Source organism: Bos javanicus, chromosome 16 (assembly GCF_032452875.1).
Source record: "Bos javanicus breed banteng chromosome 16, ARS-OSU_banteng_1.0, whole genome shotgun sequence".
NCBI lineage: Eukaryota > Metazoa > Chordata > Mammalia > Artiodactyla > Bovidae > Bos > Bos javanicus.
The window spans coordinates 79,092,172-79,164,260 of NC_083883.1; the positions used below are offsets into that span (position 1 = coordinate 79,092,172).

Consider the following 72,089-nt stretch of genomic DNA (forward strand, 5'->3'; position numbering starts at 1 on the left):
GGCACCAAAATGACAAGCACCACACCCTGCCAGGCCTTGACGTTAGAGGTGAGGGACAGTGCACTCAGTCTCACGAGGCGGATGGAGGACCAGAGGAATTAGGATCTGACCGTGGATATTCTTAAACAAGAGAGACCAAATGAGACCTCTCCCTCAACCTCTGCGTGTGTACTAAGTTGCTTCACTCATGTCCGACTCTTTGTGACCCTATGGCTGTAGCCCACCAGGCTCCTCTGTCCATGGGATTCTCCAGGCAAGAATACTGGAGTGGGTTGCCGTGCTCTCCTCTAGGGGATCTTCCTGAACCAGGGATCAAGCACACACCTTATATGTCTCCTGCCTTGGCAGGTGGGCTCTTTACCACTAGCGCCACCTGAGGTCCAACAGAGGGCAACTGAAGTTAAAAACAGAATTCAGTGACAGAGAGGCAAAGAAAGTTCTTACACCTTTGAGTCATAGGCTAAGAATTCGACTTGCTACATTTGTTATCACCCAAACAGCCTTAAGCAAATGTCTAAACCCTTATATGCGCCTATTTGTTACAAATCTAAAGGTACAATCCTCTTTCACTTTGTGGGACTGAAAACAAAGGATAGTATCGAGTTCTTCAACTGGGCTCATTCTATATCTTTTTTAATATCCATTGTTCTTAGAGGTATTTGAGAGATAGTATTTCTGACAGAGAAACACACAAGACAATACAGGTCGGCAAAGGGCCTCCACCTGATACATTTTCCTCTTAAATGAGTCATGTCCAGCTCTTTGCGACCCCATGGACTACAGCTCACCAAGTTCCTCTGTCCATAGAATTTTCCAGGCAAGCATACTGGATTGGGTAGCAATCTCCTACTCCAATGGATCTTCCCAACCCAGGGATCGAACCCAGGAAGTTTTAGGCATTTAATTTACATAAAAATGGCATGAGACCTACTGAGAAGACAGGTTTAGCTTGCCATCATGAAAAAAAATTTTTAACTTAGCAGAGCTTAGATCCTACTTAAAATACAGACCAGGGAAGATTGAAAGCTTTTGTCAGGCTTTAGGGGGTAAATATCTGAGTGTTTGAGGAGCTTTAGCATATTATTTGGAGAAGGCAATGGCAACCCACTCTGGTACTCTTGCCTGGAAATTCCCATGGATGGAGGAGCCTGGTAGGCTGCAGTCCACGGGGTCTCGAAGAGTCGGACACGACTGGGTGACTTCACTTTCATTTTCATACATTGGAGAAGGAAATGGCAACCCAGTCCGGTGTTCTTGCCTGGAGAATCCCAGGGACGGTGGAGCCTGGTGGGCTGCTGTCGGGGTCGCACAGGGTCGGGCACAACTGAAGTGACTTAGCAGCAGCAGCAGGAGCAGATTATTATTACTGATAATGTGGCATCTGAATGCTGATCTCAGAGAAGCCATCCACTTGGCAAACATGTCAGGGCCTCCCACTCCCAGAGCAGCTTGGATCAATGTCAGGCCCTGACACGGGAGATTCATTTCCCGAGAACACGTTGTTAAAGCATCTCTGAGTCCAAGAGTCTGTTACTACGTCTGCATCCCCTTTGCTGCCCTGCATGTGGGGCTGTCAGTGGGTGACCTGAGAGAGTAGCACGGAAGCACATACATGGCCATACGTGAACTAGCTGACTGGTGCAAGTCCTGTGCATGGAGCAGGGCACCCAAAGCCGGTGCTCTGGGACAACCCAGAGGGACAGGCTGAGGAGGGGGTTTCAGGGTGAGGGGACACATGTAACCTGAGGCCAGTTCAGGTTGATGTATGTATGGCAGAGACATCACAATATTGTAAAGTAATTATCCTCCAATTAAAATAAATTAATTTTAAAAAGGGAAATAAAAAGTAAAGCCAGATCTAGAAAACTTTAAAAAAAGGAAAAAAAAAAGCTCGCTCTGCATGCTACATACCACGTCTTGGGAATCCAAGGTCTGTGGCATCCCAAATATGCAAGAGCGGCATCAGAGACCCAGGTTACCTCCCGCGGAGGAAGAGTGATCACCCAGGCCCAAAATCCTTGCGGAAGAAGAGAGGCAGGGTGGGGCCACCTGAGGTTTTGAGTCACTTGCTTTTCTCGTATTTCCCAGGACTCAGCTGCTGTGACCTGTATTTCCCTGGAGTTTAGCTGTGACAGACCACTGGCGAGATTTAGAAGGTGTCCTCTGAGTATTTATGCAGAAAAGTATGGAAATGTCAAAAAAAAAAAAGTCAAATGGCTTTTTTTACGCTTCTTGCATGTGCTCATACAGTGTCTTAATTTAAAATAGCATCTACCGCACAGTATGCAACGTATTAACCAGCTGGAATCTCTGGGCCTTGAGATTGAGAGGAGAAAGGCAGCCACGTGAAAACGGAGAAGAATAGAAGCCTCGCGTGTTGCCTGTCTGATGAGAGCTGCCTGGGGACACTTGATCAGAGGATCCACAGAGCTCTGCGACCTCAGATGAAGTCCCTCAGGGAAAAGCACGCTGTGCCTTCTGCTGCACTTTGTATTCTTCATGCAGAGGATCAAATCTGTTGCTTTGATTCAGTGCACCCATCGCGCTTTCATTAGAAAAAGGATTTCAGAGTGAATCTTATACTTGAACTCTTTAATTCACTATCAGGCGATTACCTGTAAAAAAAAAAAAAAAAAAGTTATGACTTCATGGACTGTAGCCCACCAGGCTCCCCTGTCCATGGGATTCTCCAGGCAAGAACACTGGAGTGGGTTGCGATTCCCTTCTCCAGGGCATCTTTCCAACCCAGGGATCAAACTCAGGTCTCCTGCATTGCAGGCGGATTCTTTGCTAGCTGAGCCACCAGGGAAGCCCCATTTGGAAAATTAAGGGGCTTGAATTTACTGAATACTGAGTACTGGTCTGATCACTTGCTAAATATTTGCATGTGTTGATTCTTTAAGCATCTGAAGTAGGTATTACCTCCTGCTTACAGATAAGGAGGGGCCCCCCAGGTGGTGCTAGTGGTAAAGAACCCGCCTGCCAATGCACTAGACATAAGAGACTCAGGTTCAACCCCCCTGCAGGAGGGCACAGCAACCCACTCCAGTATTCTTGCCTGGAGAATCCCACGGAGAAAGGAGCCTGACGGGCTACAGTCCATGGGGTCACAGAGAGTTGGACATGACTGAAGTGACTTAGCACGCCTTTACAGATAAGGAAGATGGAGTTAAGAATGCTCCTAGTCACAGAACTAAAAAGAATAACAATGCCAAGTCTCAAAGGCAAGTCTCTCGGACTCCAAAGTCCTTGCTCGTGCTCCTACTCTGTTCCCCCTTTTCCTAAAGACAGAGCAGCAGTAAATACCGTGCTGGCTCTCTCAGTGGGGTCTCTGAGGTCCAGTGGAAATGCACACCTTGGTGTGCAATCAGATGAGCTCCGTGGGAAACCAGACAGATGCTCATCTCCCAGGAGCCACGCTGCCAGCATCCCCTTCCTGGTGGGCTGACATCATTGTCCAGATTGTTCAGAGAAGATAATATTATCCCTTGAGGGGGTCTCACAAGTTACTGGCTGAAAAAGGAACAGAAAACAAATCCATTGAACGTTTAAACACAAAACTAACAGAAAAACAGGCACCGGGGCTGTCGGTTGAAGGAAATTACACTGAACCAACCTCTGTCAGTTCTTAAAGTAGGTAAGTAAAATGCAGATGAGGGAGAACAAGGTGCTGTAATAGGAAATGAATCCATTCAAATATCTGTCCCCAGTGAAGACTCTTGGGCAACAGAATGACGGTAAGTCTGTGGCCTCTTTCCATGCCTGCAGAGGCACAGCAAAGATGGAAGCCAGTGGAGGAAAGAAAGACACACTTTACATCATGCAGAAATGTGAGTGGTCTGGCACCCCAAGGGTTAATGCTTGGTAAAAGTTTATCTTTAAAATTGTATATACACAATCTTAAAGAATAAAGGCAAAAGGAGAAGGGGGCAACAAAGGATGAGATGGTTAGCCAGCATCATTGACTCAATGGACACGAATTTGAGCAGACTCCAGGAGATAGTAGAGGACAGAGGAGCCTGGCAGGCTGCAGTCCATGGGGTCGCAGAGAGTTGGACACGACTTAATGACTGAACAACAACAACAAAAAGAATAAAACTCCACATCATACACAGCAACAGAGTCTAACTGGAAATACTGAGATAACAAAGACGCTGGCAGATTCGCCAAGATCACGTGAATGGGCCAGGAGTCGAGAGATGAGTCTGCAGCAGGCAAGAAGAAGGTAACGTGTACTCACTCATTCTTGTTCGGGGTTTGAGACCAGACACTAGAAATGAAAGGCTCCAGCAACAAATTAATTCATGGCCCTTGTCTGTAAGTGCAACACCGTGGCCTGTGATGCCATATAATTTGAATAAAGCAGATAAAAGTTTCTGTCTGTAAAGGGTATAAAGTGTAGATAAAAAGAACTACCACCCAGCATGATAGATGCACGGGAGATACACAGGAAGGCTTTCGCACAGGGCTTCTCTAAGTTTCACGGGCACTTAAGGCGGGTGATTTTGAGATGCGGGGAGCTGTCCTGTGTGTTTGAGGATGTTTGGCACCATCCTTGGCTTCTGCTCAGTAGATGCCAATGCACCATCTCGTCACCAAAAATGTCTCCAGATATGGTCAAATGTCAGAAAGGAGGGGTGTGACACTGCCCTTCCTTGAGAAGCCCCACTCCTTAGCAGCTAGTACAAGGGGCCTCTAACTCAGCCCTGAGATGATGGAGGGGAGAGGCAATCCAGGGGTGAGAGGGGCCGGGAGGCTGCAGGAAGGCTGGTGGAGGTGACATCTAGGCAGAGGTTTTGAGGATGAGTAGGTGGCAGCCAGCCAGAGGCAAGAGTTGGTGGATCAGAAGCATTCCGGAAGGTAGAAGCTAAAGAAAATCCCGGTTCCCAGTTTGGAAATTCCGTTTGCTCTACTTCATCAGACATCCTATGGAGTGCCTACCATATGCACAGGCTCAGAAGACAAAAGTTCAAAGGAGCTCCCAGTCAAGAACCCTCAGTCTCAACACCTCCCCATGCTTGCATATGTGTTGTGATTGTTCGTGGGGGCTGTCTTACACAATTTGTTACCAATACTTCATCCTTAAAAATGTTTGTTAGTGGTTTTGCTGCTATAGTCAGTTATTCCCAGCTTTCTGATGTTTGCTTTGAGAGGCAGGTAAAGGGGTGATGTTCAAGGAAGGCTGTCTTACTGAGTGAAACGTCGTTTGTCCCGAATTCGCCTTGTTTAGGATGCAGCTCAGAGATGGTTGCCCACGTGGCTATTATTAGCTTTGGTGGACAGAAGCCTGAAATCTATTTAAATCAGAGGAAAGAAACAATAAAAATAGTGTGATAAACCTGAAACAGACTCACAGACATAGAAACGAAGCTTATGGTTACCAAAGGCGGTGGAGAAGGGGAGAGAAAAATCAGGCATTTGCAGTTAACAGATATAAACTACTACATGCAAAAGAGATAAACAGGATGGACTACTATACAGCACAGGAAACAACACCCAATATCCTGTAAAAAACCTGAAAAAGAATATACATAACTGAATCGCTTTGCTATACATCCGAAACTAACGCAACACTGGAAATCAACTGTACATCCATGAAAACTTAATTAAAATGCAGCGTGGACAGAAGATCTAAGCAGACATTTCTCCAGAGATGACAGACAGCCCACAGGCACATGAGAAAATGCTCAACGTTGCTAATTATTAGAGAGATGCGAGTTAAAACTACATTGAGGTATCACTTCACACCCATCAGAATAGCCACCATAAAGTCTACAAACAATAAATGCTGGAGAGGGTGTGAAGCAAAAGGAGCCTTCCTGCACTGCTGGTGGGGATGTCGACTGGCGCAGCCACTGTGGAGAACAGTACAGAGGTACCTTGAAAAGCAAATAACAGAGTTACCACATGATCCAGCAGTCCCACTCCCGGAGAGAGAGAGAGATGTGTATGTATCTCCAAAGAAAACCAGAATTCCAAAAGATACATGCACCCCAGGCTTCGTAACAGCACTGTTTCCAACAGCCAAGACATGGAAGCAACCTAAATGTCCACTGATGGACAGAGGAACAGATGAAGACGTGGTGCATGTATAAAATGGAGTACTGCTCGGCCGCAGGGAAGAATGAGGCAACACCACTTGCAGCGACACGGATGGACCTGGGTCATCATACGGAGTGAAGGGAGCCAGAAGAGACTCACTTTATCATCCGCCACTCGTCCGTGAAACCTAAAACGACACAGATGAAGTGATTTACAAAAGAGAAGCAGACTCACAGACAGAGTAAACTTACGGTTACTAGAGAGGAAAGGGTGGGAGAAGGACAAGCTGGGAGTCTGAGATGAGTGTGGGCTGTGCATGCTCAGCGGCTCAGTCGTGGCCGACGCTTTGAGGCCCCATGGGCTGTAGCCCACCAGGCTCCTCTTCCATGGAATTTTCCAGGCAGGAATACTGGAGTGAGTGGCCATTCCCTACTCCAGGGATCTTCCTAACCCAGGGGTCAAACCTGGGTCTCTTGGGTCTCCTGCACTGCCAGGTGGTTCTTCCTCACTAGTGTCACCGGGGAAGCCCCGAACACACACACTATTATTAATATACATATATATATATATATATATATATATAAAGTGTCTGTGTGTGTATATATATAGTGTGTGTGTGTATATATATATATAAAATGTGTGTGTGTGTGTGTGTGTATATATATATAATAGGTAAACAACAGGATCTATGGTATAGCACAGGGAACCATACTCAATATTTTCCAAGAACTCCTAAGGGAAAAGAATGTGAAAAAGAATATTTATTACACACACACACACATATAACTGAATTTCTTTGCTGTACACCTGAAATTAACACAACACTGTAAATCAGATATACTTCAGGATTTAAAAAAACTTGAAATCCCCTAAAAATAGAGTGTGATAAACCCACCCACGTACTTTTGACAGTTTTTATCTGGGTTTTATCAGTTCTTTGGCACCATCTTTCCTAGTTTTCCTTTGTCCTCTTCAACTGCTTTCTGCTTTCGTCTTGCTCAGTGTTCTCTCGCTGTGGCCAACATTCAGCGTGTGTTTTGAGAGCCCACTGTGTGAGGCCCACTATTTCAGGCACTTCTGCTGCTCCTCAGCGACGCCTGTGCTGATGAGTCTGTATCAGTGGCTTTCAGCCACTTAGACGTGACACGGAAACTCTGAAAATGGGTCTGTTTTGTTTTGGTGGTGGTTGTGGCCCTCTCACCTTGGGGTGAACTTGCGGCCGTGCTCAAAACCTCTGCATGAGGAAAGGGCTGGGTGTGAGGGGCATGTGCCTTAAGCATCCAGTCGCTGGGTAAAACAGCAACGAGAGGTTTAGCATCCTAATTGTCTCAAATATCCTTCTAGAACAATCATGCGAAGTTGTGCCTTCAAACGTCACCTCTGCCTTGATGACTGATTCTCTCTGATGCGTCCAGGCCTTCCTCCCAAGCCTCTTACCTGTTCCTACACACTCTCAAAGTGGAAAGTTACTGTGTTAGTTGCTCAGTCACGTCAGACTCCTTTGCAACCCCATGGACTGCAGCTCTCCAGGCTCCTCTGTCCATGGGATGCTCCAGGCAGGAATACTGGAGTGGGTTGCCATGCCCTTCTACCAGGGGTCTTCCCGATCCAGGGAAGACACACTCTGAGATGTCCCACAAGCTGAGCACATCCAATGTCAATGTATTATTTACTCCCCAAATCTCCTGTCTCCTACAGTTTTCCCCTCAGTCACAGCCCTGCACTTGGTACCTCCACCAGAGATCCGCTCATCTGATGTTCCATCCTCCATCATTCCTTCTCGTCACTCATCAGGAGCTGGGTACTGTCTTCTTAATGTGTTTTCTGTCACTATGTCCCCTTTTTCTCTTTCTCGCTGACTTGTTCAGAAAACCCAGGTTGCCTTTGCTCTTTTGATCCATCATACAACGGTCAGGTCAGGTCACATCCCAACTTACAAATCTGAAAATTCCACATGTCCCCACAGCTGTAAAATAAATGGACCCTTGCCACCCAAATTCTCTTAGGTTTTGTCATTCCTATTCGTTGACCTGTCTTTCTTCAACCCTAGGACCACAAGCCGGGCCCACACCTCTGTCGTATCTTGCCTGGCTAAGTACAGCCTTGCTTTGCTTTCCCTGTGCTTACACTTGCCTCCTCCTAATCCGTCCTCCGCAGGGTGTCCATCCCTCTGTAAAGCCCTTAATAGCTTCTCTGTGAGCTAAGGACAAAATACCACCTTTAACTTGCCTGCCAGTCACCAATGGAGGCGGCCCCGCCCAGCCTCCCACCCCCAGACCCCCCCGGGGGCCCTCCACAATGCTCCCCTTCAGCTCTGCAGAGGCGCCTGCCCCTCTCCCCAGGGTCTTCCCACACAGTTTTCTCTGCCGAAAATATCCGTCCCTTCACATCTTCCCCAGCTAAGTCTTACTCATCCTGTGGGTATCGTGAGTCCAAATAACTTGTGGTTTTGCAAAAATGCTGGGTTATTTATGCAACCATTCCTTGCTATTTTTTATCTTTTTTTATTTGAAATAGTTTCTCCTCCCCGCCCCACCCGCCACCCAATATTGTGTTACTCTGTCTTAAAGAACTCGGTTCATCAGTGTTCTCATTCTGAACACTTTCTGAAAGTCTTAAGCTGACGTGGAAAGCCTCCTCTATGTTCCCATGGATTTTCATCTTCTCTGCCTACTTCGTGCCAATGAAAGACCCCAAGGAGCCTTTTCCGTGCTGAATTTCTCCGTACTCGTGAAAGTATTAGCCAGCCACATTCATTCAGTAAACAGTCCAGTAGGAATGCAGCGCTGCCTTCCCTGGGAATTTAGTTTTAAAAGTCAGAACTTGGCTTTTATTGCTCACAATTAATTATTTTCTCCAGTGACCCACAGGACAGAAATCGTAAGGACCACTTGCTTAAATGAACTTACATTTACATCTCCTCAGAGTAAAAGTATTTTGGATGAATCTGAGTTTTGCTAGATTTTATTTTTTGAGATTGGAAGACGGATCTAGAAGGGGAGAAATGAACTGTTTTGTTTTGCTTATTATTGTTTTTGCTTCAATAACGTCCTACTTCTACGGCTCTTAAGCAAAACTCTCTGCTTGTCCGTGTTATTCTTCACTGCCTCTGAGCCTACCCGGAGCCCTGCTGAGCAGTCTTCACGGGGTCACAAGGCCGGTGTCTCTTTCTGCCCATGACAGAGGCCCTGGAGCTTCCTGCAGGAAGAGTTCCTGGGGACAGCATTTCTCCCAGGGGTGGTGGGAGCGAGCGGTTTTCATCAGGCAGCCCCACCATGTGGCTGGCGTTTGCAAAATGCTCCACCGTAACTGCTTCAGTGACCCCCTTCACTGTCTCCACTATTGAGGAACAATTAGAACGGACACAAACAAGAATCAGACGGTAAAGAATATTCCAATTTATCCTTAGTCATTACAGTAATTGGCTCTCTCACCCCTTCTCTGTTTTCCCTCCTATGTCTTTGGCATCTAATCAATGTATTAGACATCTATCTGTGTCCATAATTCAATATTTGATTTTAGTTTTGTTTTCTGTCTCAGTACTTTTCTTTCTTAGGAATATCAATTTTACATACATTGAATCACTTCTATATATTTTTCACCTTATTTTCTCCATTCCTTTTAAATTTCTTGTTCATTTCCTCTTCTTTTTAAAATCTCTCACGTCTCCCTGGCTTGGGGCAGTATCTCTTCTTTTCTCCTTTGTGCTAACATTGACGTGGCCTTCACGTGTCTGATCCCCGTTTTTCTCCTGGTTTCCGATGGCTCATCTCCAAAGACGTTTCTCCACTCAGCCTTTCTGACTCACTGGTTCAGGCAAGTATGACCTCTTTCTCATGACACATCTATTCATCATATGAAACACCCTTTCATCAAAAATTAAGTTCCTGCTGTCAATTACCAGTTTGAATCAGTCGAATGACGTGTTTTGAATGCATCTCTGTCATATGATGTTTATGCCATATCGCTAGTGCTGGCTTATATTTTCATTCTTGCCGGATTGTTTATAAATTCTCCGAGAGCGGCCGCCATCACTTTTTCCCTAAATCTCTACTGTGGAGCACAGGGCCTCAAACACTGTGGGTGGGTGCCCAATACACCAGAATAAATTAGGGTGGCAGGTACGGAAATTAAGCAAAAGGTATTGATCACACAGTGAGAAAGCAGCAGAGAAGGTTTTACAGACAATGGAACACTTAAATTTGATTTTGAAAACTTAGGAGTTTTCCAGGACACTAAAACCACACAGGGGATCACTAAGCCAGGAGAACGTTACAGCAACCTCGGCGCTCAGGCGCATCAGACTGCAGTGGTTCCCCGAGTCTCAGGCCATCTTTGAATGGTCACAGTGTTCTCCAGGCCTGAGTCAGACTTATGTGCTGATGGTTGTTCGGTCCCTCTGATGAGGCTAAGTCGCTTCAGTCGTGTCCGACTCTGTGTGACCCCATAGACGGTGGCCCACCAGGCTCCCCGGTCCCTGGGATTCTCCAGGCAAGAACACTGGAGTGGATTGCCATTTCCTTCTCCATCTGATGAGGCAGGTCCCACTTAAATGAGAGGGACTATAAATGGGAGAGAAATAACTTTATAACAAATAATGAACTAGAAAAGTGGGCTCAGAAGAGGTCTTCTGACACTTCCTAGGCACATCATTTCTCTATGGCAGTTGTAACAAATTATCAGAAGCTGAATGGCTTTAAGCAAGAGAACTTTTTTCCCATAGCTTAGGAGGCTAGAAGTCCAAGGTCAAGGTGTTGGCAGGGCCAGGCCCCCCCTGCAGGGTGCAGGAATGACCCCCCCTGGCCTCTGCTGGCTGCTGGTGACCCCTGCTGTTCTGCTCACGGCAGCACGCCTGGCACCTCTGCCTCTCGTGTGGGATAGCCTTCTTTCCTGTGTCTGTGTCCAGGGCCCTCTCCCCTTACAAGGACACTAGTCTTTGGATGAGGGCCTCAGGCCAGGATGACCTCATTCTAACATGATAATATCTGTAGAGACCCACATCAGGTCACATACTGAGGTGTCTGGGCAGGTGTGGATTTTGGTGGGGACATCGTCAACCCAGGACAGGTGTCACCAAGCTCTTCCTCTGCTGGAGCCTTTGCTCCTGCAAATAACAAAATTCTCTGTCAGTGCCTATTAAATGTCACCTCCTTCAGGAGGAGTATAATCTAAGGTAACGTCTTCTCATTGTTCTCTAGGGTGTATCTGTTCAGCTTCTTTCTTCTCATTTATCAGAACATGTAACTGTTGGTTTACATTCTCCCTCAGAAAAGCACAATCTCCCTGAAACTGCAGAGCCCACTGCTGTTAACTGTTTAGTTGCATCCACTCTTTGCGACCCCGTGGACTGTAGCCGCCAGGCTCCTCTGTCCCTGGGATTCTCCAGGCAACAAAACTGGAGTGGGTTGCCATTTCCTTCTTAGGGGATCTTCCCAACCCAGGGGTCAAACCTGTGTCTCTTGCATCTACTGCACTGACAGGCAGATTCTTTACCACTGTGCCACCTGGGAAGCCCAATGTCTGACATATTTACCTTTTTATCCTTATCGTCTGCATTATTCTTGACAAATGATAGGGTATCAACAAAAACATGATGAATAAATAAATCAATGGGTGAATGAATGGAGGGGTGGACAGAGGATGGATGGATGGATGGATGGAAGGTGTGCATATTCCGTCCTTCAGTCATGTCCGACTCTTTGCAACCCTTTCGACTGTAGCACACCAGGCTCCTCTGTCCACGGAATTTTCCAGGCAAGAATACTGGGATGGGTTGCCGTTTCCTCCCGCAGGGGATCTTCCTGATCCAGGGACTGAACGCTCATCTCCTGCCTCTCAGGTGGATTCTTTACCACTGAGCCATCAGGGAAGCCTGGATGTATGGAATAACTGATTATAAACAATAGGAATTTTCTGCTTAATTACACTTGTTCAATCAACATTTTGCCTTCCATGCTAATAAATGACTATTATATTTGTACACTTACATATTTGTATCTCAGTTAGTATCTGCAGAAAATATTGAGGGCCTTCGACAGTGTCTATGAGGAAAAATGAAAACAGCCTGGATTCAGTCCTTGCTCCCAGAGGCTTATAATTTAAAACAGAAGAAACACATTTTAAAAAAGAAAACAATAATCACCTTAGGAGTTTTATCTTGATGGTGGTATCAAATTCAACATATTCAAAAAACTGCAAAAGCTTAGGTTCACATGTAGTGCACATTCTTCCGAAACTGCTACCACGTAGTAAGAGTTAGCTCTCTTCGAGGCTCTGGAACATAATAAACACTCAGTAACTATTAGTTGGATAAATTAATGATTGAACAGTTTTGTCAACAAGCAGAGGAATCCAACCCTTATCGCTAAGGAACAGGCACCGGTTTTGCAGAGCTTACGTGGACAGGAGCCACTCATATCTGCGGTGTTCCTGACAGTCTTTCTCACCAGAACTCCTGGCTAGACTGCCTCGTGTGTGGCAAAGTTGGTCTTGCTGTCTGAAAATTTGTGGGAAACGATCCACAAGTGACCACCGGCTTAGCTGGAGTCCTCTCTCTTGAATTTGGGAACATTCTGTGATCCCTGTCAAAGAAGGACTGATTAGCAGATTTTTTTTTCTTAGTGAAATCCTCCGTCTTGATAAGCAAAGAAAAGCTTAGTAGTAAACTGAATTGTAATGGGACATTTTATTTTTAATTGGAGAGTAATTGCTTTATAATTACATAAATTGTAATCCTAAAGGAAATCAGTCCTGAATATTCATGGGAAGGACTTATGCTGAAGCTCCAATACTTAGGCCACCTGATGCAAAGAACTGACTCTTTGGAAAAGACCCTGATGCTGGGGAAGATTGAAGGCGGGAGAAGGGGATGACAGAATGAGATGATTGGATGGCATCACCGACTCAATGGACATGAATTTAACCATGCTCCAACCACAGTGGAGGACAGAGACACCTGGCGTGCTGCATGCAGTCCAGGGGGTTGCAAAGAGTTGGACATGACCTAGCAACGGAACAACCATTTCTTTACAATGCCGTACGACAATGTGAATCAGCTATATGTACATCCCCTCCCTCCTGAGCCTCCTGGGCCCTTTAAATATATATATTTCTTGCTCTCCACTAGATAAGGAGAGTGAAATTTGACTTTTCTTGACTTAGCACTAAACATGTCTCATGACAGTTTGAGCCATGGTGTTGGCAGCTTCCTTGGCCAAAAGCCTGAGGCTGTATTACTAATTTATCAGTGTCACCAGGCACATCTGAGCTGCCTTCTGTAATTTTCTTGCTCTCCTCGTCTTGGACCCTTCCAAGTATTCTCCACGTTAGGAGTTAAGAGCGTTCCTCCTTTCTACTGCACCTGCCTTTAGATGAGTAATTTTATTCATCCCTGTCCAGGAACCCTTTGAAACTCCCTTTGTTGATCAGTCACACAGCTGTATCCTGGTCCAGGGGCCACGTCGGAGGCCCTAGGACTCCTGCTCTCACAATTCTTATTGTCCGTCTCGGGAAGTGCCTCTCCTTGCATGTATGTTTCTTGCAAATAATGTCGTCCTGAGTTTCTGACTTGATCCCAAACAGTCAAGCTGGCGCTTTATTCTCCTGGAGATGAAGGAGCAGGAGTGACTGGTTTCTTCCCCCCACCCCTCCCAATTTGCTCAAATCTGCGAGCCGCTCAGAGAGGAGGCATGGCTACACGTGTCAAGGGCGCTGTCAATTAGGGTAACAGGCAGGGGGCCCCGGTGTTGAGCTGTGTCACAGGCGATGCTGGTTTACTCAGAACAAAAGCAAGAGGGTCAGGAGCTCTCTGACTCACGGCGTGCTCTTTTTGAAGAGTGCATTGTGATTTCTGACAGAGGAAGGAAGGAATTCGGACAAAACAAGGGAAGGAAGAATTTGTTTATTTCTTTCCAACAGCCAAGTCTCTGGTTCCTGTTGCCAAGAACATAACTTTAATTTACGAGACAAATACAAACCTAACTATATACCATTTAAAATTTAATTCCGAGTAACACCATCTCTTGGGATTCAAGTTCTCTATTTTGAGGTTAAAAAAAATGAGAAAGATAAGAATCCTGGCAGATCCCTTCATGCAAATTCTGTCACCTGTATGCGTGGTTAACAAAAAATATGGGTGTTGAATACAATTTAATGAATTATATCTATTTTCAAATTAAGTCTGAATATATTTGCCACACTACAATCAGGAGTGCATTCTGGTTTTCAGCAAACTGGATACTAAGTAGAGAAATGACATTCACACAGAGGCCTCAACGGACATTCACACAGAGGCGGCCACTTGAAGTCTAATCACCTCTGAGAAGGAGCCTTGGGGCTAATGGTCTAGTGATCCCCGTTGTTAGTGCACCTACCTGAGTGGTGGCTTTTCATCTTTCCATACACGTGTGAATAAAATCATGGAAAATATGGGCAGAAATGTTTTAAACAAAGTACAGATTGTACGTTCAAATACCATATTCAGGAGATATCAATGTTAAGGTGGTTCTTAGTGACGTTAAACTGAGAATGCTGCTCACTGCCTTTTCACAGAATTGTTTAATAGTATAAAAATTATGATAGCACACTGTGTAAGTGGGGTGTGATAAAAATTAACACTCCACTAACAAGAAAAGAAAACCCAGTAGAGAAAGAACAGCCATAAGGGATCCATTATTTACTTTATCCTTACAGAGAAAAGTGAGCAAAAATTGTACCTGTTTTGCATTTTAATAGTAATGTTCAGAGTTCATGTTTCCCCATAGATCTAAAAATACCTAGGAATTTTTTAAAGTTAATAAATCTATGATGCTAAATTTTGGATTATAAAAACATTATAAACAGTTACATTTATTTATTCTGCATAAAACAAGAGAGAAAACTCACTGCATTTTCCTATGAGAAATTTCCATTTCCAAAGGAACGATGTATTTTCCCACTTGGTAATTCAACAAGTTTCCAGGCTCCCTGGGATCCGTGAGAGGGCACTCCTGCGCCTCCATCCTTCATGGAGCAGACGCAGTGCTCGCCACTCCTGCTTGTAAGACAGGCGTGCACCTTCTAAAAGATGGAGGGCAAGAGGACAGGGGCGATAGAGGAGGAGATGGCTGGATGGCATCCCCGACTCCACGGACATGAGTTGAGTAAACTCCGGGAGTTGGTGGTGGACAGGGAGGCCTGGCGTGCTGCAGTCCATGGGGTCGCAAACAGTCGGACAAGACTTACGTGTCAAACAACAACGTGAACCTTTGGACCAATGCTTGCAAAAGCCCAGCAGCTAACACACCGCTTAGAAAGCTAAGAAACACAAACCAAGACACAGAATCGGTGTGACGGACATTTCTACACCACGTCACTGCAACAGGAATCATATGTATTTCTAACCGTAACCAAGTTTCACCGGGGACTTTGCACGCGACCGTGCCCCCATCCCCCACCTGCATGGACCTTTAAATTTCCATTTTAGCTGAATCAGCATATAACCTTACAATACTTTCAAATCATGAGAAAGGCCCTTGACCTGCCATCCCCCATCCAACTTCTGCCCAATTTCTCTGCCCCCCTTTATGAAACTCATAGCAAATACTGGCCCTGTTCCCCCAGTCCAGCTCTCTTCATGCACAGCCTCTTTAACCCACCAGTCACAGCAGCACTAAAACCGTTCTGTGGAGCGCAAGGTCACCAACAATATCCATGTCCTCCAACTGAATGTCTAACTCTCTGCTGCCATCATTATATGCCCTAAGCAGCATCTGCTGGAGTGGATCACTCCTTTATGACAAGCCTGCCAGCACGCGTCCTGCATAAGCAAGTTCTCTGACTTCACCAAACACTTCATGTCAATATGCTTTTAGGGGAGCTTTTCTGTATCTACTCTGGCTTCACAGGTGGTTTTATTCAACCGTGTCCTTCCTTTTATCCCTCCCACCTAAGGACACTCCTATTCTGACAGCTGTCACCCGAACCTTAGGACTAGATTTGCTCGCTTTCTCTGACTTGTCATCACAGCGCTGGGAGTCACTGTTGCTTCTGCTGCGTTATCAGCAGTTTGTTCTTTTACACTGTCACACAGCATTCCGTTGTATGAATATTCCACATTTATTTCCTCTATCAACTATGGGTTGTTTATGATGTGGGGATATTATGAGTCAAGATGCTATAAACACTCATGAGCATATGTTTGATTGGACATAAGGCGATGGCACCCCACTCCAGTACTCTTGCCTGGAAAATCCCATGGATGGAGGAGCCTGGTAGGCTGCAGTCCATGGGGTCGTGAAGAGTCGGACATGACTGAGCGACTTCACTTTCACTTTTCCCTTTCATGCATTGGAGAAGGAAATGGCAACCCACTCCAGTGTTCTTGCCTGGAGAATCCCAGGGACGGGGGAGCCTGGTGGGCTGCCGTCTATGGGGTCACACAGAGTCGGACACGACTGAAGTGACTCAGCAGCAGCAGCAGCAGCAGCAAGCACTTGTTTTGGCTGGGAATGTGTTCAAGGAAGGAAATGCCCAATTCCATTCTTAGATATAAGTATTTGCTGTCGTTGTTGCTGTTCAGTCACTGAGTTGTGTCTAGCTCTTTGCAACCCCGTGGAGTGCAGCGTGCCAGGCCTCCCTGTCCTTCACTGTTTCCCAGAGTTTGCTCCAATGCTTCCCCGGCAGCTCAGACAGTAAAGGATCCACCTGCAACGTAGGACACCTAGGTTTGATCCCTGGGTTGGGAGGATCCCCTGGAGGAGGGCATGGCAACCCACTCGTGTTCTTGCCTAAAGAATCCCCATGGACAAAGGAGCGAGGCAGGCTACAGTCCACGGAGTCACAAAGTGTCGGACATGACTGAGCGAATAAGCACAGCATAGCACATACCATTAAGTTGATGATGCTATCCAACCATCTCATCCTCTGTTGCCCCATTCTCCTCCTGCCCTCAGTCTTTCCCAGGATCAGGATACAGGTATAAGCATATTTATGTTAGTTGGTACTACCAAAGAGTTTCATAAAACATTTATATCAAGTTACAGACCTATAGTCAATGTAAGAGAGCTCCATTTAATTCAAATTTACACCAAGCTTGATACCAACTGTTAATTTTAACTATCAGATCAGATCAGTCGCTCAGTCGTGTCCGACTCTTTGTGACCCCATGAATCGCAGCACGCCAGGCCTCCCTGTCCATCACCAACTCCCGGAGTTCACTGAGACTCACGTCCATCGAGTCAGTGATGCCATCCAGCCATCTCATCCTCTGTCGTCCCCTTCTCCTCCTGCCCCCAATCCCTCCCAGCATCAGAGTCTTTTCCAATGAGTCAACTCTTCACGTGAGGTGGCCAAAGTACTGGAGTTTCAGCTTTAGCATCATTCCTTCCAAAGAAATCCCAGGGCTGATCTCCTTCAGAATGGACTGGTTGGATCTCCTTGCAGTCCAAGGGACTCTCAAGAGTCTTCTCCAACACCACAGTTTAAAACACTATTTTAGCTATAGTGGGTATATAATGGTAGCTCATGATTTTACTTTGTATTTTGTTCCTAATGCTGAATGATACTGAGAATCTTTTCATATATTTTAGTGTCTATTTTTATATCTTCCTTCATGAAGTGTCTTTTGAAGTCTTTGCTTATATTTCTCTTGAATGATCTGTGTATTATCAATTTGAAAATTACTTTTTAGAAACACTAAGTGGCTTTTATGCATTTTCTGCATTTAAAATCTTTCACTGGTCTGTGCTTTGCTTACCTTTTACTTTTTTAATAGTGGTTTTGATGAGTAGAAATTTTAAGTTTAAAGAAGTCCAATGTACTGTTGATTTCTTTTATCATTAGTGATTTGTTATCCTGTTTTATTTTTTAAATTTTTATTGGAGTATAATTGCTTTACGATGTTGTCAAGTGTCTGCTCTACAATAATGCAGATCAGCTACATGTATACATATATCCCCCCGCCTCCCCGGACCTCCCTCCCACACCGCAGCCCACCCATCTAGGTCATCACAGAGCTCCAAGCTGACCTCCATGTGCTAAGAAGCACGTTTCCACTAGCTGTATATTTTACACATGGCAGTGTATATGTGTCGATGGTATTCTCTCAATGCATCCCCCCTCCCCTCCGCCCATGCTCACATGTCCATTCTCCACACCTATGTTCCCATTCCTGCCCTGCAAGGAGCTTCATCTGTACCATCTCTCTAGATTCCACGTATACATGTTAACGTACGGTATTTGTTTCTGCCTTTCTGAGTTACCTCACTCTCTGTGACACATTCTAGGCCCATCCACACCTCTATAAATGACCTAATTTTGTTCCTTTTATGGCTAAGCAACACTCCACTGTATACACGTACCACAGCTTCTTTATCCAGTCCTCTGCCGTTGGACATTTGGACGGCTTCCTGATTACTGTAAATAGCGCTGCAGTGATCATTGTGGTACCTGTGTTTTTCACATTACGGTTTTCTCATGGTAAATGCCCAGGAGGGGGATTGCTGCTGGATCATATGGTAGTCCTATTTTTAGTTTTTTAAGGAACCTCCATACTGTTCTCCACAGTGGTTGTATCAATTTAAATTCCCATCAACAGTGTAAGAGCGTCCCCTTTTCTCCACATCTTCAACATTTACTCTTTGTAGATTTTTGATGATGGCCATTCTGACCTCTGTGAGGTGATACCTCATTCCAGTTCTGATTTGCATTTATCTAATAATTAGTGGTATGCTGCAGTCCATGAGGTCACAAAGAGTTGGACACACCTCAGCAATCGAACCACCACCACAAAATAATTAGTGATGCTGAGCATCCTTTCATGTGCCTGTTAGTCATCGTATGTGCTCTTTGGGGAAATGTGTATTTAGGTTTTCCACCCATTTTTTTTATTGGGTTGTTTGTTTGATATTGAGCTATTTGTATATTTTGGACATTAACTCTTCTCAGTTGATTCATTTGCAAATATTTTCTCCCATTTTTATTTTTTCATCTTGTTTATGGTTCCCTTTGCTGTGCAGAAGCTTTGAAGTTTAAGTAGGTCCCATTTGTTTGGATTTTATTTTAATTACTGTAGGAGGTGGGTCAAAAAATATCTTGCTGTGACTTATATAAAAGAGGGCTCTGTGTTTTCCTCTAAGAGTTTTATAGTACCCAGTCTAACATTTAGGTCTTTAATCCATTTTTAGTTTATTTTTGTGTATAGTGTTCAGTTCAGTTCAGTCACTCACTCAGTCGTGCCCAACTCTTTGCAACCCCATGGACTGCAGCACACCAGGCTTCCCTGCCCATTGCCAACTCCTGGAATTTACTTCAACTCATGTCCATTGAGTTGGTGATACCATCCAACCATCTCATCCTCTGTCATCCCCTTCTCCTCCTGCCTTCAAACTTTCCCAGCATCAGGGTCTTTTCCAATGAGTCAACTCTTTGCATGAGGTGGCCAAAGTATTGGAGTTTCAGCTTCAGCATCAGTCCTTCCAATGAATATTCAGGACTGATCTCCTTTAGAATGGACTGGTTGGATCTCCTTGCTGTCCAAGGGACTCTCAAAAGTCTTCTCCAACATCTCAGCTCAAAAGCATCAATTCTTCGGTGCTCAGCTTTATAGTCCAACTCTCACATCCATACATGACTATTGGAAAAACCATAGCCTTGACTAGACAGACCTTTGTTGGCAAAATAATGTCTCTGATTTTTAATATGCTGTCTAGGTTGGTCATAACCTTTCTTCCAAGGAGCAGGTGTCTTTTAATTTCATGGCTGCAGTCACCATCTGCAGTGACTTTGGAGCCCAAAAAAATAAAGTTTGTCACTGTTTCCACTGTTTCCCCATCTATTTTCCATGAAGTGATGGGACCAGATGCCATGATCTTCTTTTTATGAATGTTGAGCTTTAAGCCAACTTTTTCACTCTCCTCTTTCACTTTCATCAAGAGGCTTTCCAGTTCTTCTTCATGTTCTGCCATAAGGGTGGTGTCATCTGCATATCTGAGGTTACTGGTATTTCTCCTGGCAATCTTGACTCCAGCTTGCCATTCCGTTCTCCGCAGACCATGTTTTGTCAGAACTCTCCACCATGACCCGTCCATCTTGGGTGGCCCTACACAGCATGGCTCATAGTTTGATTGAGTTAGACAAGGCTGTGGCCCATGAGATCAGATTGGTTAGTTTCCTGTGATAGTGGTTTTCAGTCTGTCTTCCCTCTGATAGAGAAGGGTAAGAGGCGTATGGAAGCTTCCTGATGGGGTGTGTGTGTGTGTGTGTGTGTGTGTGTGTGTGTGTGTACACACATATAGTGTTAGAGAACATTTCATTTCATTCTTTTACATGTAGCTGTTTCTTCCCAGCACCACTTATCTAAGAGACTATCCTTTCTCCATTATATATTCTTGCCTCCTTTGTTTATTTGTATATTTGTATATACAAACATCCTTGTATATTTGATTAGGTGGCCATGGGTGCATGAGTTTACCCCTGGGCTTTCTGTCCTGTACAGAAGTTGAGCTATCTTTCTGCTTTCGTGCCAGTACCATACTGTCCTGACGACTGTAACTCTGTAACATAGTCTGAAGTCAGAGAGAGAGCCTAATTCCTCCATCTCCAATTTTCTTTCTCATGATTGTCTTGGCTGTTTGGGGTCTTTTGTGTTTCCAAAAAAACTGTTGGACAAAATTTTTGTTCTATTTCTGTGAAAATTTCTATTGGCTGTTTGATACGGATTCCACTGAACCTGGAAATTGCTTTGGTTAGTACAGACATTTTCACAATATCAATTCTTCCCATCCAAGAACATGGTACATCTTTCTGTCATCTTTGACCTATTCCATCAGTATTTTATAGTTTTCCTACTACAGGTCTTTTGCCTCCTTAGGTAGGTTTATTCCTAGGTATTTTATTTTTGTTGCAGTGGTAAATGGGACTGTTTCATTAATTTCTCTTTCTGATCTTTCATTGTTAGTGTAGAGGAATGCAAGAGATTTCTGTGCACTAACTTTCTATCCTGCAACTTTACCAAATTCATTGATGAACTCCAGCAGTTTTCTGGTGGCATTTTTAGAATTTTCTATGTGTGGTATCATGTCATCTGCAAAGTGTGACAGTTTTACTTCTTTTCCAGGTTGCATTCTTTTTCTTTTTCTTCCCTGATTGTCATGGCTAGGACCTCCAAATCTATGTTGATTGAGTGGTGAGAATGGACGTCCTTATCTTGTTCCTGATCTCTGATAAAATGCTTTCAGTTTCTCACTATTGAGAATGATGCTTGCCATGGGTTTGTCATATATGGCCTTTATTATGTTGAAGTAGGTTCCCTCTATGCCCACTTTCTGGAGAGTTTTTATCATAAATCAGTGTTGAATTTTGTCAAAAGCTTTTTCTGCATCTATTGAGATGATTGTATGGTGTTTATTCTTTGTTAGATCTCCTGGAGAAGAAAATGGCAACCCACTCCAGTATTCTTGCCTGGAAAATTCCATGGATGAAGGAGCCTGGTGGGCTACAGTCCACGGGGCCACAAAGTCGGACACAACTGAGCAACTTCACTTTTCACTTTATGGTATATCACATAGATTTGCACATATTGAAGAATCCTTGCATCCCTCAGATAAATCTCATTTGATCATGGTGTCTGAGCCTTGTATTGTTGGATTCTATTTGCTAATATTTAGTTGAAGATTTTTGTGTTTATGTTCGTCAATGGTATTGCTCTTATTATCTTTTTTGTGATATCTTTTACTGGTTTTGGTATCAGGATGATGGTGGCTTCATAGAATGAATTTGGGAGTGTTCCACCCTCTGCATTTTTTTGAAGTTTCAGGAAGAATGGTGGCAGCCTTTCTCTAAGTATTTGACAGAATTCCCCTGTAAAGTCATATGCTATCGGACTTTCATTTGTTGAAAGATTTTAACCACTAAACTAGCAGACACTCAGTTGTGTCTGACTCTTTGGGACCCATTGACTGTAGCCTGCCAGGCTTCTCTGTACATAGAATTTTCAAGAATACTGGAATGGGCTTCCATTTCCTTCTCCGGGAGATCTTCCCAACCCAGGGACTGAACCTGCATCTCTTGCGTCTCCTGCACCGGCAGGCAGATTCTTCACCACAAGTGCCACCTGGGAAGCCTTTTGAATTAGTTTTTTGTCATTACGTGTGATTGTTATATTTTTCATTTCTTCATGATTCATTCCTGAAAGGTTTTACCTAAGAATGTGTCCATTGCTTCCAGGCTGTCCTTTTTATTGACAGATAGTTGCATGTAGTCGTCTCTTATGATCCTTTGTATTTCTGCAGGGTCGGTTGTAATTCTCCTTTTTCATTTCTAACTTTATTGATTTGAATCCTCTTTTTTGATGAGTCTGGCTAAAGGTTTATCAATTTTATCTTCTCATAGAACCAACTTTTAGTTTTATTGATCTTTATAAAACTTCTAGTTTTATTAATAAAAAATAGCAATTTTTAAAATTCATTTCTATTTCATTTATTCCTGCTCTGATCTTTATGATTGTGTTCCTTCTACTAACTTTGGGGATTTTTTTGTTCTTTCTCTAGTTGCTTTAGCTGTAAGATTAGATTGTTTGAGATTTCCTTCTTTCTTGAGGGAAGACTGAATTGCTATAAATTTCCCTCTTAAAATTGCTTTTGCAGCATCCCATAGGATTTGTGTCATCTTATTCTCACTGTCATTTGTTTCTATGTATTTTTTAATTTCTTCCTTGGTTTCTTCGGTGATATCTTGGTTATTTAGCAACGTATTATTTAGCTTCCTTGTGTGTGTGTGTGTGTGTTTTTTTATAGTTTTTTCCCCATAGTTGATTTCTGTTCTCATAATAGCATTGTGGTTAGAAAAGATACTTTATATAATTACAGTTTTCTAAAATTTACCAAGGTTTGATTTGTGATCCAACATGTGATCTTTCCTGGAGAATGTTCCATGTGCATTTGAGAAGAAAGTGTATTCAGCAGCTTTAAGGTGGAATGTCCTATACATATCAATTAAGTCTATGTGGTCTAGTGTGTCATTTAAAGCTTGTGGCTCCTTATTCATTTTCAATATGGATGATCTGTCCATTGATGTAAGCAGGGTGTTACTGTTGATTTCTCCTTTTACAGCTGTTAGCATTTGCCTTGTGTTTTGAGATGCTCCTGTGCTGGGCACATAAACAAGTATAGTTGTTTTATCTTCTTGAATTGATCCCTTATTATGTATTGACTTTATTTTAAGGTCTGTTTTACTTGATATGAGTATTGCTACCCCACTTTTGATTTCCATTTGCATGGAACATATTTTTCCATCTCCTCACTTTCAGTCATACAGGCTGAAAGTGTCCCTAGATCTGAAGTGGATCTCTTGTAGACAGCAGATCTATGGGTCTTATTTGTGTATCCCTTCAACTACTCTGTGTCTTTTGGTTGAGTATTTCATCCTGTTACACCTAAGACAGTTATTGATATGTATATTTTTATTACCATTTTCTTATTTTGGGTTTCTTAATTGAAGTACAGTTGATTAGTAATATTAGTTTCAAAAAGTACAACACAGCAATTCAATATTTTTATAATTATTATCCATTTAAAGTTATTATAAAATAACAGGTGTATTTTCCCATGCTGTACAGTGTATCCTTGGTGTTTATTTCATACACAGTATCAATAGTTTGTGCCTCTTACTCCCATACCCCTTCTTGCTTCCCTACCCACCCATCTCCTCCCTACTGGTAATCACTAGTTTGCTGTCTATATTGGTCAGTCTGTTTCTGTTTTGTCATATACATTTGCTTTATTTCTTAGATTTCACATGTAAATGACAGCCCAGAATATTTGCCTTTCTCTGACTTATTTCACTGATAATAATTCTAGGTCCATCCATACTCTTGCAAATGCCAGAATTTTATTCTTTTTTACAGTTGAATAATATTCCATTATATATATATATATACACACCACATGCTCTTTCTTTATTCATTTAATGGGCACTTACATTGCTTCCATATCTTGGCAATTATAAATGATGCTCCTATGAACAGTGATGGAGAAGGCAATGGCACCCGACTCCAGTACTCTTGCCTGGAAAATCCCACGGATGGAGGAGCCTGGTAGGCTGCAGTCCATGGGGTCGCTGAGAGTCAGACACGACTGAGCAACTTCACTTTCACTTTTCACTTTCATGCACTGGAGAAGGCAATGGCAACCCACTCCAGTGTTCTTGCCTGGAGAAGCCCAGGGACAGGGGAGCCTGGTGGGCTGCCATCTATGGGGTCGCACAGAGTCGGACATGACTGAATTGACTTAGCAGCAGCATGAACAGCGAGGTGCATGTACGTTTCTGAACACGTTTTCATTTTACTTGGTTATATACTTAACAAGAAAATTACCGGATCTTATAATATTTCTATTTTTAGCTTTTAAAGGGAACTTCACACTGTTTTCCACAGTGGCTGCGCCAGTCTACAGTCCCACCAATGGCGTATGACGGCCCCCTCCTCTGCATGTTAGCACCAACATTTGTTATTTGTAAACTTTGGATGATAGCCACTTTGACAGGTGTGAGGTGATATTTCATTGTGGTTTTCATTTGCATTTCTGTAAAGTTTAGCAATGTTGAGCATTTTTAAAATGTGTCTGTTGGCCATCTTTGTATCTTCTTTGGAGAAATGTCTATTTGGCTCTTTTGCCCACTTTTTAATTGGGTTCTTTTTTTTCAATATTGAGTTGTGTGAGCTGTCTATAAATTTTGGATATTGATGACTTACCAGTCATATCATTTGCAAATATTTTTTCCATTCAGTTGGTGGCTTTTTCAGTTGGTTGCTTTATTCTGCTGTGCAAACGCTTTTGACTTTAGGTCCCATTTGTTTATTTTTCCCTTTATTTCTCTTGTCTTTGGAGAAGGATCCAAAAAATATTGCTACAACTTATGTCATAGGGTGTTCTGCCTATTTTTTTTTTTTGAGTGTTATGGTTTCAGATCTCACATTTAGGACTTTAATACATTTTTAATTTATTGTTGCATGTGATGTGAGAAAATATTCTCATTTTTTCCTTGTAGCTGTCCAGTTTCCCCAGCATCACTTATTAGAAGAGGCTGTCTTTTCTCCATTGCATTTTGCTCCCTCATTTCTCATAGATTAATTGACCATGTATGGGCTTATTTCTGGACTCTCTAGTCTGTTCCACTGATCTGTTTTTGTACCAGTACTGTGCTGTTTAATTACTGTTCATTTACAGTATAGTCTGATATCAGAGAGCATGATACCTCCAACTTTGTTCTGTTTTCTCAGCATTGGTTTAGCTGTTTGGAGTTTTGTGGTTCTATATAAATTAGGGGTTTTTGTTCTACTCCTGTGAAGAATTTCATGGGTATTTTGATAGAGACTGCATTAAATCTATAGATTGTTTTGGATAGTAATACCTTATAACAATATTAATTCTTCTGATCCAAAAACACAAGATATCTTTCCATTTCTCTGTACGATTTTCAAATTTCTTCAGCAACGTTTTATAAGTTTCAGAGTATAGTTCTTTCACCTCATTGGTTAAGTTTATTTCTAGATATTTTATTCTTTTTGATGAAATTGTAAAGGAACTGTTTCCTTAATTTCTCTTGCTGGTAGCTTATTATAAATGCACAGAAAAGCAACAGATACGAATCTTGTGTCCTGCAACTTTACTAAATTCATTTATTCCAGTAGGGTTTTGGTTTTTTTGGTGGAGCTTTAGTGTGTTCTGTGTAGCGATCGTGCAGTCTGCAAACAGTGGCAGTTTTCCTTCTTCCCCTTCAATTTAGATTCCTTTTATTTCCTTTCATTATCTGGTTGCTGTGGTTAAAACTCCCAGTACTATGTTACATAGAAGTGGTACGAGCGGACATCTTTTCTGTTGTTTCTGATCTTAGAGGAAATGCTTTCAAGCTTTCACCACTGAGTATGATGTTAGCTGTGGGTTTGTCACGTATGGCCTTTGCTATGTTGAAGTGTCTTCCCTTTAGACCTGCTTTGTTGAGAGCTTTTTATCATGAATGGATGTATGATCCTTTTTATCTATTGTCAAATTTGGCTTTGTTAAGGATATTTGTATCTATTTTCATCAGAGATATTGGCCTACGATTTTCTTTCTTTGTAATGTCTTTCTCTGATTTTGGTATCACAGTAATGGCGGACTTGTAAGTTTGAGATTGTTACATTCTCTTCAACTTTTTGGAACCTCATGGGAAGGAGAGCTTTTCTTTACATGCTTGATAGAATTTTCCTGTAAAACTGTCTGGTCCTGGACTTCTGTTTGCTGTGAACTTTTAAAATTACGTATTCAATTTCACTATTGGGGAAATAGGTTGTCTATTTCTGATTCAGTCTCAGAAGGGTGTATATTTCTGTAAATTTGTCCATTTCTTCTAGGTTGTCCAATTTGTTGGCATATAACTGTTCACAATATTGTCTTAAAATTCTTTGCATCTCTGTGGAATTGGTTGCTGTTTTTCTTCTTTCATTTCTTATTTTGTTGAGTTCTCTCTCTTCTTGATGAGCCCGGCTAAAGGTTTATCAACTTTATTGTCTTTTTAAAGACCTAGCTCTTGTTTTACTGATATTTTCTATTTTTGCATCTATTTCCTCTCTGATCTTTATTATTTCCTTCCTAATGCTAACTGGGCTTTGTTAGTTCTTTTTTAAATTCTTTATGATGGAAAATTAGGTTGCTTATTTAATATTTGCCTTGATTCCTGAGGTCTGCCTGCAACACTATAAACTTAGCTCTTAGAACTGCTTTTGCTATATCCCACAGATTTTGGAAAGTTACATTTCCATTTTCATTGTCTAAAGGTATTTTCATATATTTAAAATATATTTCATATATTTAAAATATTTCATATTTGACATATAATCATTTGTTTTAAACAGACCTTTAAGTTCAAATATTCTAAAAGATCTACATTTTCTCTACTCCCTTCACACTTTTTTCTTATTTAAGTATGGTTGATTTACAATGTTATCTACAGCAAAATGAGTCAGTTTATATAGTATACGTATCTATCATCTATAGGGCTTCCCAGGTGGCACACTGGTAAAGAATCTGCCTCCCAATGCGAGACACAAGATAGCATTTATTAAAGTATATGTGTGTGTGGATATATTTCCATAATCTTTTCCATTATGGTTTATTACAGAGTATTGAATATAGTCCTCTGCTTTCTTAGATATCTGTTTCCTTCTTCATGCTCAGATAGTTTCAGCCTGAATGTTATTAAATATATTTTCACACACATTCTCTCCCTTTTCCTTCTGGGACCCCTGTAATGTAAATGTTTGTAAAGTTATACCAAAGATCCCTTAAACCGTTTTTGTTTTTTTTAATTGGTTTTTCTTTTTGCTTTTCTCATTGTTTTCTGTCATTCTTTCAGGTCACTTCGTTGTTCTTCTGTGTGATCTAGTCTGCTAATTCCTTCTAGTGTGTTTTTATTTTTGGTTATCGTATTCTTCACTGGCAGGCGAATTCTGTAATACTGCACCACCTAGGAAGCCCTGGGTCAGGAAGATCCCCTGGAGTAGAAAATGGCAACCCACTCCAGTATTCTTGCCTGGAAAATTCCATGGACAGAGGAGCCTGGAGGGCTACAGTCCCTGGGGTCCCAAGGAGTTGGACACGATTGAACACACCCACACACAAACATTTTATTTTTCAGGTATGACTGACTCTGTTTTATATTTTCTAGTTCCATGTTAAAATTCTGTGTTCATCTATTCTTTTCCTAAGTCAGTCAGCATCCCTATTAATAATGCTTTGAAGTCTCCAGTAGACTGTATATTTCTATTTTTCTATTATTTAAGGTGTTTTCTCTTTCTCTTTCAATAGAGACAAATTCCTCTGTTTTCTCATTTTGCTTTTCTCTCTCTGTCTCTATAAAATTAGGTGCAACTGTTACCTACAGTGGTCTTTGAGGATGTTATTATGTGGGAGCATCCCTATACAGACTCTTTATGCCCAGTGCCTTTGGTGGGAAAGCTGGATTTGACATGAACACAAGTCACATCTTTGCTCAGGGAGTGCTGGCAGCTGGCAGCTTGGTGAGAAGGTGAGGCTGGAGCAGGAGGGATGAGGGCTGGAGCCAGATTTGAGCTAGGGCTCCTCCTCTGCTCAGTGGCAAGTCTTAAGTTCCTGGAGCAGAAGAAACGCTGAAGGTCTGGTCTAGCTAACTCTGTTCCCTTTAAGTGTGTGCCCTTCCCATTTCAGCAGCACCCTCAGCTCCAGAGAGGAGCAGGGCTGCAGCAGGAGGGTCTGCTGTGGATTCAGCAAGAGCCGGGGCACTGGGTGTGGTGATCTATCTGCCGTTAGCAATCTGGTGCTACCTCTGATGCATTCCGGTAGTGGCCCGCTCCCTGCTCAGGTGCTGCTGAGGGTTTGAGCTACCACAGCATCTCACGGCTAGGCTTTTTCCTCATTGTCGGCAATCCTCCTGGCTCCAGCGTGGAGCTGAAATGAGAGGCCAACGCTGCTGGAGGATTACGCGGCTCAGGCTGGGGTGTGAGTGGGGTGGTTGTGGGAAACCCGTCAGCCAGCCACGTGGCTTAAATCCACCCTTTCTGCCCTCTCTGCTCTGCCTCAGGGGCAAACTCCTCCGAAGTGGAATCTCTGCTCCCCATGTGGAAGCCCTCCTGTTAGTCCCAGCAGCCCCACAACCAGCCCAGGGGACTCGTCTTTCCCTTGCTGGACCCCAGGGCTGTGGGGACCGATCTGTGACTTGACTGCTGGCTCCCTAGGGAGGATCCCCACATCCCCCCGATTCCTCTCTCAGGGTCATGGGTCTCCAGCTGGTCACTTCTCTTCCCTTCCGTGCTGGCCATGCACGTCTCTCCTGCAGCCTTGATGGTACAGGAGTCTTCCTGCCAGGCCCCAGTTAGTTTACGATGAGAACTGTTCCACAGATAGATATGCTTTTCTTCTTGTAGATGTAATTCTGATATGTTCACGAGGGACGTGATTTCTGTGTCCTCTTACTCTGCCATCTTGATTCTTTCCTTGTCCTGTTTAAAAAATCTTTGCACATTCCAAGGTTATAAAAATATTGTCCCGTGTTTTATTTTAAAAGCTGTCAGATACGGTCTGTTTGCAGAGGGGAGTTGGTGCAGCTAGTGACCAAGGCGCATTATTTTCCACATGGATGTATAATCGGCACAGCACTGTTGACTATAACTAGCAGGCTCAAACTCCCATGGACGGAGGAGCCTGGTGGGCTACAGTCGGTGGGGTCGCTAAGAGTCGGACACGACCGAAGTGACTTAGCAGCAGCAGCAGGCTGAAAAGAGGGAGAAGGCGATGGCACCCCACTCCAGTACTCTTGCCTGGAAAATCCCATGGATGGAGGAGCCTGGTGGGCTGCCGTCTATGGGGTCGCACAGAGTCGGACACGACTGCCATGACTTAGCAGCAGCAGGCTCTCCCCCGGTGAACTTCAGTGGAGTCTTTGTTGCAATTCAGGTAACTGTGCGCAGGTGTGTGTTTCTCCCCGCCCTGCCCACTGCTCCATTAGTCTACACTTGGAACAATCCCTGCTATTTTCATCAGTGCAGATGTGAGTCTTGCTGTGTTCTCATGTAAATTCTCCTGCTCTTACCTACTTTCATGCTAATTTTGCTGCTCTAGGTTCTCTGCCTTTCTATAAAGTTTTAGAAATAGCTTGTAAATTTACACACACACACACAAATAAACCACAGAAAACCACTTGTGACTTTCACAGATTGTACTGCACAGAGCAATGTGAAGAGAACCATCTTAACGGTTTTGTCTTCTAATTCACACACACAGTAATAAACTACCATTTATTGAGGTTTTTCATTTTCTTATAATGTTTAATTATTTCCAAGGTAGAGTTCTTATAAATCTGTGTTATACTTAAAGTATTTGATATTTTGAGGTAATTGTGTTATTAGTTTTTAAGTTTCATTTCCATTTACCCATTGTTACCACCTAAAAACACGATTTTTGAATATTGGTCTTGTGTTCTGAGACCTTGCTAAATGCACTTATTAGATACACTAGCTTTCTACAGAATTATCAAGATTCCCTAAGTCTATGAATAAAGTCCATTTTACTTTATGTTTTGCCTCAAAAAACACTAGCTGGCTTTTCCAACACACTGTTGAATAGAAGTGATGAGAACATATTGTTTTGCTCCTGATATGAGAGAGAAAGCAATCAGCATTTCAACATTACATGTGGTATTAGCTGTAGGTTTTTCATAGATGGCCATTTTAGAAAGTTTAATTCTGTCCCTAATCTCGTGTGTGAGTGTATATAAATCATGAATGTATGTAAATTTTGCTCATCTTCTAGCTTATCATATTTAATTTTAAAAATACTTTTAATATGATGATTGCATACATTTTTAAATGTTAAACCCACATTGTTGGACTGAAATTTACCAATTTTATTAGGATTCTCCATAGAAACAGAACGGGATAATAAAGACATATAAATGTATATAGACATGTATGCATATAGTTACATATATGTATATAAATATGGGCTTCTAGCTCAGCTGGTAAGGAATCCACCTGCAATGCAACAGACCTGGGTTTATTCCCTGGATTGGGAGGATCCCCCGGAGGAGGGCATGGCAACCCACTCCAGTATTCTTGCCTGGAGAATCCCATGGACGGGGGCCCTGGTGGGCTGCAGTCCACGGGGAGCAAAGAGTAGGACATGACTGAGCCACTAAGCACAGCACAGCACATATATGTACATAAAAATATAAAATGTATATATAGGGCTTCCCTGGTAGCTCAGCTAGTAAAGAATCCACCCGCAATGAAGGAGACCCTGGTTTGATTCCTGGGTTGGGAAGATCCCCTGGAGAAGGGAACGGTTACCCACTCCAGTATTCTGGCCTGGAGAACTCCATGGACTGTTTAGTCCATGGGGTCACAGAGAATCAGACACAACTGAGCAACTTTCACTTTCACACATATATATGAAATTATGTATTTATATATAATATATACTTATGATATATAACATATAATATATATTATATAACATATTATTTATATATTATACGTATACACATAAGAAATTAGCTACACAGTTCTGTAGTCTGAGAAATCTCATGATCTACCTTCCAGAGACCCAGGAGAGTTGGTGGTAGTTGTTCTGAGAATCCGAGGGCTGATGAGGAAGGTTCAGTCAAGGGCAGGAGCAGACGATGTTTCAGCTCAGCCAGAGAGAGAATCCATCCCTCCACGTCTCCTCAACATCTTTGTTCTGACTGCGCTCTCAGTGCATGGGTGACGTTCCCGCAGACCAGGGCGGGGGGTCGCTCTGCTCAGTGAAGTTCAAACGCTAATCTCTTCTGAAAACACCTAGTAAGTACACCCAGAAATAATAGTTAACCTGAAACATGAGCACCTCCAGGCCCACCTGACACATCGCAGTAAGCATCACGTCATTAAGTATTATAATTTTAGGTATTTTAGACATTGTTGGATGTGATTGGTAAAATTTCCGTTAAGATATTTGCATTCCTGAGAAATTAGTTGTCATTTCCTTTCCTGTAATGTCTAGATTTTATAGTAAGATAATTGTTGTTGTTGTTCAGTTGCTCAGTCATTTCCGACTCTTTGTGACCCCCATGGACTGCAGCACTCCAGGCTTCCCTGTCCTTCACTATCTCCCTAAGTCTGTTAAAATTCATGTCCATTGAGTCAATGATGCCATCCAGTCATCATCTGACATGCCCTTCTCCTCCTGCCTTCAGTCTTTCCCAATGAGCTGGCCCTTCACATCGGGTGGCCAAAGGACTGGAGCTTCAGCTTCAGCATCAGTCCTTCCAATGGATATTAAGGACTGATTTCCTTTAGAATTGACTGGTTAGATATCCTTTCAGTCCAAGGGACTCTCAAGAGTCTCCTCCAACACCACAGTTCGAAAGCATTCATTTTTCCGTGCTCAGCCTTCTTTATGGTCCAACTCTCACATCCATACATGACTACTGGAAAACCATAGCTTTGACCAGACAGACCTTTGTCAGCAAAGTAATGTCTCTGCTTTTTAACATGCTGTCTAGGTTGGTCATAACTCTTCTTCCAAGGAGCAAGTCTCTTTTAATTTCATGGCTGCAGTCACCATCTCCAGTGATTTTGGAACCCAAAAAAATAAAGTCTCTCACAGTTTCCATTGTTTCCCCATCTGTTTGCTAGGAAGTGATGCGACCGGATGCCATGATCTCAGTTTCTTGGATGTTAAGCCAGCATTTTCATTCTTCTCTTTTGCTCTCATCAAGAGTCTCTTTAGTTCCTCTTCTCTTTCTGCCATTAGGGTGGTAATAACCTGCATATCTGAGGTTATTGATATTTCTCCCAGCAATTTTGATTCCAGCTTGTGCTTCATTCAGCCTGGCATTTCGCATGATGTCCTGGCCTTCTTTGATTTTATGGTAGCATCTGTGTAAAAATGGCATCATTTCATCTTTTAGAAACATCATAAGTTTGCTGATAAAGCCTAGAGTTTTCTTTGTTGGAAGAGTTTTAACTATGACTTCGATTTTCCTAACAGATACACAGCTATTCAGATGATACAGTTCTTCCTGACTGAACTTTGGTAGTTTGTGTTTTGTTAAAGAAATGTGCCAGTTATTTAAGTTGTCGAATTTATTGGTATAAAATTATTTACAACTCCCTTATTATCTCCTCACACTTTGGGGCGTCTGTGGTGATGCCACCTCATTGAATACTGATAGCAGTTAACTGTGTCTCCTCTTTTTCACCTGACCAGTCTGACGAGAGGTTCGTTATCATTACTGATCTGAAAGAACCAGTTTTTGTTTTCATTGATTTTCAGTTATTTTTTTTCTTTTTCCTATTTCTTTAATTTTTTCTCTTTTCTTTTCTTCTTCTGTTGAGTTTATTGGATCCTACTTTTCTAAAGAGGTAGAAACTTATATCATTGATTTTAGGCATTCAAGCTTACAAAGTTTCCTCTTTGTGTTGTTTATTTCACTAAGTCCAAAATATTTTCTAATTTTCATTGTGATCTGTCATTTACTTAGATAACAGTTCCTTAATTTTCAATTATATAGAGATTTTCTAAGTAACATTTTATCATTAATGTCTAGTTTAGTTTCATTGTGGTCTCAGGGTAAACTCTGCCTGCTTTCAATTTTTTAACTTACTGGAAAAAATTGATGGTCCAGAATTTGATCTATTTTGTGACTATTCCATATATATTTCAAAAGGATCTGTATCTTGTTTGGGTGGTAGAACATGTAAATCTTGATAAGTTTGGTTGATAGTGCTTTGTCAATTCTTTTACATATACTTAATAGATTTTCTGTTTGCCAACTTCTCATAACTATCACTATAGAGGAATACCGAAGTTCTACTATAATTGTGGGTTTTAAATTTTCTTTCTTAGTTTTACCAGTTTTCATGTGTGTTGAAGCTCTGTTACTAGCTTCATCTACATAAAGATAGCTATATCTTCTTGATGAATTGATACTTCTCTTATAAAATATCCCCCTTTAATCTTTTCAAAATAGACTTTGTCACTCCATTGTCTTTTCTCCCATTCATTAAAATTCATTCTACAGTAAAATTCACACATTTTCTTGTACAGCTCCATAATTTCTGACAAGCACAAACAGCTAGGTCATTTCCATCATAATCAGAGTCTAGAATAGTTCCCTCACCTGCCAAAACGTCTCCAGGGCCTTTATAGCCACTTCTTTCCTTCCAACAGCTCCTGCGACAACTGGCCAGTTTCTGTCCCTAGAATTTGCCTTTTCCATAATGTCCCACACCTGGAATCTTACAGGATATCTCTTCTTGATTCTGCATGATTCCTCAGCATGATGATTCTGGGAATCATTCATGCTGAAGCATGGGTCAGTCTGGTCCTTTCTGTGTTTCTGGGAAGCATTCAATTGCATGGAGATGTCTGACATCACTGCAACCTATTTTCCATTCATGTTGTTTCCAAATTCTTGACCATGCAGACAAAACTTTAGCCACTGGCCACAACTCAGCAGAGATCTGAACCTCTGGCCACCTCTGCTTACATGAAAGTAAACAAATATCTGCAGTGTCTGAAGTCCTGCCCAATGAGAGGATGGCTCTTCACAATCGTCTGCAAGGGTTACTCATGGATGGAGCTGCAGTGCCCCAGCCGTTCACTTTGGGTAGAGTCAGCCATGCGAACTATCTATAAACAAAATCTGACACTTTTATTCTCGGTCAGCTGGTTAGAGCAAATTCCCCTGGAGGTCATAGGTGTCAGCTGAGAAAGAGAAAATCTAACAAGAGTCCAAGATGTGAAAATGCGGGCTACCTTCTCAGTAACTTGCCTGTGCCTTCAGGATCTGCTCATACATGATTTCATAGGTGCCACTTCTTCGTACGAAGCTTGGTGATGCAGGCCCGCCATCGTGGCGTTTATGATGGGCAGCTCACATGGCATGACTGCTCAGTGGCCTGGGATTAAGTGTTCAGTCTTCAGTAGGACCCAGTAGCAAGTCTGAAACTGGATCTTTAAAAAGGCAAAACAATTATCTCCAAGGAGAGGCATAAGTGTACTCATAAATCTTCAATGTCTCTGCAGGGTTCTCTGAGTCCATGCTTTCTGCACACTGCTCCCAGCAAAGGATAAGGGCTGCGTATACACTGAGGTCCATTCCCGAGAGTGAAACTCCTCTGAGGGCTGACTTTAAGCTTGAGAACTCTGCGACGGCTTTGGCTGAACTGCGTGGCTATCTAGGGCACCATCACCAATCTCTCCTTCCGCTGGGGTCAGACTTGCAGTGCAGACTCCCCCGTCTTCTCTTACATGTCATACATAGCATTCCCCTCATGAAGTCCTTGCTTGTTTAATCCTGTCATGAGATCTGCTCTCAGTGGCCTCTTTTAGTTCAAACAATAGTCTTTCCAAGCGGAGCAATGCGGTAGCCTCCCAGCCAATCGCCATGTTCTCCTCCAGCCCCCAAATCTGTTCACTGATATGCTCACGTTCTACAGTCGAGGATTTTAGGACCAAAAGATCTTGCATAGTCACGAAATTTATGACTTTCTTCCAGACATATAAACTGATGTGCAATTAGTGTGACAATTCTGAGCGTCTTGCTTTCATGAAGGTGCTTTGTGGCCATACAAAAGAAAGTGGAGTCATGGTTTCTGTCAGAAACCTTAGAATTTGTACAAAGAGAAAAATGATACATAATAACTAAAAATTAGGTAAGCTTTAAAGTCAGAGCCGTTGCCCTTTGTGTTCCTTACTTTCCTTGATTCCTAGAAGTGGGCTTTGCACACACAAGTTCTCAATAAATATTTGTGAAATGAGTCAATAAGGTAAGACCGTCAATGGCAAGGCTGTACCTTTCACAAATGTATACTGAGCACCAACTGTGTGTCAGGCACTATCCTAAATGCTGGAGATAAAGTGAGGAATAAAATGGGCAAAAAGAACTATCTATAAACCTTATGCTTGTGCATTTGTGTGACAGACAGTAAATCAGTAAATCAATAAAAGATCTACTGGTGATCAGTAAACACGATGATGAAAATAAAGCAGGAAAAGGATGAGGCTGCTGCTCGTGTGGCGGACCTCACTGCGATGATGACGTCACAGCAGAGCAAGAATGGAGAGAGGGGAGGGCGCACCTGAGCAGGTATGTGGGGATAGATCGTCCCAGGAAGGAGGAGAAGCAAGCACAGGCACTCTGAGGTGGGAGCATCTTTGGACGGCTTCCTAGGCCACCGTGAGGGTGTTGGTGTTTACTCTGAAAGAAACAGGGGGCTTCTGGGAAATGCTGGTTGAGGTTGGGGCTTCCCAGGTGGCGCCAGTGGTCAAGAACCCACTTGCCGATGCAGGAGACATAAGAGACACCGGTTCAATCCCTGGGTCAGGAAGATGCACTGGAGAAGGAAATGGCAACCCACTCCAGTATTCTTGCCTGGAGAATCCCATGGACAGGGGAGCCTGGTGGGATGTGGTCCGTAGGGTTGCAAAGAGTTGGACACGACTGAATGACTTAGCCACAGTTCAGGATGATGTGGTCACACAGATGTAGCAGAACCTCACAGACACAGGAAGTCAGCAGAAGCTGACCATCTTTGTGGAGATCAATCTCCAGTGAAGGGGGATTCAGATTTATTTCTTCTTACCACCTACCCAGGCCTTCCCTGGTGGCTCAGTTGGTAAAGAATCTGCCTGCACTGCAGGAGACCTTGGTTCGATCCCTTGGTTGGAAGGATCCCCTGGAGAAGGAAATGGCAACCCACTCCAGTATTCTTGCCTGGAGAATCCCATGGACAGAGGAGCCTGGCGGCCTACAGTCCGTGGGGTCGCAGAGTTGGACACGATGTGATGACTGCACCACCTACCCAGGCGCTTTTGGTTTCCACCAGCCACAGGATGAGGGCTCAGCACAGAGGAAATGGTGGGGCCTACTGACGGCGGACCGAGGACAGTGATGGTTAAAGTCGAGGTCTGCAGGCTGATGGAAGTTTCAGAGGAGGCCAAGGAGGGTAAGTCGGAGGCGCCACCTCTCGGCCAGCCTGGGGGTTGCGGAGCGGGGCTGAGCGGGCGCCTGTCTCACGGTGACGTTTCCTCAGGGAAGCAGGAGGCGAGGTCAGTGCTGGGAGCAAAGGAGGACGCTGAACGCTCTGATAATTTATTCATGTGCTCAGTGATTGGAAAGTCTCTGAGCACGAGTCTTGTGGTGGCCAGTTCTGTTGGTGCCGTCTGTCTCCAAGAGTAAGGAATTTTTTTTTAAAGCTCTGTGATCTTTATAACAGTGACTGTGATAAAAACTGGGAGTTGAGTCACAACGTATTATTGGATGGATGGGTAGATAGATGGCAGATAAGTGGGTTTAGATTCCCTGACAAGTCCTGGCTCCTGCAGTGTTTTCCAAGGAGTATTTTTAAGACTCACAACAATTCTGTAACACCGTCTTATGCTACCCAGTTTATAGACGAAAACTCCGAGGCTGAGAAGGGTTCATAGCCTTCCACGCTTCACCATGGCAGAGTAAGAATTTGAAACTACATTTGTCTGACCCCTGAGCTAGTGTAATTGTCATCTAATTATTGTGCCCAGAAAACTTGATCCAGGCTGAAAAATCCTAAATGGGGGAGATGCATAAACGACTAGGAAGGAGGAGCAAAGGAGAGCAGTGAAGACCAGCAGGGGTGGGGGCACAGCCCTGGGGAAGGTGAACCCCCAACAGAGGAGAGCCTCAGATCAGCTCTCAAACACATGCACTGCTTTCTTCCTGAAGGAGAGAATCAGACTGTCATTGCATCAATCCCAGCAATCAGAACAGAGTGGCATGCCATCATTTCATGGTACATAACTGGCCCAGTTCCTGCCGGCCATGTGGATGGGGAGGCCCCCACACAGCCTGGTGATGCTGGGGAAGAAGCCATGATGGATGCCGAGGGGACACAGAACGGGAACCCCCAAGCCAGGCAGGGGCTGGGGCATTGGGAAGTCTCCCCACGAAGGTGAGGGAGCAGCTGGAGAGCCGCAGTCACAAACAAGGCTGAAGACCAGGCTTCAGGCAGAGCAGCAGATGAGCCAGAGGCAGGCAGGGCCAAGCTCACAGGACGCTTGCTGTAGGTTTGGGAGCCCCTCTGCCCAGCACAGCACAGAAACCTTGGCTGGCTCTATAACCACACTGATGAAGACACTGTCTTATTCTTATAGAGCACAGAGGAGCAGCACCATCGGATTCAGTGTCACAAAGCTTGAGGGGCTCGTCCAGCGCCCCTGCTGTGTGCTGGGGAGAGGACCCAGGCTCAGGAACAGAGGACCGGGGCGCGGAGCAGACAGGGATCGGAGGGGGGGGGTGGTTCCTATCAATGCTGCTCTTTCGATGCCAAAGTGAGCAGTTTAGAGGAAAATCGCCTATGGAAATTAAAAGCCACTGTATAGCGACAAACTGAAAAAGTATCTGAGAAAACTTGATTAGACAATGAATCATAGGGACGAAGGCGCAGAGGGCGAGTGTTCGGTTTGGGGGCTTCGGGGAGGTGATAAAGCACTAGAAGGTGAAGTTCAAACCAGGATTCTGAGCAGGAACAAAGGGAGTAAGAGAAATTTTCAAAAGAAATAGCACTTGGTGATTTCATCCATTTCCTCCTAACTGTCCAATGTATTTATTAATATGCCATATCATTCAATAAACAATGTGGCATAAGAATAACATAAAATAAGTTAAAGCCTCAAGGTTTTGATTCTGGGGAAAAAAGTACCACTGTGCTGAACAGAAGTTTACATGTGAATGAAGAGAGAGAAATTTAATTTGTGCAGAGCAATAATGTAAGAAGATAGAAACACTTTTATCAGACACGTGCAATGGACCCGTCACTCTCTGTGACGTTATCGCCTTCTCACGGTCCGCTGAGATGGACTGACTGGTCCCATTCTGCCCTTGAGGAAACGGAGTGTTGGAGGCTATCTACTGGGTTGGCCAAGACCTTCGTTCAGGGTTTTCCATTAGATGTTACAGAAAACCCTGAATGAACCTTTTGGCCAACTCTGTAAGTTGCCCAAGGTCACAGAGCTATACAGGGTAAGCCTGGGATTCAAAACAGGCTTGCTGGCTCTCGAACCGCACTGAGTCCGTGTCTGACACTGTCTTCCCCACACGCGTGGTTCTCGGCTGATGGCTGAGCATCCAGACGGAGGCATCCTGGGAGAAGCGGAGTATCTGCTGAAGGGCTTGGATGGGATTTTCCCCTTTAGTGTCAGCAACACAGTGGTGATGCTTGATGCTGAAAGTGCAGACTGTACTTTCAAGTAAGTGGGAGAAACAGGTCAGTGGACACTGGATCTGAAAATATCTTAAGCACTGCCTTTTTAGGGGTTGCAGGAGGTTTCCACAGTTTAGGACACAAGTTGGTGTTTTTCCTTTTCTGGGAGAGGTCCCTCTAGAGTCGTTTCACTCAGATGACTGTAAGTTAAGTACATAGTGGTTTGGAAGGTTTCCTTCAAACTTAGCAATTCAAGTCCGCCGCTTGGTAACGTATGTTGGAGACACTTTTCTTCTTAAATATGAACTTGTATTTCCGTGTCTGAAAAGTGAAGTTTAGGAAGAGGTGGTGGAGGGAGGGTGTTTTCTGAGCAGGAGGCTGTAGGAAATTGGGCTTGTATGTGTGTGTTCTGAGCAGGAGGCTGTAGGAAATTGGGCTTATAGTCCCGCTGGAAAGAATGGAGAATGGACTTGCTCCTTATTCTGATAGCAAGAGGCTGGACCAGCACGGAGTATTCACCTGGGGAGTTTGCTTGTGCCCCAAATACACTGGTTGTGAAAAACTATACTGAACTTTGAGATGGACTCCTGGATTTTGTGATTGCATTCTCGGGACGAGGAGGAAGGGTCTAAACAGAGAGAGGGCTTTGTTTTCCAGTCTCAACTCTGATCTTGCCAAAAGCACTTAACTTCCTCTCTCTAGTAATAGAAATGATTGTATAGGTGGCGCTAGTGGTCAAGAACCTGCCTGCCAATGCAGGAGACCTAAGAGATGAGTTTGATCCCTGGGTGGGGAAGATCCCCTCCAGAAGGAAAGGGCAACTCACAACAGTATTCTTGTCTGGAGAATCCCATGGACAGAGGAGCCTGGTGGGCTACAGCCCATGGGGTCACAGAGTCCAACCCGACTGAGGTGACTTAGCACACACACACACTGTGGGCCTGGGATTCAAACCCGGCTGCAGCTCAGTGTTTCATCATGCTCTGTTAACCGTTCTTCCCCAGGAGAGGGGCCGTGGCCTAGAGTAAGGACAGATGGACTTTTCTGAGTCCTAAGAGATCCAGGACTCAGGGGTCAAGCTGAGGCTTTCCTGGTACAGACTCTGAGCTGCCTGAAAGCCCGAGTGCCTGGCTCAGAGCGGTGTCCCCAGGACTGGCCTTTTCGTAGCCATATCTATGGCTACTCTGCACTCAGTCATCCCCTCTCCCTCCTGAAGGAGCAGGTTAAACCCTGCAGCGGGTCCCGCCTCTCCCTGGGGGGTAGTACAGGTGTAGCCAGGCCACATCAGCCGGAGTAACCAGCTGAGACGGTGCAGAAGGCTCTGCAGGACTCTGGCTGAAACTGTTTAGGCCATAAAAGCACGAGCCGTCCTAAAGTTGTGTAACACTATAAACACTGAGACAGCAAGAATTCTCACACATTGTGTGAGAAAGGAAAGTAAGACAGGCCTGGGTCTCCTGCCATTTTAGACTTCTAAAATGGTTGGCCACGACAGTACAGCTCTAGAGGCCGAGTTCAGACAAGCCTGGTGCTTCAGAAAGAGCGAGTATTCAGAGTGCAATGCGAGTGGTGCCCTCTGGGACGCATAATGCCAGCCCCACACCGTGTAAAGAAAAATACTACCCTCTGGAGACTGAAGTGACTAGGGGCATCTGAATGCATAAAAACTGTCATTATTTAGTTCTGACTGTGAGCTAGGCGTTGTATACTCATTACAGTGCTAATCCTTACCGCGATGCTGCTGGTGAGCAAATGGAAGTGAAAGGCGCTCAGTCGTGTCTGACTTTTTGCAACCCATGGACTGTGGCCCACCAGGCTTCTCTGTCCATGGGATTCTCCAGGCAAGAACACTGGAGTGGGTAGCCTTTCCCTTCTCCAGGGGATCTTCCCAACCCAGGGATCGAACCCAGGTCTCCTGCTTTACAGGCAGATTCTTTAACCAGCTAAGCTATCAGAGAAGCCCTTTAGGGCTTAGGAAGAAGCCTTAGGAAGAAAGGCATTTTAAAGTTATATGGTTTCCTTCATATGGAAACAGCCACAACCCTGCAACTCATGATATTCTATCCGTGTGTATAAATGTTCCAAAGGAGACCACCTCACGTGTACCAGACTACTCCTCTGGGCCATCTCTTCACGTAGGACTGGACAAGCAAGCATTCTGTATGCTGGTTTACTTAGACAGAATTCTTCTTAGAAATATGAGTCAAATTCCCATTCTGTTTTAAATTTGAGCAGATAATTCCCACTGAATAGTTTAATCTATGCCTGGGAACATACTGTTGTTTTTCCAGAGTCAAAGCATAAATATGATTTGCTATATATACTATTCAAGACCTAGTTCCAAGTAGCAGAAAACCCGGTTTACACTGACTTCGGCAGAGAATGTTTTGTGTCTTAAAAAAAAAAAAAATATATATATATATATATATATATATATACACACACATATCCTGAGGGTAGAGCAAAGCTCCCGCTGCAAATAGGTGTTCCTCCTCTTCTCTCTCTCTCTGCCTCTTTCTTCACCTCTGAAGCCTTCTACTCTTTGGGCTTCATTCTCAAACAAGCTCCCTTACATGGTATCAAGATGTCCACCAGCTGTAACCTTAAAGACATTTCCTCCTAACGACGTCAACAGAGGTGCCACAGTTGTGCTCCGCTGGCTCTGACTGGCTGACTCCGGACACAGGCCCGTCTGGGTGCAGCCTGTGATGCAGCCTCCTTAGGAAGGTCCAGATCGCATGCCCCGCCTCCAGTTTGGGGTGAGCAGAGGGCAGGGATGTGGTCCTAAGGAAAATCAGAGTGTCAGTAGTAGACAATAAAGTAGCAGATGCTGTGTAAAGTCAAAATAATGCTTTACTACACTGAAAAAAAATTTAAGTATAAATAATCTCAATACTTTTATCTGTTCTGCAAAATTTCAGACTTATGGTGATGTCGCTAATCAAAGGGAATAACACTGTCGATGGCTTTTTAGACTCATCTTTTTTAAGGTGGCTCTTTGAAGAAAGATCGTATTGAACCAGTCAATAGACAAGCAGAAGGTAATAAGAAAAAAAAAAAAGCATAACCCAACATAAGCAAAAGAACACTTTCAATGATGGCTAACTAGAGTTATTCTATAATTACTCCACCACAGCCCTGAAAATGAGTCACCAAAGACTGAATATTTATAAGCTTTCTGACCTCAAAAAAATTCAAAATCTTAAATGAGGTCACCTAAGGAGACTGTGGAAAACTTCCATGCAACTTATTGGCAGATTTTAGTTCTTAATTCAACAAGAGTGGTATGAAACGCACGCCATCTGGTTACTGGGAAAATTCTAGTCCGCATTAACTGCTTGTGTGAGAGACATTCCTGCTATTGAGCTGTAAATGAGTGCACCTGCAAATGGGGAAAAGAGCACGTCTTATCACTTGCTCCTAGGGCTGGGAGACGTGATGACGTAACACCGCCCTCCGTTCCATCCGCTTTTAGACTCATCAGTACAGCTGTTCTCCGCTCCTGCGATTGCACCGCGCTGTGCGCCGGAACAGGAGTGCGCGGCGGAGGGGGTTTCAACTGACACTGAGAAGAAACGGTCCCTTCTTGTTTCTCCAGGGCAACTCCAACATCTCAGATGAAGCGCAGGTACTTCTGACTTTGGTTTTAACCCTATCAAAGAAGTGTATTTCAGGGGAAAACAAGGCTTTACACAAGTCTATGCTTTCCAGCTTGACTCATCTGAGTGCGGGCAGATCCCTGCCTGATGAGGTAACGTGGGCACGAGAGAAAAATCCACGTGGCCGTCATCACTCCGCTGGTGAGCAGTGAGAGGGCTCGACGGGCGGGCTCGACGGGCAGCCTCGCACTGGGAGAGGCTTCAACACTGGGAACCCTGTCACAAAGAGCCTGGGGGAGCTCCAGCCCATCCTGCCGGCCCAAACTTGACTTCACCGGCGAGGCACTGCTACCGCCCTCAAAACTGCAGCAGAGAGCAAAGGAGTTTATGGTGCGCTGGCAAGACAGGATTACTGACATCCAGCACCGCCCCTTACCAGCAGAGTACAGGAACTATCTGCATTCTCTATGAATTATAACGGCCCACAGGCAGATGAGAATTATCTAATTTTTTTATCGAAGTATACTTGATTTACAAGGATTTACACAAACATACACGTGTGTATGTACATATTTCTTTTTCAGATTCTTTTCCATTATAAGTTATTGTAAGATATTGAATATAGTTCTCTGTATTATGCACAGGAGGCCCTTGTTGTATGTTACAGTAGTGGTGTGTATCTGTTCATCCCAGACGACTAATTTACCTCTCCCCTCCCCTCTGCCCTCTCCCCTGGTAACTGCAAGTTCCTTCTCTAAGCCTGTGAGTCTGTTTCTACTTTGTAAATAAGTTCATTTCTATCCTTTTCTTTTAAATTCTGCAAGTAAGTGGTATCATGATACATCCCTGTCTGACTTAGTTCACTCGATATGATAATCCGTAGGTTCATCCATATTGCCACAGATGCCATTCTTTTTTATGGCTGAAAAGAAAGAAAGTGAAAGTGAAGTTGCTCAGTCGTGTCTAACTCTTTGCAACCCCATGGACTGTAGCCCACCAGGCTGCTCTGTCCATGGAATTTCCCAGGCAAGAATACTGGCATGGGTTGCCATTTCCTTCTCCAGGGGATCTTCCCAACCCAGGGATCAAACCCAGGTCTCCCACGTTGCAGGCAGAAACTTTACCATCTGAGCCACCTGGGAAGCCCAATGGACATGAGTTTGAGCGAACTCTGGGAAATGGTGAAGCCTAGCGTGCTGCAGTGTATGAGGTCACAAAGAATCCGACATGACTTAGCAACTGAACAACAACAAAAAGTATCCTATTGTGTATACACATATATATCCTAATATATGTGTGTATACATGTATATATCCTAAGATATGTGTGTGTGTGTATATATATACACCCTACATCTTTTTTTTAATGTTTTTAATTGTGGTAAAAGTCACATAAGGTAAAAAATAAACATATATAAAAATAGTACAGATGATCCTGCCTGCAAAGTCGCAAAGCAGAGAGAGACACAGATGTAGAGAACAAATGTATGGACAGGAAGGGGGAGATAAATGACGTATGAACCTAGTGTATAGCACAGGGGGAGAGAAAAGGGTACAACTTTTCCTAGAACATGTATTAACCTTAAAAATGTACTCCAGTACAGAGTAGGTGCAGACAAATACTGTTCGATTCCACTTATATCAAGTTCCCAGAACAGTGAAAATCCCAGTCAGCAGGTGCACTGGTAGAGGCCGGGGGTGGGGATGGGGCGTCAGGGCTCGCTGGGGCAGTGTCAGTTTAGGAAGGTGACCCATTCTAGAGATGGACGGCGGTGATGGGCACACGACAGTACAGATGTACTTGGTGCCACTGAACTGTACAGCTGCTGCTGCTGCTGCTAAGTCGCTTCAGTCGAGTCCGACTCTGTACGACCCCATAGACGGCAGCCCACTATGCTTCTCTGTCCCTGGGATTCTCCAGGCAAGAATACTGGAATGGGTTGCCACTTCCTTCTCCAATGCATGAAAGAGAAAAGTGAAAGTGAAGTCACTCAGTCGTGTCCAACTCTTAGCGACCCCATGGACTGCAGCCCAACAGGCTCCTCCATCCATGGGATTTTCCAGCCAAGAGTACTGGAGTGGGGTGCCATTGCCTTCTCCGGAACTGTACAGCTAAATATGGTTAAAACAGTACGTTTTATATTAGGTGACTTTTAACCATATTAAACATTGAAAATGATGTAGGGTATATATATCAGAATATCCTATATGGAATATACACATATATACACACAATGGATTATTACTCAGCTATAAAAGAATGAAATAATGCCATTTGTGATAATTTGGATAAACCCAGAGATGATCTTACTAAGCGAATTAAGTCAGACAAAGAAATAGCATATGCTATTGCTTATATGTAGAATACATATATATAAAAAAACTGATACAAATGAACTTACTTGCCAAACAGAAACAGACTCACGTAGAACATGAACTTATGGTTTCCGGAGGGCAGGGCAGATTGAGAATTCAAGACTCACATGTACACACTGCTATATTTAAAACAGATGACCCACAAGAAACTGCTGTCACAATAGAGGTCTTTTGACTGAGAAAACAGTTTCTATATTTTTTCTTTTACAATTTCAGGTTAAATTACGTTCATAACCTTTCTACTGAAACCACTTCTGATAATCAACGTAACCAGCAGCATTTGCACACATCAGCAGAGCAGAGCTGGGAGTTCTCAACGTGGCCCAGTCCCCTGTCCTGAGCACTCATCTAGTTAAGTCAGGGACACATTTTTCTAACTATTGCTCTTGGTTTTGCATAGCTCTCCATCTCATCAGCATTCAAACACTAATCTAAAATTGGAAGTCACTTATATTCTTGCAGTTATTACAGTTGAAACTTTGGTTTACACTGTTCTTTTGAGGAACAGACTTCTAAGGCAAAATACAGCGTGACACCATTCCACATCCACTAGGCTCCCCAAAGGCCAGAAGCCCAAGACCGGGCGAGCAAGGAAGAGACGAGGAGCAGCCGGGCCCTCCCACTCTGCCGGTGCGAGGACAGAGCAGGTAAACTACCTTAGAGAAAGATTCTGCACCTTCTACCTTAGGACCCAGCACTTCCATTTCTACCCACTGATCCAAGAAAAATAAGGGAAAGAAGTAGTTACGAAGAACTATTAAGTCATGACGAAAGGGTGCATGCGTGAAGTCGCTTCAGTCATGTCTGACCCTTTGTGACCCCATGGACTGTAGCCCGCCAGGCTCCTCTGTCCGTGGGATTCTTCAGGCAAGAATACTGGAGTGGGTTGCCATGCCCTCCTCCAGGGGATCTTCCTGACCCAGAGATCAAACCTGCAACTCTTACATCTCCTGTATTGGAAGGTGGGTTCTTTACCAATAGCACCTCCTGGAAAGCCTTCATAATCAACTCTGAATAATCCAAAATGAAAAACCAACTTTATTAGACTTTATCAGTGTAATTTCTATAATTTAATGTATTATAATTCTCTCGTCTTGATGTGCCTTCCAAAGTATAGAAAGAGCATGGTTGACAACTCTAAAAGCTTGTGATTAAAATACCTACAACCCATAAAGATGTTTTATTATAACAACTAACGAAGCTGCTTAACATAAAGCACCAATGCTCGTCCCGAGCGTCCACTCAGCGCTCCAGGAACCACACCTCCATCCGGGTTCCTGCTGAGACGAGTGTTTGGAACCCCTAACTCTTAAGACCAAATGCTTCTGAAGTTTAAAATATTCCTGACTGCAGAAAAGGAAAACAGCATATATACCATGTATGATTTAAAACGTTCAGTGGGTTCAATGTCTTGTAATTAAGCAAACCAACATTTTTGCAGTGAAACATGAATACTGATGTTAAGTGGCATCTGTAATGACTAAATAGCCATGTTATTTCAGATCAGGATTTAAATCTGCCTGGCAATGCAGGAGACATAAGGGATGTGGAAGATCCCCTGGAGGAGGGCATGGCAACCCACTCTAGTACTCTTGCCTGGAGTACCCCATGGACAGAGGAGCCTGGTGGGCTACAGTCCAGGGGTCACAAAAGAGTCAAACACAACTGAAGCAACTTCTCACACACACACAACTTGATTCACATTACTTTAAAACGTTTAGTTTTCAATTAACAAGCAAGCCACAAACTGTGGGAAAGCAGTATTTGCTATACATGTATCTGGCAGAGAGCTTAAAATATATAAAGAATTCTTAACAACTAAAATTTCTAAAATATGTATCTTTATATATCTTTAATGCTTAACTTTGAAATTTTATAAAAAATGGGCAAAAATAACATAAGCCACTTCAGAAATAGGGTAAACAAAGGTCAAGTAAGGGCCTATAAAAGTGCTCAATATTAATCATCAGGAAATAGAAATTAAACATACAGTGTGACACCATTCCACATCCACTAGGCTCCCCAAAGTGCAGAAGCCCAAGACCAGGCAAGGCAAGGATCAGACACGAGGAGCAGCCGGGACCCTCCCACTCTGCTGGTGGGAGGACAGAGCAGGTAAACTACTTTAGAGGAAGATTCTGCACTTTCTTATTAAGTTACAAAACCACCTTAGACCCAGCAATTCCATTTCTACCCACTGATCCAAGAAAAATAAAAACACATCTCCACAAAAGAGTCTTGTATGAAGATGGTCATATCAACATTATTCACAACAGGCAACAATGGAAACAGCGCAGATGCCCACTAGCAAGGCCCTACAAAGCCTGCTGTATGCACAGGATGGAGCACAACCCAGGGATAAAGGGACGCATTTGTGATACAATAAGGATGGATCTCAGAACTTTGAGTGACAGCATTCACACGCAGAAGAGAACATGCTCTATCGTGTTAAGTCCGAGAACAGGCAGAACTAACCTGTGCTGACAGAAGTAGGAAGACGGCTGCTGGGAGGTTTGTGAGGGAGAGGGAACAGCTTGCAGTGTGAGGAAACTTCACAGGCCATGGTTTATATCTTGTTTTGGAAGCGTGGGAAGTTACACAAGGTGTATGCTAACTGAACACAGACCCTATGAGTTTTTTAAACTCTGATTTCAGCGTTTGGAACTGCAGGCAAAGGACTCTGGATCTGTATTAAATACTTATTTTCCTGACAATCCTTGTCTCTGATGGAAGAAGTTAAGTATACTCTGCAGCAGAGAGGAATTCTGCTGCTAAGAACTGGGGTTTCACAGAGCTGGCCTGGGGTTTCCAGACTTAGTGATGACTTCCCACAGACCGACCTTATGTGGTGGGGTTTGGTAAACTGCTTGGCAAACTTCAGAGACAGAGAAGGTGGTTTAGCACTTAAAGCCTCGAAGTACACCTGAGTCCCTCAAACCTCACAGTGAACATCAACACCTGCAAGAAAAGGCCCATTCCAGCCACCACCTATCCTGCACTCCAGATCACAGTGGTCAACTTTCCTACTGCTGGGGGAGTGAACCAGCGATGACCTTGACTTGTTCACGCTCATTACTGAGGGGTCCACAGATGGGGGTGCCCGCTGTCCCTTCTCCTGTGGCCCATGGGGCTTCTACATGCCAGTCACACAGCGGTGCTCGGCCTCGACCGTGCTTTCTGGGTCAGGCTCCGTACTGCAGAAGAAACACACGGCTCCAGTGGGAAAGCTCCTCTAGTTGGCAGGGAAGGTGGCTGCAATCAGGATTCTCTGGGGAAGGAGAAGACTTCTAAACCAGACCTTGCTGTCCTCTCTTCAATGCTGGCTTTGAGGAGAGGGGAAAGCGAGGAGTATCTCTCACAACTGTCAAAATCAAAATGCTTGTATCTCCACATGCTTCTAGTCTAAAGAAAATGCAAACTTGGAATAAGATTAAATCTTCAAATTGTGTGATGTGTTCCTTAAAGGTCATTGAGAAAAAAACCCTTGTTTACTTTATGAAATTCTTGTCCTTATTTAGATTGAAACCTACTGGGTGAGTGGTAGAAAACAAACAAAAACCACAAAAGGGAAGGGGGAGGGATAAATTGGGATGGGAATGACAGATATTCACTCTTGATATAAAACAGCCAACCAACAAGGACCTACTGTGTAGCACAGAGAACTCTACTCAACACACTGCAGTAACGTGTGTGGGAATGAATCTGAAAAGAACAGAGGTGTGTGTGTGCTCCTGTCTGACTTTTAGCAGCCCGTGGACTGTAGCCTGTGGGCTCCTCTGCCCATGCAGTTTTCCAGGTAAGAAACCTGGAGTCAGTTGCCATTTTCTACCCCAGGGGATCTCCCCACCCTAGGGATCGAACCCACATCTCTCGATCTCCAGCACTGGCAAGCAGATTCTTTACCACTAGCACCACCTGGATATACATGAATATGTGAGGGAATGGCTACCCACTCCAGTATTCTCGCTTGGGAAATCTCATGGGCAGAGGAGCCTGGCTGGCTACAGTCCACAGGGTTGCAACGAGTAGGACACAACTGAGCGGCTAGCACTACCACTAGATACCTAAATCCCTCTGCTGCACACCTGGAACTAACAACTTTGTAAATCAGCTATACCCCAACATACATATATGCACTCATGGTAACTGTTACAAACCGACGTACAAGTAACTCTTGAGACGATTCCGTGTTTACTGCTGAAAGTAAGACCCACACAAGTCCAGTGGCAGCTGCCCTTCTAGCTGTGGGGCCAGGGGCGCTTTCCTGATACCCGAGTCCTACTTTCCCCATCTGTGGAGTGAGGATGAGGATATTTACTTCAGTAACTCCTCTGAAGTGCTCAAGGAATTGACAAAGATCTCGTTTGTAACTGTGAAGCAGAGAACTGCCATTATTCAACTCCTCTTGGACAGTCATTAACCAGATTACTTTCTCTTTGTCCGATTTTCTCATCTGCAAAATAGGAACAATATCAGCACGTGGCTTGCAAGGTAAAATTGATCCATGCAAAGCAGCTGAAACAATGGCCAGTCCCCAAAGAACTAAACAGGAGGCGCTTCAGGAGCACTGTTCCTCTCCATCCCGCCCAGCCGTGACACAGCCAGCCTGATGCCCCTTTCCTCACCGCCGTTGCTCTGGATCTTCAGCCGTCATGGAGGATTAAGGTCCAGAGCTGCTCCAGGCCTGAGTAAGTATTGGGCTGACACTTCAATCCGCATCACCCAGAACCAGGGTAATGACAGTTGACATTTATTGCAAGCCTGTTATGCATAAGATGCGATACTGCTTTACATGTGCTACGTCGCTTAATCCTAACAAAACCCATGTGATGTCAGTGATATTATCATCCTTGTGTTACAGAGGCAAAAGCTTTAAATGTGAGCCTATTCACGAATACGCAGGAAAGAACTAAGATCCAACCCATGTCTGGTGACTCCAGAAGCAGAAGGAATAACCAAAATGGAGCAATACCTCCTTGGGAAAGAGATATCATACTGGGGGTCGGGTTGGGAGCTGAAGGACCCTGAGTGTGAGTGGTCACCTTGCAGTGAGCAGAATCAGCACCTCTCCTGAGCACACGTGACTGGAACAAACTCCCCAGAGCCAAAGAGAGCCCTTGGTACCTACTACGGGCTACGGTAACAGGGCTATGTGTCCTGTTCACACTCCCGGAAGGAGCACTTCCCTGCATGGACCAGATGGGGCGAAACACGCCTACACACATACAAGTGGGCGATGTGCAGTGAGACTCTAGTCTTCTATTACGTGTTATTATTTACCGGAACAATGTCTCTGCCCAGACACACTCAGAATCAGGTGTGAACCAAATTTGCACAGATTTCTATTTCATGCAGAATTACTTAACAGCATAAAACTGAAAACATAAAATGCAACAAAAGGAAAAGAGCTACCTAAATTGTGGGAAAACCTTAATGTAGGGGGATTCCCAGGTGCCACTAGTGGTAAAGAACCCGCCTGCCAACTCAGGAGACGTAAGACACATGGCTTTGATCCCTGGGTGGGAAGATTCCCTGGAGGAGGGCATGGTAACCCACTCCAGTATTCTTGCCTGAACATCCCATGGACAGAGGAGCCTAGCAGGCTGCAGTCCACGAGGACGCAGAGAGTCGGACACGACTGAAGTGACTCAGCACACATGCACTTAGTGTGGGATACTGTCGACATTTTAATAATGTTTTCCAAGTGTGTTTGATAACTGAAAAATACTTATGAAAAACTAGCGAGTGAAACAGCACATGTGTGTCTGCGTGCTAAGTCGCTTCAGTCGTGTCCGACTCTGCACGACCCCACAGACGGCGGCCACCAGGCTCCCCATCCCTGGGACTCTCCAGGCAAGAACACTGGAGTGGGTGCCATTTCCTTCTCCGATGCATGAAAGTGAAAAGGGAAAGTGAAGTCGCTCAGTCGTGTCCGACCCTCAGCAACCCCATGGACTGCAGCCTTCCAGGCTCCTCCGTCCATGGGATTTTCCAGGCAGGAGTACTGGAGTGGTGTGCCATTGCGTGTACATATATTAATATATATAATGCCGGTTGTATAGATAACCTGAACATAATTTTATACCACAAAACTTACATGCATATAAAACATAATTATATGCATACAAACATATGCATAGAAATAAATTATTCTAAAATATGAATATGACTATCTCCAACAAGATCTTGGATAATTTGTATCTGCTTCTCTTTCATTTTTATATATTTCCTAATTTTCTATAGTTTTATAAATAAAAAGGAAACATTCAAAATAACAAACTACAATGAAGAGCTAAAACAAAATAATAATAATGTGCGCTGTGACCTTATCTGTGCCTGTTTCCAACCAGGGAAACAGCTAGCTGGCTAGATAGAATACAAGGGCATCAGTGAAGAATTATTAATACTTTGTGTGTGTGTGTGTGTGTGTATATATATCTACTTCCCAGACTGACAGTTTAACCCTGACTTTGCCATTTCTTGCCACATAAACACAGCCTAGTTACTACTGGCCTAGAGCCTTAGAGACAGCACATGGAAATTGGACATATCTATAGAACACTATGGCTACTCAATTAATAGCTCTTCTCACTGTCATATTCTGCCTCCCATTGTTATATTTGATTTTTATATCTATGTTACTCAATTATAATCCCAGTGAGGATGGGAATTATCCTATTCCCTACAGCACCATGCAAAAAGTTGGTTAAGAGCAAGTCTCCAATTAAACCCACAAAATAAAGACTAGGCAGTTAAGGAATACTTGAGAAATCCTCCCAGTTTACATGGGTCACATCAGCAGCCACGTGAGGCACAGGAAGGAGCGCACCCGGGGGCAGGCGCAGTGGCCCCCAGGACTCCGTCTCCAACCAGGAACTGCAGGAAATGATCGATACAGCTGGGTCTAGAATGCTTTCTCAGAAGCACACTTGAATAGGTAAAACGTACTGTACAAAGCAAGCCAGTTCCATCTTTCAAAATATATATAACTTAAGACAGGGAAGTTTTTAATTTGAAAGGCATTTAATAGAAAGGCATTTACTAACTAATCCAAATTATCTTTCAGCTTTATCTTCTAAACTGTAGGTCTTTCTGCTGATTTTCAAAAGTACATACACATATATTTCAAACTATGATTACCTTCGAGGTCCCATATGTTGAAAGAATCTTGGAAACAGTAAAAAAGGATAAAATTATATTTGTCATAAAAATTGCCCAAAGTATGTGTCTAATATTTTAAACTACGATTGTCTTTTCCTTTACCATTTATCGTTAATCTTCATGTTATTATACTTTTCTAGGTCACACTGTAAAGATCAGATTCATTTGTCATGTTTGCACACTTGAGAAGGTGTGTCCTAAACCCTGGTGGAAAGAAGAGGGGTTTTGCAAACATGCTGGGGTTTACACTGCAGCTCTTCCACTTACTGGGTGTACCACCTTGGCATGCAAATGCCTTTGAATTGTTTCCTCATCTGTAACATAAATTAAAATGTCACCTTTTATGATTCCCAATTTCTGTCAACCTTCAGTTAACCTGCAGTTAACAGAAAGATAGGTATGAGTGGAGATAGGTATGAGATAGGATGAACGGAGATAGGTATGAGAGCCTGGCCTCAATTTAAATGCCCTCCAGCCATTCAAGACAATGCTACCTACCTAAAGAAGCCCCCCCACGCACGCCGGGGCAGGGAGGGAGGTGCAATTGCCCAGTCATTGGTTAGCGAATTGGAGGAGCATCCAATGGGAGTGTGAAAATGTGAGCTAAACCATCCTGACTGTGCCTGTGGTTTAGCTTTGTATTTAAAAAAGGAAATAAACTTGCAAATTGTCAGCATAAAAATGAAACAAAAATTAAAATATTTATTGCCATGAGAAACAGTCACCTTTGAAGCAATAAAAATCGTCTAGTGTCTGAGAACTAAATGAGCTTGCCTATGTGGAAGCATTTTAACTGACGTGTGTTTTCACTGCCACCGCTGTTTTAAATATGCACTCATCCCACCCAGGATTCGTGCTTCATGACGCCAACCACTTGCATTGACTGACTGACTGACTGACTGAAGTAGTTGATGCACAAGGCTGTGTTAGTTCCATGTGTACAGCAAAGTGATTGTTATAAATATTTTTCAGGTTCTTTGCCCTTCTAGGTTACTACAGACTATCGAGAATAGCTCCCCGTGCCATACAGCAGGTCCTGGGAACTGCCTGTATTTAAACACCGCATCGGAAGCCTGTGACCGGCTCCGTGAGAGCTCCATGCTCAGCACGCGTCGCGCTCCTCCTGGACTCTCTGGCCTCCGCTCCCCTCACGCGGGGCCAGCACTGTGCCTTGGTCCCGGTGCCTCTAACGCTCTCCCCCTCCCTCTGGCCCTCCCGTCCTCCCGCCCTCAGCTTAGGCACCACTCTGCAGATGCCTCCCCGGACACCTCTGACCTGGAGGACTCCTCCTCCTGTAGCCCAGCAGTGCACCGCGCAGCTCCCCTTCACGGATGCTGTCTCGAGGTGCCTGTTAGACACTCACTGAACAATGTAAAGACGATGAGTAGGAAGCTCTTTGCAGGCTTGAGTCAGGTTAGACAGGGGGTCCAAAGCAGCTTCCGCTAAATCCAGCGTTGCTCGATTATTAACAGCGTGCTGTCTTGCGAGCCCTGTGGCCCTGGAGAAACTATTTAACTTGTCTAGCTTGTTCTCTCAAAGAGATGCTTGGTTTCTGCTTTACAAATGAAGTCATCTATACCATTTTTCTTGACTCCACATGTATGTGTTAATATACAATAACTGTTTTTCTGACTTACTTCACTCTGTATGAGTCTCTGAGGCCATCCCCATCTCTACTAATGACCCAACCCAGCCCCTTTTATGGCTGAGTGATATAGTCCATTGTATATATGTACCACACCTCTTTATCCATTCCTCTGTTGATGGACATTAGACAGAAAGACACACAGACATAAAGGTCAAACATGGACACCCAAGGGGGAGGAGGGGCGGGCTGGACTGCGCAGCTGGGCCTGACGTGTACACACCGCTATGCACAAAAGAGGTGGCTGACGAGACGCACAGTAGAGCACAGAGAGCCCGACTCCGTGCTGCGTGGTGCCCTTAAGTGGGAAGAAATCCAAACGGGAGAGGACGCACGTTCACCCTGAGCGGATTCACTTTGCTGTACAGCAGGAACTAACAACACTGTAAAGCAACTGAACGCCGATAAAATAAAACTGTTTTTAAAGAGACTCCATTATATCGGAAACTAAGCAGAACTGGCGTTGCTTGCATTCGTTGGCTCAAGAAACGGGAGAAGACTTGCCCACGGCGGGCACAGCCCGCTACCTCTGCCCCACGACAGTGCCTGCCCCCGAGGACCACTCCCTGCTGGCACTGGAGACGAACCGGTTTCTCCCAAAGCCCTTCTGTGCCTGGGCCTTCATCCCCGCATCCCCGCCTCCGTAAGGAACCGAATCCAGCCATGCTTCCCTCTTTCTTGTGCATCACCGATGTTTCTCTTTCTTCGAGATCATCCCCAATGGATCTAAAAATATTCTATGATTTGCCTTAAAAAATAATTTTTAAAAATGGCTCATTCCAGCTGAAGGATGACTTATTTGCAGCAAAAGTCTACAACGAAAGGGTCTTTCCTCACTCTCTGCCACCCTTTCTCGTCCCATCGTCTCTGGGCACACTGTAGTCAAGCTTTTGCTCCAGGTAAGGTATTGAAACTGTTTCCAGGAAGAACCTCCGGTCAAGGTCATCCATGGCTTCTGTGCTGGCCCCCGCTGCACAGCTGATGGCTCCTACCTCGCCAACACGTTCTGCTCGCTGGCTGCCTACCTCACAGTGCCCTCCTTCTCAGAGGAGACCTGCAGCTGCCAGACCTCAGGCCTCTGCTCCCCCGCCCTCTCTCCCTGCACACGTTGCTCTGGCAGTCTCGTTCACTTCCATGTCATCAGATGCACATTCATACCTGTCGCAGGCTCATCCTCCTAACTGCAGACTCGGATGTCCAGTCCCCTGTCCTAGCCGCTCCACTGTCCAGCAGACGCAAGTCCAAACCAAACTCCCGCTCTGCCCACCGCCGTCCCCACCTCAGCAGACAGCAGTACCTTTTGCCGGCTGCTTAGAGGGAAAAACAAGGCCAACATCGGTCCTTCCCTTTCCTTCCTTCCTTGTCCATCCAACCCCTCAGGAAACCCTCCTGGCCCTGTCTTCAAATCCTGCATTTCCCGCAACCATGTCCACGTCATCAGTATTACTGCAGTAGTCTCCTTATTAGTTTTTTTTTTTTTTTTAATAGATACTTCCACTGTGGTTCACCATCAGAGTCCTCCTCAGGAAATCCTTTAAGTGTCTAACTAAGCCAGACCATTTCACTCTGCCACTCAAAACTTCGCAGTGGCTTCAAATCTCACAAAGATAAAAGCAAAACTCTCCAAAGGCTACCCGGTCCCATGTCAGCTGGGACCCTTTCCTCTCTGAGCTCTCTCTAAGTCCTCCCCTCATCAACTCCAGCCACACCGGCTGCCTGGGCGCGGTCCCCACCAGGCGCGCTCACTGGGGGCCGCCGCACCGTCTCAGGACTGGGACCAGCCTTCCCCGGACGCCTGCATGGTTCAGCCCATCCCCCCTTCAAGCATTTGCTCAGATACCTACCTTGACTCTCGTTTAAACTGAAAGACTCTCGTTTATACTGAAAGCTCCAACTTCCCTCTCCCAGTCTTGCTACTTACTTCTTTACCATTCTCTCGTCTCCCCATCCCACAGGATTTATCACCCTCTAACATATGAAGTAACTTAGCAAATTATGTTTATTGACGGCCTCTCCCAACTAGAATATAAATCCCACAAGGCAAGTGCTTTTAACTGTTTTGAATCCCAAAAGCCTAGAACAGTCTTGGCACTTGACCTACTGGGGGATGAAGGGGGAGATTAGAGGTGGACAGCGGGGTCCCACAGCAGAAGCCTGTTGTCTGTGAAGGCTTTCGGCATCCAGTGTCTTTTGTGTCTTCCCCTCGTCCCCTCCTACCGCAGGTAAATTTCTTTTGCGGCATGGTGAGGGGCTGGAGTGGGGACATAGCCACAGAGAGCTCCATGTTTATCTTGTCCCATCTATTGATCCCAAAGTGGAGAGCTTTTTTCTTTAGGAATCGATAGCATTCCAGGGACTCTGATTCATTTGGTCAGTGGACAAAACAATGGCCATGTCTGGTCACAAGGCCACCCTCCTGGGGGTGAGGACCTGTGACTGACAGCTTCACAGGAACCAGATGCAGACCAAGCGTTATCACCTACATGCAACAGAACGTCACGGGGTCAAATGGGCTGGCATATCAAATGGCCACTCCACTGTCCCATTCCTCTGAACTTTTTCTTTTCTATTAGCCTTTTCCTAATTTCATTTTGTTCCCTCTTCTAGTCGGGCATATGGTTGTTTGTGAAAACCATGTTTCTAAAAATCAGAATATTAAAAACCTGGAACATATCACATGAGCCTTAAGATGTAGGAAAAAGGTGTGAAGCCCAACACTAGAGAAGAGGCCTCACAGGTTCACAGGCGGCACCTGACAACCACAACAGCGGCTTACTGTGCACAGAGTACTGCGCCTACTGACCGCAAAGACTCGCAAGGTAAGTTACTATTCACCACATTTTTATGGACGACCAGTCTAGGGAGACAATGTTTCTTGTCCCAGGACCATGAAACAATGAAATGATGGGTCCTGGATTCAAGACAGGTCCTTTGGGGATATCTCTGGGGGTCTAGTGGTTAAGAATCTGCCTTCCAATGCAGGGGACATGGGTTCAGTCCCCGGTGGGGGACCTAAGATCCCACCTCTGTGAGGCAACTAAACCCATGTGCTGCAGCTCCTGTGTGTGCTGTCCAGCCCAAGCACCCCAGCTAGAGAAGGCCACCCCCACGAGGAAAGATCCTGCACGCCACAACTAAGAGCTGGCGTAGCCAAATAAAAATAGTTAAAAGTATCTGGCCTCTTGAGTTCATGTGTTACAAACTTCTTACTGTATGCAGCACAGCCTGCTCAGAAAAATTTTTCTAGCAAATGACATTTTTTTCTCACTTTAAAGTTTTCACGGTGGCCACGTTCTTATGCAGCAACCATCATCATGAGTATGTAAGGCTGGAATCCTCTCCACACCAGACCGAGTCCAGCTCTTGTTAACATAGCCAGATACGTGCTTTTATTTCTTCCACAGAATCCATCCAGGAGACACCAGCATGCGAGAAATGCAGCGCCGTGCTGTGCTTTCCCTTCCATCTTCGCAATGAGCATCTAGACTTTCATCTCCTGTGACTGAACAAGCCCAACATCATTAAGAAATGGGAATTCTTTCCCAGAGTCACTGGAGATGACACTGTTCGGCCACAACATCCTATTTTCATCCTCTGTGTCGCCATGATTCATCGTAGTTTCAAGAAAGTGCTCTGTGAGAGACTTAAACACAGATTCATTCTGGCTCAGTGTATGAATGCATGCTGCTAAGTCACTTTAGTCGTGTCCGACTCTGTGCAACCCCAGAGATGGCAGCCCAGCGGACTCTGACATCCCTGGGATTCTCCAGGCAAGAACACTGGAGTGGGTTGCCATTTCCTTCTCCAATGCATAAATGTGAAAAATGAAAGTGAAGTTGCTCAGTCGTGTCCGACTCTTAGCAACCCCATGGACTGCAGCCTACCAGGCTCCTCCGCCCAAGGGATTTTCCAGGCAAGAGTACTGGAGTGGGGTGCCATTGCCTTCTCTGGTATGAATTCATACCTCCTACTAATTCTGGGCAAGAATGTTAATTCTATACAAAATTAAGTACTAGTTTTCAGATAACCCTTTCCCTTCCTACACAACAGTAAAAACAGAGTCACTAAAGTGCTCGAAGCAACATAAGATAGGGGTCAAGAACATGGGTCCCAAGGCCAGGATCCCTCCATGAAAACTTGAATTCTGTCCTTCTGAACTGTGTGACTCTCAACAAACTCCTTGTCCCTCTCCCTCTCTCCAGCTATGAAAAAGGAGAACTGATCGTAGATCCTACTCCATAGGAGTGCTGTGAGCATTCAACAAGCTACATGAAAAGCACTTAGAACAGTTCCAGGATAAGATTAAAGGCTACATACGGGCGGGGGCAGGGGGTGGGGGTGTGTTCTGATTTTATCCAAGCCTTTCATTTTACAGATGAGGACACTTGGCAAAAAGAGGTTACGTTACTTGCCCGACATCATAAATCTAGTGTGTAAACATCTGCCAACCCCTAACCCAACTATTTCCACAAATGCATCATCTTTCCTTTTATAGCCTGTCTTTTAACACATAAAATGGTTTCCATTCATTAAAGGTAAATATTTAACAAAAATTTTTTTTAAACTGCACACTACGTGAGAACCAACTCTGTCCACCTGAACATATACCACAGTCTAGGTAGTAATTCTTGCCTGGAGAACCCCAGGGACGGGGAGCCTGGTGGGCTGCCGTCCATGGGGTCGCACAGAGTCGGACAGGACTGAAGTGACTTCGCAGCAGCAGCAGCAGGTAGTAATCAGCTCCAGATACATAACTGAAGGACTCTCGAGAATAACGCACAAGCATTTCATGCCTTTGCATGAGGAAAGTCCTATTCTTTTCTTATTCATTTCAGCTAATTTGCTCTGCAGATGGACATCGGCAGAGGTACACTTAATAAAGTGTGAGACAGGAAAATGGACAACTTGCTGTTTGTTCCAGCCACACGGACGGAAGAGGAACAGCGCGCTGATGGCTCTCGCCACACCCCCGTCAGGGCGTGGGGTCCCGTCAGGAGTGTCGCAGCGAGGCGCTGGCCGAGGCACACACGGAGACCGCGAAAGCCCGACGCGCCCCGGGCTGTGACTTAGCTTCCCCTCCCCGCCCCTCGCCTCCACGCCCGCGCCGACGCGAATGCAACTCTGCACCAGGCGTTCTGAGTCACCCAGGGCGTCGGCGACGGTCAGCAGACGCCGTGAACACGCTCGCAGGCGCTGCTGCGTCTCCGCCGCGCCGAAGCACGAGGACAGAGCAGACAAAGCCCAGGCTGCCCCGCGCGGGCGGATGGAACGTGCGCGTGTGACCCGCACACCCCGGGAGACGCTGCAGGGCCGCGCCGACGCTGCTTCTACTACAGAGGGCTTTTTAGAAGGGATTTATGTGCAGAAAGAGATGGCTCTCCAAATGGTCTGAAGGCAGAAGAACTGATACCACTTCTGAAGAAAAGCCAACACGGGTCCCTTTTTTCCTCAAGTAGTCAATTACGCTTGAAATAGGTAGTTTCCCTTGGAATACCAGCTTAGTTTATTTTACAATATTAAGCAAATGATAAGGGCTGAATGTAAAGAGTCATATGAAAGTTGACCTGGAAACCCACTGCTTAAGAATGTGTCTGAATCAATCAGCATCATCGCCTTTAGCAACAGTCACTCTCCCCTCCGTCTAGGCGTTTATTCGCTCACCTCTTCACCAAGCATTTACTCAGACAGAATCCACAACCCCTGCCCTCGACCCCAGGGTCAGCCACTGTCATCTTCGCCAGGGGGCCACTGACTGGTGAAGGGCATGTGAATGTGCAGGAAGTCTCGGCACACTTTCCTGTGGTGAACGCACTCAAGTGTGTCTTTCAATGAATGCCCACCCGAAGTTCACTACTGCAGCTGCATGCCTGCTATAATATAGGCACAAATACGGTGCTGAGGCGGGAGGAGCCCGGCCCGAGAGAGCGAGCAGGGGTGAGCCACGCGATGGGGCTGGAAGGAATAATAACGCGCCGACGGGAGGAGATGCACGGAACACGCTTCACACGCAGGCGGCCAGCCTGAGAAGGACACCGACACCTTCGGGGGTGACATTCTGGGGGCCAGTGGGGGCACTTCTCTGTCTCTGCTCCAACCACAGAGGAAACAGAGCCCAGGGCCAGGCCAGAGTCAGACCTTATTCCATGCGAAATATGGTTTATCTTATGGTCATCACAAGACCACCAGAAAGCTTAAGAGTTTAAGCGAGTGTGCCCCGTGGTTTGGGGGAAAGCAGCTGGCAGCAGCAGACAGTCCAAAGTGGAAGCATCACACGGTAACAGCAGGAAGCCATGCACACAGGGAGACAAGCACAAGAGCTGCCCTGGCCAGACACACTCAGCGCAGGCCCTGAACACAAGAGCCGGACTCAGATGGGAGAGAAGCTCCTTTCCCAAGAACGTGACTTCATTCTTCCAAATGAAGACTCTATGACAGCGTAGCACCTGGCTGGAGCAGACTGGGGAAGAGAGGCTCATTAGAGAAATGGAATGTGAGGAGATTCTAGGTGAGAGTGTCAAGCTGATGGAGTGATGGGATGTGCTGTGCACATCAGACACCCCACAGCAACGTGGGAAAACCAGGGAGGGGGCTCTGATAACATGCCCTGTTTCCAAAATGCTTAGTGACCAATCTGGGGACAGGGGTGCACAGCAAGGCTCTCATGCTGAGGGCTCCTTGAGGCTGAGCTCGAGGACGTAGTCTCCTGGGGTCACAGCAAGATCAGAGGGGTCACGGCAAGATCAGAGCAGACCTCAGACAACAAACGAGGAAGAGGAGAAACATCAGACGTGTACCCCATGACCAGAGGCGGTTAATGACAATCAGGCTAGTGGGTCAGAGCAGGAAAGGCCACGCAAACGGAGGATGAAGGAGCAGCCGACAGAAGCAGAGTTGATGTCCTGGGTCTGGATGGCATGGGCAGCCCCAGAGCCACAAGCAGCTGAAGTCGCAGTATGAATTCCTCCCTTCACACACACAGCATCTGCCTGCTTTCCAGAGCCTTTCTCTTTCACTCCTGGGTGTGATCAGACTGGAAGGCGGTCACTGTAGAGATGCATGTGGCAGGGTGAAGGGTGGTCCCTCAAAGATATGTCTCCCTGCACCCTTTAAATGTGGGCCTTACTTGGAGAAAGGGTCTCTGCAGATGGAATGAAGGACCTCAGGATAAGCTCATCCTGGATTAAGGTGGGCACTAAATCCACGGACAGCTGACCGTGGAAGAGAAGGAAAGGAGACACAGGGAGACTCTGTCAAGATGGACGCAGAGATGGAAGGCCCCATCTGCAGGCCTGGGAACACCGAGCCCTGCAAAGGCACAGAAGCCGAGAGGCAGACAGGGAACACACTCTTCCTCGGAGCCTCGGCAAGGGACCACCCCTGCAGACACCTTGACTTGGGCTTCTCCAGAACTGAGAAAGAACACGTTTCTGTTAAGTCACCCCCTTTAGAGCACTTTTTTTTTTTTTTTACAGTATCCACAGAAGATGAACACAGCGGGCTTGTTCTGCTGGCGCTCCCCAACTGAGAAGCCACAGTTCTGCTCAACATTGTTTAGACTCGGTTCTACCTGACTTAACCTCAACTGCAACTGCGGATTTTAATGTGAGGACATCATCGAAAGGTTAAAAGAACAGGCAAACTTTTTAAACATCACCTCTGAAAAACAGTTTTCTCCACGTACATCAGAAGACAATGCTTCTGTGGGTCCATTTGATTTTCTGGAAGCTCCAGTTGGAGTAACAGTCAGTCTCCCAGGAAGGAGTCCCATCAGCGCCTGAGCCAGCCAATGCAGATCCCTTTTGTGACAAGGCTGCTCTCGACTTTACTTCTACATCGACAGTGACTCTCATTACCCTTCCCACTTGTGACATTCCTACTCGCCATTAATTGACCAAATTAATCAGTGGGATGGGAAAAAAATAGGTCACTGGCTGTCAAGCAAACCTTGTCACTTTGTGACTTCCAGGGGCTCAGAACCATTCAGTTCAATTAGCCTCAGTGTCTTACATATGGTGCCCTGCGTCCACTTGGAAAATTCTTTTGAGTTTGATTCTTTTTTTTTCCCCCATAGACTATGACACATCTTAATAAATACCCTAAAAATAGATACAGAACCAACAATGGTAAAGAGTGCTGCTTTTGAAAGATTCAGTATCCTCTGCTTCAGAATCACCCACTGCAGAAGTCCTCTCCTCCCTGAGCGCCCCTTTCATGTCTGGAGGAGAAACCAGATTTTCTGGTTGTCCAAAAAGATCAGTAGCTAATTACAGCTAATTACCATCAACTTTCACCTCTCCTTGCTGATGGAAACACGCGCTGATGCAGGCAATCCCCAAATGCCAAGTCTTCCATGAGGTTGCAGGAAGTAAAAACACAACAGACATTGTCCTTCAAAGTTTTTCTCACACAGTTCTTCGAGAAAATTCCCAATCAAGTGAGGGGTTGACTTTTGGCTTGTCTGAAAGTAATACGGACATGTTTCTAGGACCCACTGGACTGAACATCACAACTGTGCTTATACTGGAATTAAAATGTAATTTACACTCTTGAGCAGACTGAGGAATGAATGGGAGGAACTCAGAGGGCTCCCGGCTGCAGGTCCTAGAGCCTGTAACCCACACCTGGGCCACAAGTAACTAATCAGAGCAGCAGCAGCTCCCGTTAGGGAGCACCTGTTACACGCCAGCCACGTTACCTGCAGCAGCGATCATCTTGGTAACAATCCTGCAAGGTGGTACTATCTTCATTTTATAGACAAGAAACTCAGGCCTGGAGAGGTTATGTGACTGACTTTGTTACCTCAACTGTAACCAACCAAGGTGAGGTTCACATTGGACCTGACTCCACACTTAGGCTCCTTCACAAGGTTGTCTGGATAACAGGAGTTGACAATGTTTACTGATCGTTTTTAAATTCTCCTGTTACAAGTGCCTGGTTCGTGTGCTGCTTAAATCTCTTTCAAACCTAGATCTCTGAGTGGTTAAAAAAAATGTACTAATATCTCTATAAAGAGCAGAATTTATTGTATGACAGATGAAACTTAATGGTTTAGTTACTGAAATTGTGAAAGAACCTAGTTAAAGGTGGCTTTATTTGGAAGGCAACCGGCAGTAAAAGCAGAGAAAGGCCTGTTACACCAAGAGCCTGGTGTACAAAGGTGCCATAATCTTGCTACGTGAGCTTTATCCACTGTCTGGTCGAGTTCTAAATAAAAAACTCTCATCAAGTTTGAATCGTGTCTTCTAATTTTGTAAATAATTATTTTCTAGAAATAAACCTTTCTCTTAAAATGAAGTTAAAAGTAGATACACAAACATGGATAGACCGAGAGATTGTCGTACCGAGTGAAGTAAGTCAGAGAAGGAGAAATATCATATGACACCGCTTGTATGTTGAATCTAAAAAGGAATGTTACAAAGGAACTTACAAAACAGAAAGAAACACAGACTAAGAGAATGAACGTTTGGTTGCCACGGGGGAAGGGTGGGGGGAGGGAGAGTTAGGGAACTGGGGACGGACATGGACACACTGCTGTATGTAAAATGGGTAACAAGGACCTCCTGTACAGCAGTGGAACTCCGTTCAATGTTATGTGGCAGCCTGGACAGGAGGGAGTCTGGGGGCGAACAGATTCATGTATATGCACGGCTGAGCTTCCCCAGTGCTCACCCAAAACTATCACAACATTGTTGATCGGCTGTACCCCAGGACAAAATAAAACATTAAAAAGCAACTGGATATGCTAGAAACAGTTAACTACAGAAATCCAGACTAGAGAAATTACACTTCCACAAAATAAAAATTGTGACAACGTATTATAAATGTTTTTTGTGTTCCTCAATCAGCTCACTATCCTTGAATTAAAAACTTCATGCTGTGATGGTAGTGATTAAACTGCTATCAGCAAAGGCCATGCCTGTCCACACAGTGCCTGCGGACGGAGTCAGCTGCTACGCTAAGTGCTGGACTACGCAAGCCATTACAGTCTCTGAGCACATTCTCGTGGAGGAGACACACACCCACACAGAGGGTTACAGCGAAAGCGCGGCTTCTGTTGACATCACCTCCATTCACGATGGCCCCAAAGCAGAAACTGGAGTGACTCCTTGCCCTCTGAAGCCTCTGCTTTCAGTCACTCTCAAGTCAACATGTTTTACTTCATGAATGTTCTCAGGTCCAACTTCTCCTCTCCATCCGCATGCTCACCACCCTTCAAGCCAGGGTCATCTCTCACCTGGACTTTTCGAACAGCCTCTCATCTGACCTTCCTATCTCTAACATACGACCCATTCCCACACTTTTCCCCATGAATTTACCTAAGTTGAAAATCTGACCATGTAATTCTCACGCTTTCAGTCAACAAATGTCTTTTTGATATAAATGAGGTTTAGTGGCACAAAGAAATCCTAGATTCTCTATGCATTAAATGTGTGATCTTGGGCATTAGTTATTCTCTTTGAGCCTTACTCCTGATGAGTAAACTGTCAATAACAATCTCTTGGCAACCTCAGGAATAAATGAGAATACTATAAATAAAACACAAGGCATGTAACAATCACTCAATAAACGCACTCCATAGAAATCTCAGTCACAGTCACTATCTCGAGCTCTCTAACTCTGCATGCAGAAGTCCTGCAGCTTCTCTCGGCCCTGCGGTCTGTGCTCTAAAAACGTATAAACATCTGTGCCACCGGAAAATGCCATGCTGTCCCACAACAGCTTTGCCTGTTCTAATAGCTTAGCTCGTGATGGCCTTTCTTCCTGGGAGAGCGGTCAGCAAAGAGTCATCTCACCTGAGGTCACAACTTCCCTTAAGTAACTGACCTCCCGTGCCCAGGCTCAGGATGGTACTGCTGCTGCTGCTAAATCGCTTCAGTCGTGTCCGACTCTGTGCGACCCCATAGACGGCAGCCCACCAGGCTCCCCGTCCCTGGGATTCTCCAGGCAAGAACACTGGAGTGGGGTGCCATTTCCTTCTCCAATGCATCAAAGTGAAAAGTGAAAGTGAAGTCGCTCAGTCGTGTCCATCTCTTAGCGACCCCATGGACTGCAGCCCACCAGGCTCCGCCGCCCATGGGATTTTCCAGGCACGAGCACTGGAGAGGGTCGCCACTGCTTTTTATCTCTGGGAACATTACTCCCAGCGCATCAACCACCTCTCATGCGTGTGTGCTCAGTTGTGTCCGACTCCGTGCGACCCCAGGGACTGCAGCCCACCAGGCTCCTCTGTCCAAGGGATTCTCCAGGCAAGAATACTGGGGTGGAGTGCCATTTCCTCCTCCAGAGGATCTTCCCAGCCCAGGGACTGAACCCACGCCGCTTATGTCTGCCTGCAGTGGCTAAGCAGGTTCTTCACACTAGCACCACCTGGGAAGCCCGGGCTGGGCAGGGCATAAAAGCCCAGTCATCCTGGCCTGAAGCTGTTGGGCACAAATAGTCTTAAACTCTGGGGGAGCCAGAATCAGTGCACTGTGAGACGGAAATGAGGCATCTGAAATCGAGGCCAACTAGGGCCGGAGGGCACAAGCGCTCAGTCCGATCAGCAAGTCACACCCGGAGTTGCAGCAGTGCCCCTCCCCCAGCTCACACCAAAGACCACGCGGGGGCCGCAGAGGATGAGCCGAGGAGGAGGAGAAAAAACAGTCCTTGTTCACATGCTGCTGGGCCTAAAGGTTTGCTAGGGTTTTCCCACGGCGTCTGATGGAAACACTCGAGTGAACTTTTTGGCCAACCCAATGTGTGAGTAAAAACCAAAACCAGATGATGACTTCCTTCTAGCCACACTCGTGAGTGGTCTTAAAGGAGAGTGGAGAGGGGAAATCTTCTTAGTGGGTGGAATAGAAGGCATTGTATCTGGTCATCCACGCTGTGTGGAAGGAAAATGGGCTAGTGTTAGTACATATGCAGATTCTGGGCAGTGGCCACTGGTCTGGCTGTCCGATCAGGGACACAGAAGGAAGGCGTGGCACTGACACATGCAAACGCAGTGTGAGGGTTTTTGCATTACACCAATGTGCACCAGAAATCACACACCAAGGAGAGGCGCTGAAGAACCAAGAATACAGTTCACCCCATTGATACCAGTCTGTCATCATCACTGGCAACCCCAGAACTAACAAGGGCACGAGACTGGTACAGCCATGCTGGGAGGGGTGTGGGCCATGCCTGGGCCCAACAGCAGGGACTTCCAGCTCCTAAGATGACCTAACTGCTGATCAGATGATACCAGAACGCAGCCCCAATAAGACAGGCGTACCTAAGATGACCAGCTCTTCTGTTGGTGGCCGGCTGACCACACTGGGTCCCTTCCATCCTGAAAGGGCTACTGGTTAGTCCTCATAGGGACAGATACCTCTTCTGGGTATGGTTTTGCCCTTTCTGCTCAGAGAACCTCCACCAGCACCATTATGTGAATGTTTACAGAGTCCCTGATCCCCAGTCACGAGATCCCGTACAACACAGCACCTAACAGGGAATTCACTGCACAGTGAAGAAAACACACAAGACGACTCAAGAGCAGGAAGTCGACTTCCCAGATCACTTCCTGCACCATCCAGAAGCAGCCACCCTCACAGAGGAACTGGGACTGCCTTGAAAATGGGACAGAAGCGATGACTTAGAAGCCACGGTGGTGATGACAGTCTAGTCACTAAGTCACGTCTGATTCTGCAGCCCCACACACTGCAGCCCGCCAGGCCCCTCTGTCCACGGGATTTCCCAGGCAAGAACACTGGAGTGGTTGCCATTTCCTCCTCCATTAGAAGCAATGCTCTGCAGGAATACACACTACATTAGAAAACCTCACTATGGTACTGTCTCTAACAGGAAGGACACGTGAGTCAGGGGACCAAGGAGCAGAACAGGAGTGGCCTCAGTCATCACCACTCCTAATGACCCACTGCGGGACTTCATGCTCCTCACAACCAGAGCTCCAGGACAGAAGCCCTGGTTCCCAGAGGAACACACCCTTGCCGTGGGTCCCCTGACCTACGAGTCACGGCTGCCCCTTGTGTGCTCCGGACTTGCCTGCAGAGACCAGCAGGCAAGGAGGGGAGTCACCACTGTGGGGCGACATTTGCTTTTGATCCGCATCAGAACACTGCTTCTTTCGCACAGTGGGCGAAGGGGAGAGCACAGAGGCGCCCCGGTGGCCCACCTGATTCACTTCAGATGATCCACTCTTTGCCAAGTCAGAACTTGAACATCAACAGCACTGACCTGTTGGAGAAGACTCTTGAGAGTCCCTTGGACTGCAAGGAGATCCAACCAATCCATTCTAAAGGAAATCAGTCCTGGGTGTTCACTGGAAGGACTGACGCTAAAGCTGAAACTCTAGTACTTTGGCCACCTGATGCAAAGAGTTGACTCACTGGAAAAGACTCTGATGCTGGGAGGGATTGGGGGCAGGAGGAGAAGGGGACAACAGAGGATGAGATGGCTGGATGGCATCACCAACTCGATGGACATGAGTTTGGGTGAACGCCGGGAGTTGGTGATGGACAGGGAGGCCTGGCATGCTGCAATTCATGGGGTCGCAAAGAGTCAGACACAACTGAGCGACTGAACTGAACTGAACTGAAGCAGGTTATGAGAGGTTATGATGACCAGGGGTTCTGCCCCTCGAGAATGAAGGTGAGGATTACAGCATAAACTAAAGCACCAGGACCTGTGGAGGTGATGGCTGATTCGGGGAGAATTTGGGACGGCTGACGCAGGGGAGACGATGAACCCCCGTCACAGCCCTGAGACCAAGCGTGCAGTGCGGGCTGTGTTTCCTCACGCTAACCTGCCTCTCCAGGACCCCTCCAGAGGAGAGGCCCAGGGACACCGTGGAGGTGCTTCTCCTGAACACGGCTGTGGACATGCTGCCATGGGCAGGGTGGACCGAGGCAGCCTGGGGCAGGCAGCTAGCCCTCGCCTCAAGGGGGCTTTTCTCCGAGGAGAGCCGCAGTGAGGTCACAGCTGCAGGGCTGCCCCGAGGAGTCCACCCAGCCTCCACTAAAGCCCGCTCTCCAGGGCCGCTCCCAGCCGACAACCGAGCACAGAGGGTGCCGGATCCCGACCACGCCTGCCCCTCCTGGGACCCTTCCAACCGCCCTCATGCCCTGAAGCCCCACAGACCTGGCCAAGGAGGTCCCCGGGCTGCCCCGTAGTGGGAGCTTCTCCGCCTCTTGCCTCCTCTCCATCCTTCCCTGCTCTCACAAGCATCAGGCTTGTATCCAGCTCCGAGACTCTTCCTTGTGACTCCTGCTTCCCCTCCTCTTGCTCCTTCACAAGAGTTTCTCTCAATAAACCCCTTGTGCGCCTACTCCTTCCCATGCTGGCATCTGCCTTCTGGAGGGCTCAACAAGCACAGTCCCTTTCATCTGCTTTTCTCTTCTGGGTCTTCCAGTGTGCTGTTTTCCCGCCCAAATAGCTATCCTCCCCTGACCTGGCTGGCTTTGGCTTTTTTTTTGGAGGGGTGGATTTTTTTCCGGAAGGCTTTTACTTTTGGGGGGTAATCTTTTCTGGCTGGCTTTGACTCTGACCACTCTGACTACAGACAACAGATATCTGAGTAGGTATCACTTCCTTCAGTAAACTTTCCCTGAGCTCTCCACCACTGCTGGGGTCCCACAGCACTATGTACACTCCCATCCAGCCCTCATCCCTCTGATTGGAAGCGTGTGTGTGTGTGTGTGTGTGCATCTACATCCCTCTTCAAACTCTAAGTGTCATGATGACAGGGCCTGTGTCTAGCTCTCCACCACTCAGCACCCAGCATCCGTCACAGCGCTTTGCAGTACACAGGGACGCCGTAAGTATTTGTGACATGACATCCAGACACAAAGCGAGAGAGTGAAAACCACAGAAACCGGCCAAGGGATGATCCAGGGAGGAAGGGCCCGGACAGGACTTACTAGAATTCCACTGAATTAAAACACACTTCAGACATTTTTAAAAGGTACCATGTAAAATGTGGCAGAATACAGAGACCCGGGCTTGCCTCCTCCCATGGAAGACCAAAACTATTACTACTTAGAGCCATTATTGATGAGAATGACATGAAGACAAGCAGAAAGGATCTTCCACAGCTAAAGACGTAAAGAAGGAACGACAGTGAGATGGGTAGGAAGGACAGAGACGTAGTACAGGTGACATGTCCAGCATGTCTTGGTCACACTTTCAGGGGGTGACCCAGAAATGGAAGGATAATCACAACTGCAGAGGGTCTCCCCAGGGAGCAAGGAGATCATACCTCACATCAGACACCCCCGGCCAGGGGATCCAGCACCAGGAAGATGAGCCCCCAGAACATTTTGGCTTCGAAGGCCAGCCAGGCTTCCGTTCAGGAGTCCCAGAGGGCTGCGAGAAACAGACTCCATTCTTAAAGGGCACACACAAAATCTCACGCCTTTTGAGACTCAGGCAGAAGCAGCGGTCTGAAAGCAGCCATGTCAGAGCTACCAGCTGGTCTCGGAGGGCCTCCTGGAGAGCAGGAGGCCCCTGGGACTCCCTCTGGGGACATGGATGCTCGTGGCAACTCTCTGGGAGTGCATCCTACCATGAGGACACTGGGGCTGGCCAGTGACACTGTGGAGTCCCTCCTCCAGCTTACCAGCACCAGGACACAACCCGGCTCACCAGCCAGCCAGCACCAGTCTTGGGCCCCCACGGCAAGCAGCCAGCTACCTGGGGACACAGCTCCTCCCACCGGGGGGCTGGCAGCAGTCACACACCTCCACGAGCCCCCTCAGCCCCCTGGGACCCAGCCTGATCCATTAAGTCACTGGGACCTGGCCCTGCCCACCAGCAGGCCAGCACCAGCCCCAAGACAGACCGCAACCACCAGGGAGCAGACCCCCTGCCCTGCACACCAGAGCAGGGACATCAGCTCTAAGACTCTGTGGGCCCCTCAGCCAGCAGCACTGGGAGCTGGCTGTATTCACCAGCCAGCCAGCACCAGCCCCAGGATCCTGCGCCCACAGGCAACCACCCTACCCTGCAGCAGGCCAGCACAAGCCTAAGACCCCTCCTGACCCGGGCCCATCAACCAGCAGGCTAACACCAGCTCTGGGACTCTGGCCCACAGCCAGCCATCCCAGGACCCAATTTTGCTGGCAATATCAACGGTTAACAGTCTCTGCACTAGATGGATGCTGGTAGGCAAGCAGGCCAGGAGCCAGCCATGCCTACTGGTGGGCCCACAGAGTCAGCCCACCACCACAGGTGCCCATGCAGCCTACAGCGCGGGCACGCCTAGAGAAGTCAGCTCTGGTCACCGAGGGCAGTGCGCTGCTGCAGTGCTGGATAAAACACCTCCTATAAGGTCACTTCTCCAAAATCAAGAAATGTAACTGACCTACCCAATACAGATACAAAAACAGAGAAAACAGGCAAAATGAGACAACGGAGTGGTATTTTTGAAGCGAAGGAACAAGAAAAAACCCCAGAAGAAGAGCTAAGTGAAGTGGAGATAAGCAATTTACCTGATAAAGAGTTTGAGGTAATGATCACAAAGATGCTCAGCAAACTGGGGAGGGAAGAATAGATAGAGAACAGAGAATATTCAAAGCAGCAAGGGAAAAACTGTCAGTTATGTACAAACGAACTCCCATGAGACTGTAAACTGAGTGGAAACTCTACAGGAAAGGAAGTGGCATGATAAATTTAAAGTGATGAAAGGAAAAAACCTATTCCACCTGGTAAAGCTATTGTTCAGACTTGATGGAGAGATAAAGACTTTTACAGACAAGCAAAGGAGTTCATCGCTACTAACCCAACACTACAAGAAATGTTAAAGAAACTTCTTTAGGTGGAAAAGAAAAAACACAACTAGAAATATAAAAATTACAAAAGAAAAATCTCTGGTAAAGGCAATAAAAGTGGTAGGTCAACCATCTACAAAGCTGGTAGGAAGGTCAAATAACACAGCAGTAAAATCATCTGCACCCACAATAATCAGCTAAGGGATACACAAAACCAAAAATATGTAAAATACGGTGGCAAAACATTAAATGTGGGGAGAGTAAAAAGTACACACACCCACACATATTGCTATATGTAAACTTCATGTTAACTACAAGCCAAAAATATATAATAGATACACACACACACACACACACGAGAAAGAAATCCAAACATAACACTAAAGATAGGCACCAAATCACAAGGGAAGAGAAAAAAAGAAGGGACAAAAAAAGAATTACAAAAACACAGTGAAAACAGCTTACAAAGTGGCAGTAAGTACATTCCTATTAATAATTACATCAAATGTAAATGGACTAAATGCTCCAATCAAAAGACACAGAATGGCTGAATGGATACAAAAATACGACCTGTATATATGCTGCCTACAGAGACTCATTTCAGAGCTAAAGACACACAGAGATTAAAAGGTCACTGTGGGTGGGACTGTAAACTGGTACAGCTGCTTCGGAACACAGTAGAGGTTCCTCAAAAACTAAAGAACAGAACTACATATGAACCAGCAATTCCACTGCCAGTGGATACAGTAGATGAAAACAGAAACACTAATTCAAACAGACACATGCACCCCTACACTCACTGCAGCGCAGCCAAGACACGGGAGCAACCTAAGCATCCGTGCGCAGACGGGTAAAGAAGACGTGGGACATATACCCAGTGAAACGTTGCTCAGCCATAAAAAAGAATGAAATCTTGCCAAATGTAACAAGGTGGATGGACCTAGAGGGTATTGTGCTAAGTGGACCAAGTCAGAGAAACAAGTGCTGTGTAAGTTCACTTTCACGTGGAATCTAAAAGACAAAACAAACGAATGAACAAAGCTGAGACTCATAGATACCAGGAGCAAATACGCGGTTGTCAGGGGGAGTGGAAAGGAAAGAAACAGGGGTGGGATATGAAGAGGTATAAACTTCCAGTTACAAAAGTGGAAGTCACGGGTACGAAATGTACAGTGTGGGGAATATAGTCACTAATAATGTCAGGTCTCTGTATTGTAATGCAAGGTACTGGTGACGTGGGGTAACTGGACTTATCACGGTGATCATTCTATAACGCTGAGAAACATCAAATCACTGTCACGTACCAGCAAGTGACCTAGTGCTATAGGTCAGTTCTACTTCAAAAACAAATTCACAGGAAAAGAGATCATAATTGGGGGATTGGACAAAGACAACCAAAAGCTACAAATCCAGTTAAAAGATAAATAAACGTGCGTGTGTGCACTCACTCACTCAGTCATGTCCGACTCTTTGCGACCCCATGGACTGCAGCCTGCCAGGCTCCTATGTCCATGGAATTTTCCAGGCAAGAATACCTGAGTGGGTTGCCATTTCCTCCTCCAGGGGATATAATATACAATATGATAAATACAGTTAATACTGTGGTATGTTATATACAAAAGTTGTTAAGAGAGTAAATCTAAGGATCCTCATCATAAGAAAATATTTTTTTTCATTTTGTATCTTTATGAGATGGATGTTCACTAAACTTACTGTGATAACCACTTCACGATGTACGTAAGTCAAGTCATTATGCTATACATCTTTTAAAATGCTGTACAACAACTATATCTCACTAAAACAGGACAA

General features: G+C 45.3%; 2 long non-coding RNA genes across 2 annotated transcripts; one reads left to right on the top strand and one right to left on the bottom strand.

Annotated features, from left to right (window-relative positions):
* Positions 1 to 41,154: 41,154 nt before the first annotated feature.
* On the bottom strand, positions 41,155 to 42,220 carry LOC133228209 (uncharacterized). The gene is made up of 2 exons (XR_009730128.1): positions 42,135 to 42,220; positions 41,155 to 41,536 (listed from the first exon to the last, which is right to left on the bottom strand). It is a non-coding gene; the product is annotated as an uncharacterized LOC133228209 (long non-coding RNA).
* Positions 42,221 to 42,239: 19 nt separating this feature from the next.
* LOC133228208 (uncharacterized) lies at positions 42,240 to 53,519 on the top strand. The gene is made up of 3 exons (XR_009730127.1): positions 42,240 to 42,380; positions 49,191 to 49,414; positions 52,860 to 53,519. It is a non-coding gene; the product is annotated as an uncharacterized LOC133228208 (long non-coding RNA).
* Positions 53,520 to 72,089: the final 18,570 nt, after the last annotated feature.